A 56,899-nucleotide genomic window follows, 5' to 3' on the forward strand; every position below is an offset into this window, starting at 1 on the left:
GAGAGCTGTTGGAAGCTAAAGGAGGCCATCCAACATTTGATTGATAATAACAAGCTTCCCATGCCTCCAGTTAATAAGAGGAGCGAGTGATGATAAAGGAAACAGCACAAGACAAGAGGCGAGCTTCAACGACAAGATTTCATGGCCTCTTTTTCTATATATTTTTCATCTTTTCTTTCCCCAATAAGTCTAGCATAGGCTTCTTTTCTTTTCCTTTAGATTAATTTTGTAGATTTTTCCTTTTTCCCTTTTTAATAAAATGAGCATTTAATTCCTTGCATACGATCATTTCATTACATTGATTCAAAAAAAAAAAAAAAACATGTCGAATCAAGCACAAGGTATACCAATGATTTGAGGCACCCCTTGTAGCCACATCATATCTCCTTTCGCCTTTCTAATTTACATCCTTTCTTCATAAACCACTTTGAACCTCGTCTAATGATAGACCCTTCTTTTTTCAACCTACATCTACCTAACCTTGGGATGGGATGGCGTGCAACTTATGCAATTCTAAAAGAGCTTGAGCAAATTCAAAAGGAAGCAATAGCAAAAAAATAAGCAATAAAAAACGAAAATAAATAAAAGTGTAAAAAAAGGGCAAGCGTTCCAATGTCTTTGATATGAAAATATCTTCGATAAGAACACGTCTCAGATTGCGTCTCTTATCGAGTGCTCGGTACCGTGCTTGAGAAACATGAATGCCAAGTGAGTGATAGACCGCATGATCGGGATTGTCCACACTTATAAAAATAAAATAGATTCTAAAACAAAAAAAAAAGAGCTAAAGAAGAGTAGAAACTCAAGCATAAAAATAAAAATATTCAAAAGCAAGGTTGCACACCTTGGGGGCTTATCTAGGGTCTTGAGCCTTTATCCCCTTCTTCTTTAAACCTTTAGCCTAACCACGTTACAACCCTTAAAAGACCTTTTTGAGGTATACACACACGTGTGCGAGGTTTGGCTAGAGCTACGTTCGGCTTGATTCCTAATGGATACGTAGGCAACCTCACATCGAGGTGCGGCCGTAATAAACATGCATTCATATTCACATTCACACACTTACACCATGATCATATCAAGGGATCCCCTGTGCTCATCCCTATTCATTTAGAGCTAGACTTGGGGGCTTGATCCCTATATTATTAGCTTACCTAGCCTAAGAGTCACCACCATTTGACTCTTTTCAATAATATATTTTTCCACACACTTAGCTCTTGCGGCCTAACTTTAGTGTCACTATCACACACATCACACATACATGACCTTATGGAGTTGACGATCTCTTGGATCGTTAAGGGGTGTAACCTTCACCTCGTGAACGGTTTACAAGTTCCTTAAAAACTTGTTGGCGACTCTTTTGCTCTATCTTCTTCCCTTTTGGACGCCACCGTACTTTAGTGTATGATCACAGTGGGGTTCAAGCTAGTGGGATTTTTAAAGGCTTGCAATTATTCCCTACAGACCAAATAGTCTTTCCCTTAGGAACCCTTTGTCATGAAATCTTAATACAACATTGAAGCATGCCTTATCGCTCATCACTCATAATTGTCATTGCATCACGAAGTATGAAGTGCTTAGCCTCCGTGCCTAAGTTACCCAAATACTTTCATTATGGAGTCAACCATTGAGATAGCCTAGGATGGATTAATCCTTGCACCTTGAGAGATAGTATCGAATGACATGCATCTTCAAACTTTCGATTCTTTGTCGCGTCTTTCCTTTTCGGGAGAAAGTCGGTACCCTCCACGAAGTATTAATTATCAATCAATCAAAGCTTTAATCCCATATTAAAGTGTTACACTTTGTTGGTCAAATTGTAACATTTTAAAAAATATGGAGAGTAAATTAATTATGAAGTACTTTAAGCTTGATAAATGTATCAATCATAAACTAAAATTGGCCATTTCATATACTACGTATAAGCAATATTGTAATATTTGTACTTTGAAAATAATGAGTACAAAAACTTGTTCTTTGTACATCAATGAAATTTAGCTCTAGAATATCTAAACATCAATGAAAAAGAATATTTTTACACCATATAAGAAATAATATAGCACATTACAATTTCGTTTACAAAAATTGTTTCTTTTCAATTGAACAAATTCCCTATACAGTGAAAACAAGTATATTGACAGTACATTTAACTCTTCTCGACTAATTATCTTCGCCTGCGACACGATATAGAAACACTCTGATGGTAAAACTTAATTAGACCAAAATTTTCACATGATTATTCACTCATGTTATTGTTGTAATTCCTAATCTTACAATAATGTGATTCAATCTTTCAACCTACTTTCATTTACATATGTAAGTCGATGGCAGTCAGTATTTGGCAATCCCGGAATTTTGTGCCTTGCCTAAAAGAGATTCAATATCAGCAGTTATCAACCCCAAATTTTTGGTCGCGGCAAAGCCACCATACAAGCCATCAACAGCTGCACTAACTATTCCTCCAGCAAATCCTGCTCATTTTGGAATATTCTTATGTCTACCTGACTTTGTTATGTTCTTATATGAAGATGTAGGTGTAGATTGCAATTTTTAGCTCGTCGTATTAGAACTTTTAACAAACTGTAGTGTGGATTTGACTGAGGCCTGTTTGGTCGATTTTTTTTATAGTTTGTGGTCTAATATGTATTGTATGTCATTACATGGAAGTGTAAATCAAGTTATTTAATGCTCTGTTGTTTTCAATTGTCTGAATCCCCCCTCATCATAAATGATTGGGGTATTTATAGGGGTGGGACTCGTGCCCCTTTCTAGGGTTTATACCCTAGAATTGCGTGACGTGATTGGCTGTGCAATCAGTGAGTGCCACATGCTACTCTGGGGGCGCCGTTTTGCGGCTTTCATTGATATCTCTCGGGATTTGGGCCTTGACGTTATTAGGGCTTTCGGGCATGTTGATTTATTAAGGGAGCAGATGCCTTTAACGCATGGCATCTTCCCGTGGTGACACGTGTCTCCCTATAACTGGGCCACGTGTCACTACAGGATTGGTCCACGGCGTTAAGGGCTCTGATTTTGGTGGCGTCTTCCCGTGGTGACACGTGTCACCCTATAACTGGGCCATGTGTCACTATGGGATTGGTCCACGTATACGAGGTATTTTTACCCACAACAACATGTATGAGTAATTCCTTGTAGGGCTGTGCTTCCATGACTGTTATTTTCCAAATTTATATATATGAAAAAAAAAACCCTTCTTCCATTTTACACTGAATTGTGTTATTTTAGATGAACTACTACAAGAGGAGGGGTGAATGGTAGTAGGTTCCAATCGCGGAACTTATGCGGAAATTAAAAACAAAACGTAAAGGAACTTAAAGCACACAACAAGTTTTACGAGGAAACCATCCAGTGCCTAACTGGAAGTAAAACCTCGGCCCTATTGGGACTTATAAACAAATTCCACTATAATAGGCAACTCTCCTAGTACAACCTATTACACTGACCTTTGCTTTGAAAGTTCCACCACGGACACTTGACTATATGATAGGACACCTCCTACCAGACCTAAGACACCTCTCAGGACCCTTTTTCTCCCTTTACCCAGGACACTTCCTAGGTGACCCAAGACACCTCTCAGGTTCCTTTCACTCACTGTGCAATCCAAGACACACCCACTCAGGGTGACTAACTACCACTCGAATTTTACGAGATTTCAAACTCATACACAAGCGTGAATTTAAGATAATTCACAATCTCACCCCAAAATACAAAACACTCAAAACCCTTTTTCCCATTACAAGATCTCATCGAATATCCCTAAATACATATCTATGAATAGAGAGATAAAACTAATATGTTGAACACTCAAGATCTGTCTGGAACTCACTAGACGTATTGTAACCAAAAACCTGATAGGAACTTTGACCAGGAGGACTGACTTAGCTTCGTGGTGAAGGATAAAACCATTAAGAACGACCACTACACTTCGTCAGCCTCAACTTTGAATGAATGCATATGAGCATATTTATAGTACACTCGAATTATTCATTTCATCTTGAAAAAGATAGATTTTCTGAAAAGATAAGTTTAAAAGATATTTTCTAAAAATCAGTTTTCCGAAAATATATCTTTTTGTTAAGAATAAAAACTGTCAATAATAATAAGATAAACTTAGCATAAAATCAGATTTTATTCAAAACTTATCTTTTTGTTTAAAATACTTTTTAAACAATCTTATCTTTTTCCAAAAGGGATTTATTAGAAGATAAATATCTTTATTCAGTAAAACCAAATCCCTAAAAGATATGCACGTATAAGGTAAATATATATATCATTAAAACCGACTTTTAACGACGTTCATACTTAAGTTCCTATTAGGTTCCTGAACTCTGACAGTCTCTGAGTTCCTGACAAGTCAGTTACTCTAATTTCATTGACTGTTTGGAATTCACCTTGGTTCTATATAGACTTGTTCCAGACCGACTTTTATGTCCAACATACTTACATGAATCCTAGAGCAATATACTTCTATTTCTCTGTCTTCATGTTGCTTCTCTGAAACTCTTGTTCTGGAATCCTGTAGTCTTGATATATTCTGGATCTTAGGGTTTTCCCCAGCATTACACCGAAACCAGGTCGTTACAACCCGTTTTGAAGTTCCTGTTAAGAAACTTCTGGAAGTTCCATTTCTGGAACTCTTCTTCTAAATTTACTTGTATCCTCATGGATCCTCTAAAGTTCCTCTGTTTCAATTCCTACTTCAGCCCTCAACGCTTACTGAACCTGCAAACATCACAACACTAGAAAATCCTTATTAAATGGAAGTTTGCTCAATTCTTAACATCATCATCAAAACCTCATAAGGATCAACAAGTTGTCCCTTTTTGATGATGACGAACTGAGCAAACTTCTGAGAATAACAAAGTAAAACAGAAGGTTAGTTTTTTATTTATAAAAACAATAAAGAAAACTAAACTAAATTAAAAGACTCCTACACATACATAACCTATATATGTATAGGATACTTACCTTATGAAGCTAACATATGTAAACACATGTTTACATAGTTACCTTCATGGTCCCTTAGCCATCATCATGCTTATCAACCATAACACTTATCGTTGTTCTTGTTCCTCTATTGCTTATCCTATATTGCTCAAGTTCCTTACATATATACCTGTCATTACTCAGGTTCCTTGTATCCTGTTCCAAGCATAATTTGCTTTTTCTATGCACAACTTAACATACACGTTAGATAGATAATCATCATTAGTTTATAATCATCAAAACCTAATTGCTCAACAATTTCCCCCTTTTTGATGATGACAAACTATTGATGCTCATCACATATTAAAGGATAATCGTTGTACATTTATTCCCCCTTAGTTTTTCAAGGAAATAACATTTAAACAAGTTAAGAACATACACAAGAACTTAATAGTTAGGAACTTAGCAATACACATCATTTATCAATATATAAATACTTTCAACAATCATGATGTAATAACTTTAGACTTAATTACTGCATACCATAAGCATCATACATATTCTTCCCCCTTTTGTCATTATCAAAAAGGGTATTGTTCCACACGTTTGTTTTTCGTAAATTATATGCTCTTAAAGTCATATGTCACACCTACCACCATATAATAAGTAAGTATATACTAGTTAAACACTTGTTGTTCCTAAAAGCCTCAAGGTACTCACTTTTCAAACACGGATACCATTTCCACACTAACTTCCAACTCACAATCCAAAGGCCCAACTTCAAAACCCTTAATTGAACTTGACAAATAAGAAGTTAAAATTCAAGTAAAGATCAGAGCTAAAAAGTTAGAAATGGATTGCATGAATAGACCAATTAAAGCGCAAGCTTAAAGGATATATAAAGAAGCATATGGAACAAAATAAGTAGAGGGAACGTGAAGTGGAATTTGTGCTCTTCGTTTAAACCTTTTGAGATGAGAACCGCCACATTGTACTTTATCTCAAACTCTTGAATCTCCTATTGAACACAACACATATTCATCTTGCCAATTGATAACCAAGTTCCCTTACCTTAACCACCAACTTCTTTGAGGAACATTCTCCATACTGGAACTTAAATAGATTTCAGTTTCATCATAATCAAGTTCCTTCGTCGTTTATTATTGTTCCTTCACTAGCTCACCAAGTATACGAGTACACAACATCAACATAGTCAACATTCTTCATATATAGATACCCAGGAAATTAAATATTTGATCACCCTTTTTCCTTTTCTTTCTCTTTTTTTTTTATTTTTTTTTAAAGGGTGTCATTATACAAATTTTGCATGCTTTCCTGGAATAACACATTTTAAATCAATGAAGATATTACTCACTCATACACTTGAGTTCCACAACCAGATCTGAACCATTTTGATTTCTTGGTTCCTACCTTATTCCCCCTGAGTCCCTTACCATTCTTCTTCCTTTATCTTCAACTTCCTCCTCAACATATAATCACCATTTTTTATGTTTCATCAAATCATTAAAAATCATAAAAAGATGATCAACAAACTTAGAGCACATGGGAATTAAGAATAAGAAGTAAAAGTGTGTGAACGGAAAGAGGAAATTGAATTGGGTGAATAAGAATCTTCAATTTTCTAAATATAAGACAATTAGAGTATATGCAACACAGACACACAACTTAGAGTTGTAGAATAATGTTGCGATCGAAGATATATGGTGTGGATGCTTGAAAGTTGACTAAAAGATAGGTTAGTTCCCTCTGAAATTTAAACAAGTGAGTTACAAACGGTCTGGGAACTTACCTGTCTTGTTCCACCAAAGTTTCTTCCATTGTTCCTTTGGCAACTTAGGAACTTCGTGTTTGACAGCACCCATAGTTCTATTAAGAGACCTCTAATACTATTAGGCAAGTGAGTATGTCTTTTACAACACAAGAACTAAGTGTGACACATAAACAATAAGCGCACATTCTTTACTTTATGTTTAACATGCATAGGAACCCCAACTTGACATAACTTAAGGGAAAAATACTTTATACTCATGTTATATTTCATCGAGTCTTGTTCCATTAAGCAATAAACAAGAATATGATAAGTCAAGACACAACCATAAGAGAATCAATTCACAAATTCACATATTGCATCCATACCAAAGATATATCAATCCAATTCATCTAATGCCGACATGTGAAAGGAACTTATATCTTATATAGTCTCATATCAATAAAGATGTAACTATTAATACATAGGTTGATATGATGGCTTACCTTGGAGTTCTTGAAGTGGTTATTCTGTTCCTTGATGATTTCGAATCTAATATGAACTTCCACTTCTTTGTATTGGTTGTTTCCTTTAAGAACCAACCTAGCTTTGTTCCATTCACGTGCCTTACTCAACAAGCTTTTTCCAGAACACCCTTTTTGATCTCCGACCCTTTTTAGGTGTTCTAGAATAGGTTTAGAATGTAATACACACCTTCTTCCTTTTAAGCTCATCGAGTTCCTGTTGCACATCTAATCTTCAAGCTACATCCTCAAATCCTTCAATGTCGTGAGGCTCGGCCTTGGTTACATATGCATATAAGACACTTTAGTTCCATAGTTTGTTGAGATATTGCTGGTCAGAACAAATATTATCTCAGCTCTGGAACTTCGTTGGAACTTGCTTTCTTATATTGAGTTCATTGAACTTTGCTGCATGAGTTGGAACTTAACATCTAAAAGTTCCTCAACATATGTAGCTATCCCTTGCTGTTATTCTTAGTGACATATTTCTTTACTAGGAACTCAGTTAGTTCTACAGTAACTTGTGAGTTCATCTTTATAACCTGTTTGATGGGAACAAACCTGTTAGTCTCAAAATATGTTCACTTATGGCACATTAAACATGATAGTGTCAACTCTATATGTTTTACTAGTCTAGGCGTTTATGGATAAATCGCCTTGGTACTTCTATCATCAAACATCCCTAAGTAGAACATAGGGTGTCTTGTTCATCAAAGATCTATTGCTTCAGTGTTGATGATGTAGCCAGAGACATTGAAAACTATTCTAAAGAACCTGAAAAGACCATTAGTATATAATTTTGTTCTCTTCTTGTCTTTCATGATTCAAAATTGGAAACTTGTTGACAATCCTGTGTTCCTGCAACAAACACTAAACATGACTGGAACTAGGTTCCATTGTTAGATCTATAATCTCATAAGTGATGAATACTTAGCCACATACCCTGTGATAGAAAAGACTTTCAATAAACAGTTCATCATCTCTTCTATTAAGAAAAGAAACCAAGTATTCATTTGCTTTCATTACTTATAAACAAGACATCTCTTTCAATTAGTCTCTACATATCACATGGTAAACATATCCATATCACTAAGATCCAATGGATTAGTGTTGCTTACCATCTACCTGATGTTGAAAGAGAATGTAACATGTGTTTCATTCTCATGCTTCTCGATCTTAACCTGTTTGGAACTTACATGTACATATACCTATTATCGAGTTCCTACTAGGTTTATCAAGCATGAAAAGATTAACATGTTCACAGTTTGAAGCATAGAGGTATCTCATCTTCAATAAAACCTAGAAATGTCAGGTTGTTGTTAGGAATCACCTTGAGATCCACAAATGATGTGTTCCCTTTTTGACTCCCTTCATATGTGACATTTCCACTCTTTATTGATGATGTCATTTTGAAGCCATAAAACAACTAGAGTTACAAGCAATTGAAAACCAGAATGTGCATTAAAAACTTGACAAGAAAAATATTCACAATGGGATAGGAACTTGACTTACTAACTTCCTGTTATGTAGAAATTTTACCTTTCGTGTTAGTATTATAAGTCAAAGTTCTTCCATTGCAGGTTTATAGCAAGAGATACCTTGATTTGGCTATCATCATCTCTTTTGGATCCTCGCTGTCGAGATAATGCAAGTTCCCTCCTATTATAAACCTTCAACTCTTCCATGTTCCTTTTGACATAAAGTTGGAACATGTCCTTCTGGTCCTTTAGACCGTTGTATCTTGGGTAGAGGAACGTGTTGATTTAATCTCAAATTCTTCAACACCTTGTCAAAGTCCCTCATATTATCATTCAAAAGATATAACCTGAAAGTTCACAACCCAAGAGATTCCTTTGTGCCTTTAAAATGTCAGTAGGTTAGTCAAAAGAGGTAGATAAAACCTAAAGCATAAAAGTGTTAAAACATAAAGTTCCTGTAAGAATACTCCCTTTTAGATGTCGTTCCATCAACAAAATGATGAATCTCCAACACGCAGTCAAAGATAATCATCTTAACTCATTATCCTTCATAAGAGTCTGCTACAGGAATTAATGCTTTGTTCCAAATAAGAACTTAACTGGAACTTGAACAAGAATCTTTACAGGAACGTATACGCTAACTCCTATAGCACCTTGATATAGAAGCTTTGTTATTCCTGTATCCCTAATTCGTTTTATCATTCCAAGTTCACCAAGTTCCAACCAATTTAAGCACTGAGCTCCTAATGGAACAAACTTTTACGCACCAATTTGTCTCAATGGACAAACCTACAAAACAATGATTAATAACTTGCACAAAGCTAGAAGAGAAGTTAGTTTGTCATGATATACATTATAAACATCCAAACAACTTCTCTTTTCATCCATTCACAAATAACCTTCATAAGATTAGGGAATTGAATTTCAATTGGAATTTGTGAAGGATTAATACATACCAAAAGAACATGACCAATATTTACAGAGAGATGTATAGGCAACTTACACACTTATTCATGTTGTCGATTCACCTACTACAAACCTCTTATAAAGGCTTTCTAGTGAGAGGAATTTGCACATAATTGCTTATATACAAACAACCAAAGTTCATCATTATTAATAAGTTGTCTCCACTCACTTAGCCTGCAAAATCAGTCATCTTTTGGCTTTGGTTACCCAATTTATATTGGGTACTTTCATGTTAGTAATAGACATTAATAATCCATAATTAAAACAACTACGGTTAAACCAACTATCTTTACTAACAATAAACATCATGTGTCTACATAATAAATATTCAGAAAAACACATACACATGATAAGGTCATTCTTTGGAAAATATTCAAAATATACGTTCATTACCTTGCCCAAAGAATTAAGTTTCCATACAGGGATAATCCAGGTTCCAAGAGACCAAATATGCATAATTCTACATAATACGTTCCTTGAACTATTTCCAGTAAACCGATTCTTTAAAAATAAATCAATTTGTAAATCTGACAAATACTTTTCACTCTATAAATCAAATTTGAGGTTACACAAAATTGATTTGCAAACTTTCAAAACAAAATCCAAAATTTAACTAGAAATACTACAAGGAACTTGTACACATAATGTCATGCATATAATCAAGACTTCAAAGACGAGACACTTACCTCAAAGATGTTCATCTTTGAATCACATCTGCTTCACAAGCAGACTTTGGTCTTCACGTGGTATTCGGAACGTTCTAGGGTTGAGTTCCATTCACTGCATTCCTTGTAGATATCCATCCTAGCCTGGAACTTGCTCCTCGGGGTTACCCGGTTTATCAAGAGCACCTGCTCTGATACCAATTGTTATTTTAGATGAACTACTACAAGAGGAGGGGTGAATGGTAGTAGGTTCCAATCGCGGAACTTATGCGGAAATTAAAAACAAAACGTAAAGGAACTTAAAGCACACAACAAGTTTTACGAGGAAACCATCCAGTGCCTAACTGGAAGTAAAACCTCGGCCCTATTGGGACTTATAAACAAATTCCACTATAATAGGCAACTCTCCTAGTACAACCTATTACACTGACCTTTGCTTTGAAAGTTCCACCACGGACACTTGACTATATGATAGGACACCTCCTACCAGACCTAAGACACCTCTCAGGACCCTTTTTCTCCCTTTACCCAGGACACTTCCTAGGTGACCCAAGACACCTCTCAGGTTCCTTTCACTCACTGTGCAATCCAAGACACACCCACTCAGGGTGACTAACTACCACTCGAATTTTACGAGATTTCAAACTCATACACAAGCGTGAATTTAAGATAATTCACAATCTCACCCCAAAATACAAAACACTCAAAACCCTTTTTCCCATTACAAGATCTCATCGAATATCCCTAAATACATATCTATGAATAGAGAGATAAAACTAATATGTTGAACACTCAAGATCTGTCTGGAACTCACTAGACGTATTGTAACCAAAAACCTGATAGGAACTTTGACCAGGAGGACTGACTTAGCTTCGTGGTGAAGGATAAAACCATTAAGAACGACCACTACACTTCGTCAGCCTCAACTTTGAATGAATGCATATGAGCATATTTATAGTACACTCGAATTATTCATTTCATCTTGAAAAAGATAGATTTTCTGAAAAGATAAGTTTAAAAGATATTTTCTAAAAATCAGTTTTCCGAAAATATATCTTTTTGTTAAGAATAAAAACTGTCAATAATAATAAGATAAACTTAGCATAAAATCAGATTTTATTCAAAACTTATCTTTTTGTTTAAAATACTTTTTAAACAATCTTATCTTTTTCCAAAAGGGATTTATTAGAAGATAAATATCTTTATTCAGTAAAACCAAATCCCTAAAAGATATGCACGTATAAGGTAAATATATATATCATTAAAACCGACTTTTAACGACGTTCATACTTAAGTTCCTATTAGGTTCCTGAACTCTGACAGTCTCTGAGTTCCTGACAAGTCAGTTACTCTAATTTCATTGACTGTTTGGAATTCACCTTGGTTCTATATAGACTTGTTCCAGACCGACTTTTATGTCCAACATACTTACATGAATCCTAGAGCAATATACTTCTATTTCTCTGTCTTCATGTTGCTTCTCTGAAACTCTTGTTCTGGAATCCTGTAGTCTTGATATATTCTGGATCTTAGGGTTTTCCCCAGCATTACACCGAAACCAGGTCGTTACAACCCGTTTTGAAGTTCCTGTTAAGAAACTTCTGGAAGTTCCATTTCTGGAACTCTTCTTCTAAATTTACTTGTATCCTCATGGATCCTCTAAAGTTCCTCTGTTTCAATTCCTACTTCAGCCCTCAACGCTTACTGAACCTGCAAACATCACAACACTAGAAAATCCTTATTAAATGGAAGTTTGCTCAATTCTTAACATCATCATCAAAACCTCATAAGGATCAACAAGTTGTCCCTTTTTGATGATGACGAACTGAGCAAACTTCTGAGAATAACAAAGTAAAACAGAAGGTTAGTTTTTTATTTATAAAAACAATAAAGAAAACTAAACTAAATTAAAAGACTCCTACACATACATAACCTATATATGTATAGGATACTTACCTTATGAAGCTAACATATGTAAACACATGTTTACATAGTTACCTTCATGGTCCCTTAGCCATCATCATGCTTATCAACCATAACACTTATCGTTGTTCTTGTTCCTCTATTGCTTATCCTATATTGCTCAAGTTCCTTACATATATACCTGTCATTACTCAGGTTCCTTGTATCCTGTTCCAAGCATAATTTGCTTTTTCTATGCACAACTTAACATACACGTTAGATAGATAATCATCATTAGTTTATAATCATCAAAACCTAATTGCTCAACAAATTGTTTTCTTCACATTTGTGTTGATCTAAATTGTTGTATCTTGCAGAGTAACTGGCGTAGACCAAAGGGGCAAAGGGTATTGATTCACGAGTGAGAAGAAAGTTTAAGGGAGTCACTCTTATGCCAAACATAGGTTACGGTTCAGACAAGAAGACTCGTCACTTTCTTCCCAATGGCTTCAAGAAGTTTGTTGTCCACAACGTTAGTGATTTGGAGCTTCTTATGATGCACAACAGGTAACCGAGGCCCTTTAAATTCTTTACTACCTTACACTGTTTTTTAACTTGTTCTTGTGTGTTTGCTGACTGATCATTGTTTTTATTGCTTGTTCAGGACATACTGTGCTGAGGTTACGCACAACATTTCAACCAAGAAGCGAAAAACTATTGTGGAGCGTGCTGCTGAACTGGATATCATAGTTATTAACAATCTTGTGAGGGTGAGTAAATCTGTTGGTGGCTTAGTTCTTGTATCAGTCTGTGATTTGAAGGTTTGTTTTCTAAAAGATGATCTAATCAATCTCTTTATTTGATTAGGTTATAATTTTCTTTCAATGAGTTGCATTGTGTTTTGAACTTGACCAGCATATGATTAAGAATTCCCCAGAACTGTGATTCTATGCGCTATCATTATATTCAATTTTCACAATGAATTTTGAAAGAAGTGCAGCACTGCTGTGTGCCTATATATTACACTTTGAGAGTAGATCAAGTACTAGAAGATTACTGCATTAGTCAATACTAGTTAGAAATGTCTGTGATAGTAAAACTAGATTTGGCACACGAGTTATCAGATCCATACTAACTTATCTTTGCATCTAATCTGAAGGTTTCAATAAAGCGTTGGTCCTAGATATAATATTGGATTGATAGATGCAGCCTCGATCTGTCGATTCCTAGAATGTCAATTCCATCTTTCTTTCAGATTGCAATGAGAAGATTATCGTATGAAAGTGCAACGCTCAACGCCATGTTTTGTTTTTTGGATTGTTTTTTCTCTCTCTAAGTTCTCACTATAAAATTTGAAAAAAATAGTGTATTGATTTTCTTTAAAATAGAGTGAAAATGGGGTGTGTCTGTTGTAACTCATGTACTAATATACTTGAAAAGGAAAAAAAAAAAATGAATACTGATTTTTCAACAGATTCACAGTGAAGCGTTTGCTACCGCCTCCACTTTCTTTCTGTACTCTAAGCCATCACAGCACAGTAGACTAGTGCATTGAATTTTTACTTTTTTATATCATTTTGTCTTATTTATCAATTATCAACAGATCAAAAAATTTTTAAAAAAAAAAAACAAAAAACAAAAACACAATAATTTTTTTTTTTACAATTTTTTAGTATTCCAAACTATCCCGGTTACCTCTTATTACATTTAAATCAATTAAATTCCCTAAATTAAAACTATGTGTCGGTCAAATTATAACCTACTTCGTATCAATCAATGAATTTATCAATCAAAGTCTTAATCCCATATTAAAGTGTTACATTTTGTCGGTTAAATTGTAACACTTTTATTAAAATAGAGAGACTAAATTATGAAGTACTTTTAGTTTGATAACTGTATACCAAGTATTATATTCTCCTTTTTTTTTTTTTTGTGAATAAATATTATATTCCATATTTAATACTTCGTAGCATAAATGTTAAATTCATACAAAGAATAGATTTAATAAACACTAGTTATGTGCCCCAGCGATGCCCGGTAGTTATGGACTTTTTTTAAGATAAAATTATACTATTATAATTCAATTTGATTGAAAATAGAATTCTAAATTAAATTTTTTTGCTGCAAAGTCAATCTATATTTATCCAACGTGGTACGATACTTGGCGAAAAATTAAAACGCTAAATGATGTTGTCTTGTGGCCTAATTATAAATTTATTATTTGGTATTTTATCGAAGAAATAAACTCTAAACTAATAATCTTATTCTAAAATTCTATCCTAATATCTAATATTTTTTATCTTATGAAATCTATCCAAGGTGGTGTGACTCTTGACGGCTTTTTATCATATGAAGTCTATTTAAATCTATCCAAGGTGGCGCGACACTTTGGCGAAAAGTTAGAATGCCAAGTGTCACTATTTCGTGACCTAGCTAAAAGTTTAGCTTTATATATTAGTTATATGATTAACAAGTTATGTTGAATCTACACTACTAAAAATTGTCCCGCTAGGTTTTCTCCTTGGGAGGGTTTTTTTTGTTCCCTCTAGGGTTTCTCCCTTGGGAGGGTTTTCCTAGCCTCCATTGCTAGGGTTTTTTGAAGGTTTTCCTTCACTCCTCTCCATTTTCTCTTCATCTCTACAATCTCTTTTCCTCTTGATCTCAGTTGTGAACCTTTGTAGAGGCCTCCACTGGTGTTCTTGCCGGTGGTAAGCCCCAAAAACCTTTAAATTGCTTTCAACAAACAGATCTCATTCTTGAGATGATGATTTTTCTCTTGAGTTTATTTTCTTTTTATGTTTCTATGGTAAGAGTTGAAGAACTAGGGTTTCATATTGTCTACAAGAATCCGAAGGGTCACATGAATATTTTCACTGGATTTCAAGCTGAATCAGTGCGAACTCACAGATTGTATTGCTTTAGATGAAGTTTTTTATAAAGGCGATTGTTAATCAATTCTACGATGTATTTAGTTTTAAGGTGTGTACTTGTGCTGGAATTCTTGATTTCTTAAGAATTATATGTAAATGTCGTTTGGCAATATTTTATTAATGAAATTCCTTTTTCTTCTTGTCAAAAAAAAAATTAACAAGTTAGGATAAAATAAGAGTTAAATTAATTAGTATAAACAATTAGGGTACAACAAGATTTATTAAGATTTATATGTATAACAGAATAGACCCGGTCTACAATAACTTATTGTAGACCCAACCTTCTTGTATACCATACGAATATGATTATATCATACGAGATGTAATTATATTACTACAAAAGTGATTATATCATTTTGAAACTGTTATGTAAATGTATAACTCAAAAAGTGAATTTATCATTATAGAAAGTATCAAATAGTAAATTACATTATTCAAAACATGATTTTTAAATTTTATCATTCTAAAGATAATTATATAATCTCGTTAAATGGTTTAATATGAGATTATATAATTCAAATTATGACTCACAAAAAGATAATTATATCATCTAAAAAAGTGATTATATCATCGAGAATGTGATTATATTATTTGAAAGTGTCAAATTTTAGATCTACAATAATTTATTGTAGACCGGGTCCATACAAGATTTAATAAGATAAGGTAATAAGGTAATAATGATATAAAGATTCATGAGTGATGACTGAGTGAGTTCATAAAAATAAAATAAAAGATAATAAGTTCAATAAAGGTAATTAAGTTCATCTCTTAAAAAGGTAATTAAGTTTTTTTTTTTTTTTTTTTTTTTGAAGAAAAAAGGTAATTAAGTTCACAACTAATAGGATAACATTTAACAGGTAATGTAATATGACTAAATTAAAATTCACGTGTTTAAGCACACACAATCTAACTAACCGTTTTAATTGATTTATAGCTGGTATGAGAGGAGAGAGTTTGGTGTTAAAATGGATGTGTGGAATTTAGGGTCTGCTCTCTTTAGTTTAATTTCAGTTCGATTTCTAATTTTCTTCTCTTATAAACAATTCATTTCAGCTCAGCTCAGTTCTAGCTCAATTCAGTAAATCAGAACATGCCCTTAGGGTGTGAGGAGAGGGGTATTTATACATGTAATAGGTACAAAAATATGATAAGCTCGTGCAAGAGATTGTATACAGAAATTATGAGTTTTTTTTTAATTGGAAATTATGAGTTTTAGTTGACAATAAAGTTCATATTGATTTGTAAGATTGATAGAAGATTTATCTAGAAGATTGATGTAAGGTAATGAATTGAATTATAAAAAATAACAATTTGTAAAATCAATCAAAAATTAAGCAAACAAAGATGTTTAAGAGATGAAGTCAATCTAATACGGAGTATCATATAACTAATATATAAAGCTAAACTTTTAACCAGTCCACGACATTGCGACACTTGGCGTTCTAACTTTTCGCCAAGTATCGCGCCACGTTGGATATATTTAGATAGATTTCAAAGAATAAAAAAATTAGTTTAAAATTATATTTTCAATTAAATTTGGATAGAATTTTAGGATAAAATTGTTAGTTGAGAGTTTTATTTTCGATAAAATAAAATTTGAGTGTCGCGCTACGCTAGACAGATTTAATAGATTTCATAAACAACCCGGGCATCGCACAGAGCACAAAACTAGTATATACTTAAAGGGGAGTTTTTCCCCGAGTTTTTAGAGAGCCACATAGGATTTAATTTTCTTATCGCGCCATGTAAGATTATAAATTTAAGTGGTAGCCAATTAAATAAGAGATAATTAACTTCTTTTACAATTAAATAATTCAAATGCCGCGTAAGCAAAATTGGCGAATGAGATTTTAAAGTTTAAAAAAATTAAATACAAAATATTATCTTTTGAGATTAGGAATTTTATATATTTAAAACTAATATAATAACAATTTTAATCACATAAATATGAAAAAAAAAATTAAAAATACTAACAAATTGTGCATCGCACGGGCTTCATCTAGTGTAGAAGTAATTTGGAGAAGATTACAGTAGAAATTTGGAGAAAGGGAGGAGTGAAAAATCAATTAGTGAAATGGATAGATGTCAAAAAAAAAGAATAGGCATGAATTAAGAAGAGGCCAGGAAAGTCAACACACGAGCTGACTTAGTATACACCATAAGGAAGGTAACATGTGAACGCGCCTCACGCGCTAGCAGAAATCCCCCCAAAACCAACCTACTTCGCCCCTGGTTTTAACAAAACCGCTCCTTCTTTCAGCAATATCCCAACGGATCGCCGGCGATTGGAGAGGTTGGGCTTGCTCCCCGATCGCCGGCGAACCCGCCCCCCCTCCCCGCTTTCCCCTGTCAAGCTCAACAAGGCATCACGGAGGTTGTAATTGAACCAACACTCCTTGCCTACCTTCGTACTCTCGGGTCGGGTGGAGTTCCGACTGCGGCCGCTGGGATCACTGCCGGTGGTGACTACGTGTTGTCGAGTCCTTTGCGGTAGCCACCCGTGTTCTGGCTTTCAAGGCTCTCGGCCGGTACTTAATATGATTTCCTCGTTTTTACCGCTTTCTTCTTAGTTCTTTATTTCATTAAGTTAACTATGGATTGCAAGCCTTTAATCGATGCTCTCATGGTCATGCATTTGAATGATGATTATGATGATACTATTGTTAATCGCTCTTAATAATTGTCCCCGTAGTATCTATATTCACGCTAGGGGGTTAAAGGATGGGGGTAATGTATGTTTTAAGAATGGTGAGTTTGTTTCTGCCGGTGCAAAGTACGATAGAGGGCTAAAACTTCTTTGCTTTGGTTTACCAAGTAATGTGGAGGATAGTGTCATGTTCTGGAATCTAGCAATTGTCTTGGAATTGAATCTTGCAGCTTGTGCTCTTAAGATCCATGACTATAATCAAACGAAGGAGCTTTGCTCCTTAGTCTTAAATCTTGATGGTAGCAATGTTAAAGCTCTTTATAGAAGGGCCTTAGCAGAGATTAGACTTTTCCAATTGGAGGAGGCATATGAAGATCTTGGCAAGGCAGCCAAGATAGAGCCAACTAATAAGGATATTCTCCGCAAGTTAGAAAGGTTGATGGGACTACGTGGTCAAGCTAGAAAACTCAATGGCAAGAGGGGTGCCGAGAATTCTGTCCTCACTCACTGTACTCACAAAAAAAAAGGGAAAGGCCATTCAACCCCACGATAGCCTTGTGTCAAATCCGTCATCTCAAAGTAACGATCAAAGTGGTGTTACTAGTTGTCTACCCACCGCAAATCAGGCTAGTAAAATGGAAGTAGAAAGTACTATTCCAATTCACAACTCTTATGCCCCTTTGGAAGTTAAGGAGGGAACCTTTCATCGCCCTACAATGAATCAAGAAGCAAGACACTCACATGGAAAGGATCGTGAGAACTCCCACTACTTCTCCAATAGAAGGAAAAGAAACCAATCCCTTAAACTATCCACCCTGTCTTACTCGCAACTCATGAAAGGGAAGACTTTTAATTTCTTGAACAAATCTTTTGACTCATGGATGACTGTACAAATGAAGGACAAGACTACTCGAGAGAGGCATCTTGAAAATCACAAGCCTACTGACTCACAAGGTCCTTTTGCTTTGTGGATGCCATCTAGTTCGGTGCGTCTGGGTGAGAGGATCAACGACAAAAAACACCAAAAGGAAAAGGTTACGCTTCCCCCTGACTTAAGAGTGGTCAACCATGATATTAGGCCTGGAAATACCAGCCCTAAAGGAAACGTCGACTTGAGACATGAGGATGGGAGTGATATGTCAGCGGAAGATTTAACCCCCACTAACCTTGTGGAAGTGGAATCCGTAGGCTCAAATGAAGATGACCCCATGACTCTTGAATCCGATGTAGTACAAGTTATCCCCACACTCACACACACTACTTTCGAGTTCTCCGCCACAAAAAGGAAGTATGGAAGGCCTCATAAGTCAAGAATGAAGAATAGGAAAAATTATGTTTCTTTTTTCAGGTATTGGCATGACAGGTCCAAGAAGCGCAAAGGAGCAAGCCTTGGGCACCCGAAGACTATGATCTGTGATGAAGCTTGGGAACCCTCAAATTTGCATTGTTTAACATGTTTCGAAGATTGTAACCCCATCCCTCGTTTATATCCTTTTAGTAATTCTGTTAAGAGAGTTAAACTCTCTCCTAATCCTTATTTGTACGCTTTTGGTAGTCCCGAGTCTGTTGGGAGCTAGTCTCCTTTTTTTCCCCGCTGTCAAAAATAGAAAATAAAAAAAGAAGAGGCCAGGAATAATTTTTTTTTTTTCTTATTTTCATATCAATACTCAGTAATATTTTCCGACAATAGGTCATTTTGTATTGTGTTTATAACTTATGAAAATTTAAGGTTAGGTTTAGGTGATTTACGAGAAAGCTTTTCTTAATTCAATAGAATAGGAAGTTTAATTAATTTGTTTCCCTAAAATCCTAAGCTTGGTTCGAAAATAACTTTTTACTTATAAATTCCAAAAATATTTAAAAAACGAAATAAAAGCTTCTAATTTAGATAATTGATGATAGGACATTTTGTCAAAAACTACCTATTATATTCAAGAATTTGCGAGAAACTACCTATTTAAAAAAATATTGTAATTAACTACCTAAATTGTGAAAAATGTTGTAATTTACTACCTGTTGTCGGATTTTGTAGTTTTACTATATTTCTCCGGCGTTGACTTAGTCACGTGCTACTCACGTGAGACTTAATGAACATGTCTTTCCCAAATTTTCCCCAAATTTCTTTCCACTAACTTTTTGAAAAATCATTGTTCCCTAATTACTCCATCTCATTCAATACGAGTCCCTCAACCAACCTGATTTGACTAGAATTGCAGAGCTCTGATGAAAATTAATGATGAATTCCATTCAATTTGTTCCCTCAAGTAACTTAATTTGGTAATTTTTCTCACTGTTATTTCATTTTCAAGTACGAAATTCGCATTGTTCATCTTCTTCATTCACTGACAAATTTCCTTTCTTCTTCTAATCCAATGGTTAAAGGTTGTGGTAAATGCAAACGTGGAGGTGGTGAGGGGACCATATGGTATATAATCCAAAAACCCAGGTACGATATGGAAATTCCACACTTGCACTTGGCTTTGGAAGAAGACATTCGCGCACCTGCAATTCACAATTTTCGTTATAAAATAAACCCTAAATTCATGGGAACGAATTCTTTCAGAACAAAACCAGCAATTGTTAGAGGGTTTCAATCGAAATCTATTACACTAAACTAAATTAAAGAACAATTACCTCAATCGAACACTACAGAGGAAGAGATTGGCTAAAAAAAATCGCCTAAATGTTCATTAAGTCTCACGCACGCCGGAGAAATATGGTCAAACTACAAAATCCGGCAACGGGTAGTAAATTACAACATTTTTCAAAATTTAGGTAGTCAATTACAACATTTTTTTTAATAGGTAGTTTTCGCAAATTCTTGAGTATAATAGGTAGTTTTTGACAAAATTTTCTTGATAATATTATCCATGTTTACACAATAGCTTAGTAACTCGTCCTCCACGGGACACGGCCACTGCTGCTATAACACAGCTAAACAATACTAATAAAGGAACGACAAACCAGCTCTATACTCACTTCACAACTCATCACAAATCCCACCATACACAAAGTCCAGCAAATGATCCATTGCTCTTTTTTTTTTTGACAAAGGGAACTACAAACAAAATCAAAAAACAAAAGAAATAATTTGACGACGTCGCGCAGCACCAGCCAACCGATGAGCCTCAACAACTGATGATCTAGGAACCTTTTGAATGTGACAAAGAGACAAGGAAGGGATCAAACTGCAAATATCATCCCGAATCCACATAACTGATACGTCCTTAAAACCCAGCTCCACAATAAGCCGTGGGACTAAAATGCAGTCTGTACAGATCAACAACTTGGAAATACCCCGCTGAATAGCATGACGAAGACCCCAACAACAAGCAAGTAACTCAGAATGGAACGCAAAAGTCGCAGTACAAGCTCTAGCTCCCCCAGCAACTAAGGTAGAAGAGTCCATACGGCGAAAACACCAACCCGCTCCGGCAGTAAAAGAAGTGGAGTCCCACGAACCGTCAACATATAGAATCTCCTCATAATCCTGGTGCATAGGCCCTAAAACAAAAAAGATCGTAGACCGAAAAGGAAAACCCGGGGGAGCACTAAACGTACCAGGATCCCAAACTCGGGCATCCCTACTCCGGGCATGCCAAGAAGAGGCCAAATCAAGAACTAACTGAGGGGAATAAACTTCAGATCTAAATCGAGCATTATTCCTGACTATCCATATTGCCCAACATAAACTAAAGAAAGCATCCAACTGATTCCAGTCCTTATCATGAGCCAAAAGAGAGACAATATTTTCAAACCAACCAAGAAATGGAGAATCTGTAGAAGTGTTGGAACAACAAGCCAAAGCCAACCGGCTCCAAAGCTGACTAGAAAAAACTGGCAATCACGAAATAAATGTTCAACTGACTCAGACGCAGAACGGCAAAAGATGCAAGCTGGATCAATAGGCATACCTTTAAGGCTAAGAACAGCCGCCGTAGGCAAGGCATTATTACAAATTTTCCATGTAAACACCTTGCATTTTGGCAGGATGGGCAAGCCCCATAATCGCTTCCACCAACCTTTAGTCAAAAGGCTATTATGATTCATACGCAGGGAAGAAAGTAGACAGGAATAAGCAGATTTAGTAGAAAACGAACCATCCCTAGTATGTTTCCAGTAAATAAAATCATCAATTTCCTGCTTTGGGCATTCCAAAGCCAAAATAGCCGACGCAATTGACTGAGGGAAAAGCCTGCGAATTAAGGAACAATTCCATACGAGAGAACCAGGCATAAAAAGCTCAGACACCCAGGTAGGTCTCTCATGTTCAGAAATCGAAGAGCGAAAAAACCACATCAAAACCAGGAACCCAACAATCCTCCAAAATTTTAACTAACTTCCCTGAACCAATCTTCCAAGAAAGACCTTTCTGAATCACAGATCCACCCTCCAACAAACCCTTACTACCCCAAGAAGAGCGAACAGTCGACAAGTACGGGCGAGGAGAGAGTAAAGTAGGATATTTCGCTTTAACCGCCCTCGAAACCAGGAGTTGGGATGATGGATCAAACACCAAGTAAAACCTGATTAAACGAACGAATATGCCTAATACCAAGACCTCCCAGGCCTTTGGGAAGATGTGACATCGAGTCAGGAGCTAAAGCCAAACCCTTCGATGATTGACCAGAACGCCACCAAAATCTGGACAACAGAGAATCTATCCGGTCGCAAATGGTTGTAGGAATCTTAAAAACCGAGAGAACATGATTAAAAGCAGCCACCAAAACAGAGTTAATGATGACTAATTTAGCTGCTGAGGATAAATGCAAGGAGGCAAATGAAGATAAACGCTGAGCAATCCTATCAACCATAAATTGGAAATCTTTACATTTCCGCCGGCTGAGATCAACTGGAAGGCCTAAATACTCACCAATGGAAGAACGAGCCTGCATATGAAGAGTAGAAGAAAGGAAATCCTTGTAGTCCTGAGGAGTATTAGCACTAAAGCGGACAAAAGACTTCTGTAAATTTATCATCTAACCCGAGAACGAACAAAATTCATTAGTAACTGAAAGAGAAGTAAATGAACTTTTCACAATCACTTAACAATTGCATCAATCTTCACACTCGTAACTCAGAGTTCCTAATTCCCGGCCAATGATGTAACCCGGACCAAGAGGATGATGAATATTGGCTGTGCAATAACAGCAGCCTCGAAGATTGGCTTCATCTGCAGGATAATGATAGTAAGAAAGCAACACAGAATGAGTCCCTTGGATAAAAAGGAGCATAGTCAAGAGAATGATTTCCTTTATTCAATCTCCAACCAATGACCAATATAATAATACTCAGAAGTCAGAACTAAGAAGTAATACAAAAACTAAGCAGTAACACCAGACAAAGAAAAATCATACTTTCCAACATCCAATTACATAACTGTGTACTCAATGTATACCTGGTAAGTGATTAGACGGCCCCAAGCATTTGCAAAAGTCAACCAGGAAAAAATAGCCACAACAAATTACTTCAGCAAAAAAAGTCTTCACTTCAACACCAGGCTCCTCTTTAGCCTCAAAGTTCATATGCATGAGAAAGCCTATACTAGTGTTTACTACTTTAAAGCCACTAATCTTCACAAGCTCAAAGTTTGAACCCTGAAAAATTCATAACAAGTGAACCAAAAAGGAAGCAGAAATAACCACGTGATAGGGAAAGAAGGCAATACAGCAAATGGTAATACTTTTTCAGGAATCAATCGGACCAAAATCATACCTGTTCTTTATTAAACAAGCGCAAGGCTACAGATGCACGTCTATCGTCTGAGCAATCACAAGTTTCACCCACGTACTCAAGTCCGGTATCTGAGAACTTAAGAGAAAGGTCTACATCCTTTTTGTTCTTTCTTCTAGGCAATTTTGAAATTGAAAATAAAAATCAATCAGGACATGAGCCAGTAACACTTGGAAAATAATTAAGAAAATGCCTGATCCCATATAATAAAAGTCTATCAACTTTATCCCCACTTGCTAATAGACTAATTGAGCAGTGAATTTCAACTCAGATCAAGTGGGTGCTATTTAAAAAATCTTACCTCCTAACTGTTGGACAAAATAAAATCAAAACTCTTATGGACAACAGTAATATAATAAGCAGAACACAAATGATTGAGCTATATGAAGCTGTAAGGAAGGGCAATAAAAAAAACTGCAAGATAACGACAAAAGAACAAACACCTCCGTATTCTCCAAAGGTAATCATGGACCTCATCGATTTTGGAACACAAGGTCTTCCAATGATCTTCCCCGCCATTTCGAAAGAGCATAGAGTATTCAGGATGGTGGATGTTTTGAGGATAACAACAGAGGCAACCACGAGTATCAGCTTTCTCTGCCAGAAGTATAAGCAAAAAGGCAAAAAGGATCATCATAATGGTAATCAGAGTGCAGAAAACTGATACTACTACACACTAAACAAAATCATCCACATCAATCAAGACATGTCAGCAATAATCGAGTTTAAAAAGCATGTAACCTGGTAGTAAGTTGCTTGGCCCCATGCAGACGACATGGTCAACACGGACATCATTGATTTTAGTTTCTGTGAGCTCAGTAAAAAAGGTTTGGACATCGGATACACCCTTTATCTTAACCTTGAAGTTAAAATGCAAAATACGGCTGCCTGATGAAAGATATCCTATGCCAACAGGGCCAGTCTCCACAAGCTCATAGTCTGATGGATTGTCATTACGGCTGTTTATAGCTATGATTGTATAGCTCTCCCAGCAGGCAGCAGATCTCGAGTCAATATCTTTGTCTTCAGGATCGGACATTATGACACTGGCCATAGTTAAAACAAACGAATTACAGAAGTTGAAACTTAAAACAGGTAAGGAACAAGCAAGAGCAATTACAAATCACTGGTAATAGTAGTGGTTACACTAAGTCCGAGAGGTTGTCATACACACCCATGAGTATTTAGCAAAAACTAACCTTAAGTTAGTTGGGTGTACGGTACACGTACACCGGGTGTATATAACAAATTCTACCCAAGTCCATCCATTAATTATATAGCCAGCAAACCATCCTTATGGTTGTTGATTAATCAGACAATTCAACCAAACAGTAAAGAACATGATCAGAAAAGTATCTATATACTTGTTATATAATATACTCAGCTCTAAATTGGACTTTCATCCCATTATATATACTACCTCCATTACAGGTTATATGCAACAATTAGACATTTTCCCTCTGCTTTATGTCAAATCGTTGCACATACCATGTAACGGCTACTCAAGCTAATAAATCATACTAGTATTACTACTCATAAAAATCATATAAAGTACAACCCAACACTGAAATCAAACAATCTAATGAATTAATTAATCAATGTATCAAATCAAAAAAACTGTAATTGAATTACCGAAAATCCTTGCTTATACGCACAGTAGCTGGTGGCGAATTGCAATCATCTTTGGTCAACTTGAACGTATTTCGGCTTTGAACGTTAAATTGATTGAGAACACTGTAGCACGGCAAATTCAACGTAAGAAAGATGAAACCCTTGATTGATTTATGAATTGGAGAATAACCCTAACACTAAAAATCTAATCTTGATAGAATTTAATACCTGGAATTCTCCCAATTAATTTGGGTTTTACGAGGAGCAGTGCTTCTACGGCTTCTCTTTCCCTTTGTCGTTATCATCTTTCTTTCTCTCTCCAGATTTCTTTAACGCCGATGGAATTTCATATTTATATCCTATCATATATGTCAAAAGACAAAAATACCCCTAATAATAATATGCTTATGGGGGTTGTTTATACCCCGTTAGGCGTTAGGGGTGTTTATGAAGATGGTTAGGGGTTTTTTTTTGGGTGGTTTTTGTGGTGGATGCGGTGATTTTTGAGGGTGACGGGGTTATTTTTAAGGGGCGTAGTTTGGGGGTTAGAGTGATTTCCTTGCGGGTGGGGAATCAAAGTAGAAGGAAAATAGGGTAATGAGAAGGGTAAAGGGAATGATTAAATTTTTCAACAAGCATTATCAAAGGGATTTAAGGTAGTTGATTGTCTTTCCCAAACGACCCTTGATTATTCTATAACGATTCCCTACTTTATAAAAAGTAGAAAATAACACTTAGGAATAGTGTGCTACCAACTATACCCGAGTTAAGCTAAAATACGGTCCCTCAACTTTAGTATTTGTAGCATTTTGGTCCCTCATCTTTCAAACGAAACAAATTGGTCCCTCAACCACCCATAACTTACGTTTCCGGTGGAAAAAAAATGAGTCACCAAAGTTTAAGGACCAAAGTGGCCATGTGGCAAAAAATAAAATGATATTTAAAAAAAAGTGTAGGGACCATGATTCATTAATTTTTTTTTATTTTTTTTGGTCAGTTTTTATTTTAAAAGGAATTTTTTAACCGACATTATTTTTTTTCATCAATATTAATATTTTAGTTATGATTTGCATTAATAAAACTATAGAATTTTCGGAAAAAAATATATAGGATTTTCTATCTTTTCTAACCCCACATCACCAACAACCTGCCACATACACAACCCCATCTCCACCAGTCTGCAGCCTCACCACCATCAATATTAATATTTTAGTTATGATTTGCATTACGAAGATGGTTATCGTTTTTTTGGGATGGTTTCGTGGTGGATGTGGTGATTTTTTAGGGTGATGGGGTTAATTTTAAGGGGCGTTGAGTGGTTTGGGGTTAAGAGTGATTTCCTTGCGGGTTAGGGAATCAATTAATCAAAGTAGAAGAAAATAGGGTAATGACAGGGGTAAAGGGAATGATTAAGGGTATGTTCGGCAAAATATAGATGTGAAGGTAGCTGTAACTGTGGAGATGGCTGTGAGCTGTGTATGTAGCTGTTAGCTGTCAACAAGCTGTTAGCTGTGAAAAAGATAATTTAGGTATGATTGTTCGGTAAAGTAGTGGTTGACTAGCTGTTACATTTAAGAATCAATATTTTATTTTTAAAACTATACATTAATTTTCAAAAGCTACCTCAAAAGCTACCTCTAACTTCAAAAGCTACCTCTAACTTCAAAAGCTAATAATCCTAGCTTTTAATAAAAGCTACCTCCACCACTAAAAGCTACTTGAACCATTACTTTGCCAAACACTCACATTTTTTGTTGAGTAGTGCTTATTGATATAATAGTGTATTTTTTGTAGTTTTATTTGTGAAGTTATTATTAGTAACTTGATATTTCTTTTATTGCACTTAAATTATTTCTTATGAATTGAAAGTATTTTTACCAAACAAAAATTATTTTTTCTGATTCACTTATTTTTTTTTTTTTATTAAAATATGTTTTAAATGGATCTCATTTTTAAGAACTTTTTAAAACGAATTTTATGATGAAAAAGGTACTGATGACTTATAAAGTATTTATTGAAAGTTATAATTAATTTGTATATATGAAATATTAAAAATATATCGATATATACAACATTTTTATTTTTAAAAAATCTATTTAAAATTCACTTACTTAACATCATATGTGTCACAATAGCACCTATTTGTCGCCTACGTGGCACGACACTTGCACTTGGCGAAAAGTTGGAATGTCAAGTGTCGTTGTCTCGTAACCTGGCTGCAAAACCGGCTTTACATATTAGTAAAGTGATATGTACATATTCTTTACTCAATACTTTCAATAGTAATAGGGCCTAAAAGAAAGGGTTATACTTCAGTTATAATGCAATAGGCTAACATTGAAAGCCCATAGTACGAGGTCCCTAAAATTGGCCATTTCATTATATAAGCAATATTGTAATATTTGTGCTTTGAAAAATTCAGTACAAAAACTTGTTCTTTGCAACATAAAATTTAGCTCTAGAATATCTAAACATCAATGAAAAAGAATATCTTTACACATAAGAAATAATACAAAACATTACAATTTCGTTTACAAAAATTGTTTCTTTTCAATTGAACAAACTCCCTATACAGTGAACACAAATACATTGACAGTACATTCAACTCTTCTCAACTAATTATCTTTGCCTGCGACACGAGTTAGAAACTCTCTGGTAGTAAAAAATTTCACATGATTATTCACTCATGCTATTGTTGTAATTCCTTTTTTTTTTGGTGTTTAAAGAGCCACAAGGGCGGGGGTGAGAATCAATCCCGGGATCTCCTGGAATCGGGAGGTAAACTCTAACCACTTGAGCTATCCCTCACTCTCATTGTTGTAATTCCTAATCTTACAATAATGTGATTCAATCTTTCAACCTACTTTCATTTACATATGTAAGTAGATGGCTGTCAATATTTGGCAATCCCGGAATTCTGTGCCTTGCCTAAAAGAGATTCAATATCAGCAGTTATCAACCCCAAATTTTTGGCTGCGGCAAAGCCAGCATACAAGCCATCAACAGCTGCACTAACTATTCCTCCAGCAAATCCTGCTCCTTCTCCCACTGGATATAGTCCCTTTAAATCTGTGCTCTCGAATGTTGTGCTGTTTCGTGGAATTTGAACTGGAGAGCTCGTTCTCGTCTAGTAAATCAATTGATAAGCGCAAATCAGAAACAAATAGGGTCATTTCTAATTAAATGTTGCAAATTGAGTAATTTATTAATTTAAACAAAATACAGATACTTGGGCACATTGATCAGTGAGAATACCTCTACTCCATGTAAAAGAGCCTCTTTTGAGATAAATCCTGGGAGCTGAAATACAGAAATTAGTGAAGCTCAGAACAAAATCTGCATATTAACTGAAAAAAAGAACATCATCATAATTGTAAGTCTGATAATGCAAACCTCTTTTTCAAACATCAAGATAGAATCCTGCAGAGCCTTAGTTATGTGAGCAGGAAATAACTCGTGGAGATTTGAAGCCTTGACTCCTAAGCGATAGCTTGATTGCGGCAAACACATACCTGAGGATAAATGAAAAATTATGATACTGGGCAGAAAAGGTAACACGTGAACGACAGTTGCAATAGGTTCACTGAATTTTCTACCTGATGTTCGCTCTTCAAGAAAATCAGTGACTGTCTGCACAGGAACCACAAAATTACCACCTCCCATTACAGCCGCTCTTTGTTCAAGTTCCCTCTATATAACGAAAAACTCGGCATTAGAAGTATGGAGAAGAGGTCAAATACTCACCACCTGGCATGACTTCAATAAAATGTAGTACTTGACACACTATATCAATAGAAGCATAGTCCTCAATTCTCATACGAGGTAATACTAATAATGTTATCAGTGTATCCAACTTAGTTGAAGTTGCCAAATCCAAAAGTGAGAAAATGTCATGGCAGTTCCTCACTTGAATTTCCTTAATTGAGGTTATTTTTAGGTGTGAATTAAACTCGAGAAGTCCTTATCTGAACTTCTAGACCCTAATTAGTAAATATCATCAATTGTCGATGGAGCTTGAATAGCTACTAAGCCTTCTATCAAGCCTAATTTATGAAAAATTATCCAAAGGTGAAAAGAATCAAGCCTAAATCTAAATATTTAAACCATCCAGCTTCAACAAGGGTCATTTATTCTCAAAGTATGTGTGAAAAGGGCATCACCGAAAAGAAAAGAGATTAAGGCATAACTTAAAAAATTGATAGATGTGCATTGGTCTGAACTAGCTCATAGGATTAACAGTAGCTTACCTGGAAGTCAACACCTGCAAGAGCCCCATGAAAATTTAAGCTCTCAAAATCTTTTGAGGAGACTGTAACAACAAGTGCTGAGTTAGCCCATTTTGATGAACGTCGAGAAAATGACATTCCATTAATACAGAGCTCTGATGGATTTGTACTGGTGAGAACAACCTGAATGTCATGCTAGAAAATGTTAACAATGGAAACTCATAACTAAGAAAATTTCAGGAATCTAATCTCCAAGATAATGTCATATACAAAAAAGAAACAGAAAATCTTTTACCCCTTCATTCTTAAGAAAAGAAATGCCTTCTACCCTTTTTTTTTAATCTTTTTATCAAAGATAGCCCAACCCTTTATACAGTTAAGATAGATAAGGTTCTACAATTCTAATCTATGGCTATTGGCTAATACTAAGTTACCAATTGCATTGGAAATTTCATAACCATCTTAGAAAATTTCAAACATTTAACCCCATCTGTTTACCATCAAAAGGTTCAAGCAATCCATATTCTTCTTCCCCACCCCACCTTGAAAGAACATCGGTAAATGAAGTGGAGTCATTGTAAACATATAAATATATTTTATAAGCTACAAAGACATATCCTACTAATATCATAGAAATAACTAGCTCATACAAAGTACCTGTCCTCCTGGACACATGCAAAAAGAGTAACAACCACGGCTTGTAGATGAATAGGAAGACTCTGCAACCTCTCCACTGAGATAGTTTGCAATCTTATAATCTGCAACTGGTACTTTTCCACGTCCACCTTGAACTTCAGCTGCCAATGCAGCATACTGAACATCCACACAAAAAAATCATCAACGTGGCTCAAACATTACCATTTTGGCTTGAATGCAAGTGTCCCTTCTTTGTTCAATATTTACGAACAGAACCAACTAGTTATTTGAAATTAGATAATTATGCACAAAACACAACTATACAATGCAGTAATACGGTGTCTTGTACATCAAAACACTAATCATGCTAATAAGCCACAGAGCCCACAATACACAAGAATTGTAGAATGAACAGTTTTTTAGTCATATCTAATAAAGACAAATAAACAATGACAATATGCTCTTTATACAATGAAAAAAAAAAAAATCAAACAGCAGCAGCGACACCAGAAATAGAAATTTTAACCAAAATATGTGAATTATCAAAGGATTTAATATAAATAGCAATGTAGGAATAGAGAAGCAAGTACTAACTGTCTACTTTGATAACTGAATGATATCTTATTATTTTCTAATGGTTACTGATACAAGGGCCTAAAAACTACAGCAATTTTACCTGCACCTAAAATCACACTAAGATCTTACATAGAGAGAATGCAATTTACAGTTCAGAAGAGGAAATATTTGAAAAGTGAATTTCATTAAATTTAACCGATTCTGAGAAAAACAATATGCACATGTAAATAACTAAATACCTTAGCCACTGTCAAGAAATTTTGCTATTTGAGCAAATTTATGTTAAACTTAAGATGAAATATAACTAAAGTTACTTTCTCATAAGTCAAAAGTCATTAAAATTGCAGCTGAAAATCAATCATCATAAATTCGTAACTAAACAAAAGATCATTAACGTATTAGATAGTTCTTTGAATTTGACAAAGAAATCAATGACAAATGAATTTACAGCCAACAAAGGACATGAAGGAACTACCTGTATGCTGTTTATCAGCTGCTGGGGATGCTCTACTCGCAGGCCAATCTAGAAGAGGACACCAATAAATTAGTTCAAGGCAATAACTACTCTCAGAATTTGACAAACTGAATACCAACAGCATGAGGATTCTTCAAATGCACAATCTAGCAAAACATAAACAAAACTTATGAAAGATCAAAAGCCTCATTAACAGCACTTTCAACTTCTCCCATTCCATGGAAAAGAGGGTCCAAAGGGCTCAACAAGAAAAAATGATAGAATATGAAGGCATGGCTTTCCCCATGGGCCAAAAATGGTGGAGTTGAATATTCTATCATGTAATTCTCAATCAGATTTTTTTTTACCATGGAATCATAGATTCTTTTGTTATAAAGAATATCGCTTTATTAAAATGCAACATGGCATCTCACATAACTCAGGATGTCCATGATACAAACCCATTCATTTTCTTGCTTAATTGCTAATTTGTAGCTTCCCCAAATACCAAATACAAAAAAAGAAGCAAAAAAAAAAAAAGCCTAGATTGTATAGTAGAAGTTTCCCACTACTGCGGCAAGTGAACAGGCAGTCAGGCATACACAGTAATCAGATCTTGAAGAAGGTCTAAGCCTAATTATTAATTACAACAATGACTGGAATTTGAGGTTCTCTAGGTAGAAATTCAGGGGTTGAGGATCTGAAAACAATGGTGATCAGTACGCCTACGTTATAGATATAACTTCACTCGTCCATTAATCGTATTTTACATTATAAAAAATAAAAAAAAAAAAAGATTTTTTTGCATGTAAAAATAATGCATGTTCACCATTACATAGCTCTAGTTGACCCAGAACCATAGCAGTTCCACATTGTAAGGACTACATGAGCATTTCTGTTCAAATCACTTTTCACTAGTATGTATGGCAAGACCCCCCCCCAAAAAAAAAAAAATAAAAAAAAAAAAAAAAAAAAAAAAAAAAAAAAATATATATATATATATATATATATATATATATATATATATATATATATATATAAAATCCTCCTTTATCCACTCCTCTCCCCCCAAACCAAAATCCAATAACTACCATATTTCCTCGCAAAGGCACAACTCCACTACAGAATTGTTAAGTCATCACCCCTCCCCAAACTCTAAATAATACTCTCCTCAAGGATCCTAATCAAGTCCGAAGATAGCAATTCATATCAACTTGGTAACGCGATAAAAGAAAGAGAGGTTAGAGGCTGTATTGGCAAACAGACAATGGCAAATTCTTACAGCAAAGTCCTTTGGGACCAAGCCCACATTGTGTGATAAGAGCATCTGGTATACATCTCTCGCAGAGTGCCCAACGGCCAGAACAACTGCATCATAACTCAACTCCTGACTATGGATCGGTGGGTTTTTTGTTACATCTGAAACTTTGACTCCTTTAATAGTAGCACCCTCCACAAGCAGATCATCAACCCTAGTTCCAAATTTGATTGCGACCTAACGATATCAAAGAATAAAAAAATTAAACGAAATGAGAGAAAGAGATTGGAAGCACTAAAGGGAGGGAGAGGGGAACAAAATTGACTGAGAAACATATTTAATTGATTAAAAAATATCACGATTAGTTATGTGACTAACACCCAGGGCCTGCAAATGTTGCCTGAAACTACGAAGCAGTGGAACCAGCCTATCTGTCCCTAAGTGAGGCTTCCCGTCAACCAAAATACTTCTTGGAGCACCAAAGTGAACTAGTGTCCTCAAGACCTGAGATAGAAACAAGACAGCTTACTCAGCTACTCTTAAGTCTTAAGTAAATAGTTCAATCTAGCCCACCTATAGCATGCAAAAGACAACAAAATCCTTTATTCCCAATGTTTCAAATCAGTCAGAGTGTTTTTTTTTAAAACAATATGCTATAGGGACTTTGACTGTGGAAATAACAGTTGTAAGTGAATTGTACATTAAGCACACAAAGTTATAATGAATAAATTAGGGCATGAAAGGGAATACATTGTAAGTATGCTTACATCCTTACAGGATATTCTAGGGGAAACAAAAGGAGCAACGAGAATAAGATATACTTGGGGGGTGGGGGGGGGGGGTAGTAAGAACAAGGAAATTAATCAAGCATATCTCCCTCTTTCCTTTTTATCCACTCAATAGATGATCACCTTCTAAATTATGATTGCTGATGGAAGTGTTGTTACTTGATCATAGGTTTCTGTAATAAACCAACCTTAGGGGAGAATATAGGCAGTGCATAGTATATCTGTTAGGATTTGCTCGGAGGGGGAGGAAGGGGATAGTTTGTTCTATAAGACAGAATTAGGGAGAAGGAGACCATGACAAAAAAAAAAAAAAAAAAAAAAAGTCGCGTGAAGTTTTAAGTCATCTTTTTGGAGTGATCAAGCCACTGGAATGCATCTATTGTCTATTCTCTGTAGTAGTATCAATATCAATCAAATCTCTTTCTTATTTCTTTGTTTTCTGCCATAGTTATGTTAATTCATAACAGTTTCTTCACTAATCACAATGCTTAATACTAATATGACACCGTTAGAAAGTTAATGTGTTCTGTATTAATAGATACAATAAAAGCTCACATTCCGAAAATTGAAACGACCACACAACAAAGGAAACTATTGAAATTTCTAATCCATCGTCAAGACCGTCTAAAATGAAATTTCCAATGTTTCATTAAATCTCAATGATATGGAGATTTTGTGCATTCACTATTGGTTTCATTAATCATCAGCTTTGCAGAGGATGCTGATGGTAATATGAGGTAGTACCATATACTCTACAAGGCAAAGGAGAAGACTGGTCTATATGATAACAATTTCAATTATAAGCTGCTCAAAAGAACCCATGAATTGTATATTCATGTAACATAATAATGAGTGAAATTCCTAGGGGAAAAAAATTGTAAGAAAGAAAGAAATGCTAGAGTTAGCTTCCACCCCACATCATTATCTGCAATTGACCAAACCCATTACATATCTATTAGGCCCACATTTTGCAGCCTTGCATTTCCTAACCAGCATTCTTTTCCATCAATACACTTGATTGGAGGGGCAAAGGATGTTCATGCATAGATTTCCCACAATGAAAAGAATCCTCATCCAGAAAGGGCATTTACTCACTAAGTACTAGATAATTTGACATTAAAAACAATGAGAAAAGATGGAAGAATTCAACTTTTCAGTTTTAATAAATGCCAATTGAGACGGTTACTGTCATTATATGCCAAAGCCACGCTTCGGCTAAGAATGCCAGGCTGCAATAGGTCGATGCTTGTTATACAATAAGTTAGATGTCACAACTCTAAAAGGTGGGATAGCATACGTATGCTTCAACAGGATAGATTTTCTCACCGCTTGAACACTGTCACTGTTCTTCCCAATTCTTGTTACAAGCTTCCCGTCACTCCATGTACCTGCACCACCCTGCCACACTTAAGTACTTAAAATGGCTCAAATTCAAACAATACAGAATCACAAGCTCATCCAGTGAAACGAAATAAGATCACAAACACTAAAAATTTGTACCACTAAGTTAATGGTCCAGGATTCTTCTTATGCGCAGACAATGAACTAAGCAAGAATTGGATCTAGTAAAATTCACGTACCCATTAAAAATTTAACTAAAATAGAAATAAAAACTAAAAATGCTCCTCATAACATCTCTACTAAGTTACAAACATAATTTACAACTTGCAGATATACATAGATATGTGTGTGCATCAAGTGATTTTACTCTTAGTTTTACCCCCCACATATGACTGTAATTATAGCCTGTCTATTTGTCTTTCGTGTTAATTTGCTCCTTGGACTTGATATCACCTTTTTCTCTCATTTGTGTTTTATTCAATGGTAGGTGCTTTGAGAGGTTCAAATTTTGCTCACGAAAAGCTCATGTAGACTGTAGATGAGATGAGAGACAAGGCCTGCGAACATGAAGCATTGAGTTTTGGATGTGTAATTGTGTGTTTCACAGCCTTCATTTTTGGTCCTTGGAAAGTTGGAAACTGCAAGTGGGAATATGATGAATTGTATGGAAAGCCTCATGAACTGAGATTCAAGAGGCTGTACAGCCCCACCCCCCAACACACACACACACACACACACAACAAGTGCAGCAAGCATAGGTTCTGCCTTCCCAGGTTAAGCTAAATCTTAAACAATGTGTTCTCAAATGTTTAATGAGCTCCCATATACGTCATCAGAGCCTGTTCACCACCACAATTTCAGTCACTTCCACACGGAAGAAGTCCAGGGTAACACTGACACACACATGCAATTCCAGAGATGAAAAGTTAGTTAGCAACTTCCCGTCCATTAGCTATCAGATATCAGTTTTGGAAGAAAGGGGATAAATCCCATAACTTGTGGAGAAGGATAACAAACTAAGTCTTAGTTTCCTTAGACTGCTTTAATTTATGCAGCAAAAAAAAACTAAGATGTAAGATTATAGAATTAAATTTTAAAGTCCTTCAATCAAGTCAGATTGCGTTCAGCTTCTGTGGTAACATTTCATAATATTTATTTCCCTCGATCTAGAAATTTTCTTCCTCCATGCTCCATGGCTTTGGCAATTTTGGTTTGAACTTCTCAAATGAAAATATGTTCTTAGTATATTCTTTTAGGGTATAGGGTCTATATAATAACTCTGATTGCTTGTTGTAAAGCAATAAAACTAACAAGAATTATATAAATAGTATTTAGAGGAATTCCCGTCTGTATACTTAGACTATCAAAGGAATCATCCTTCTCAAATTAACAATCCAGATTCCGAACTTTGTTAAAAAAGCACCCTAAGACCTAAAATCAAAGGTACAAACCCTCTCTAATGTGCAAACAATCAATCTTAGTCTCCCACCGTAGTCACTTACTCACTTATGCTAGAAGAAAGGGAGACAGCAGAGGAAATATCCTCTAGAGTTAGTTACGAGAAGGATAATCTAATAATTTTATGAAAGTGTTTTAGAGTAAAGAGAAAGACAGGAAATTGTCATTTGTCAGTCAATGAAAAGAGGTAGGCAGCATATTGAGGAGTTTTGAATATAAAAATGAGAGAAATTGTGACTTTGGACAGCATTGACCTTCAAAAGGGGCTGTATTTGGTGATTCTCATCTTGATTATTATTAATACAATCATATCTTACTGTTTTCCATAATTCAATTTGTATTTTCCTTTTTACTTTTTCCAGATCTTATTAATAAACTACTATCTTCAGTTGTAGTAAGAGGCTAAGGATCATCTTGATTCTTAACATAATATCCTTTAATAGAAGTTTTACCAGCTTGTTAGATTGATATTCTTCTTCTAAGTTCTAAGCAATTGGCTCAATGGAAAGATTCTTTTGATAGTAGTGCAGGCAAAGAGCCTTCCACCTTGGAAACCAAGATCATCAACCCTTCTAGCAAACTATCTAATTTTCAGCTATCACAATCGAGCTCTTGAAATGCCTTTGCGATCTAATTATTGGATACTATCTAGATTCAATCATTAACATGTCAAATGCCTAATAAATATTCCAACAGATTACTATAAGCTTGCTGAAAATTGTAACAGCAGGGTTTATAGGAGACAACAAATGCCACAAAAGACAAAATTTTGGTTGAGAAAGTTACCTCCCCATAGCAAAAGTTGCTTTCTGATTGTATTATCCGGCGAACTACCAATGCACCTATGTCACGTCCCCGTTGTTCTACTGGTTGACCTCGTTCAATTAAGGTAACATCAGCACCAAGCTCTCCAAGCACAAGAGTAGCAAACAAACCCGCAGGACCACTTCCAACAACAGCAACTTTTGGTTTGTAAGATGGAATATTGCAGTGACTATCAGCATCCCCTGCTACTGTACCTTCCAGATCCTTCTTGCAGTCATTTAATAAACTGAATAAATCACCAACAGCTTTTTCTTGGGGAATATGCTCAACAATTCCAACCTTAGGCTCCATTTCAGAGATGAAGTCCCATAACCGAGGTTCAGAATTTAAGAGCTTCTCGACATTCATGTCAACTGTGTAAACAAACTTAGGTGTCTTCAATAGCTGAAAGAAACATGACGGTAACACATGTGTAAGTCCAACGACAATCTAGATCACCCAGGGAAACTCACATGATCTTCATTTTCAAGTAATTTTTAACTAAAACCACACTCACAATTTAAACATGCACTAATATAGAGCCCTAGAAGTGCACAGAATATCGAGATACCATAGCATCATACTGAGAAGAACACATAATTAAGAACACAAAACCAGTAGGTAAGAGAGCTCTAGGAACCTTTATGTGTTATAAATCACCATTCATCATCAAGAGATACCTAAAGTTTTCACAAAAGGAGAAAACAAAAATTAATAAGGCGTAACATGCACCATCTTTGGAAGTATGACAGCATAAAGAAAATAATAGCTTCAAAGAAGAAAATTGTCCACCAATAGGATAAACACTTCGGCTAACAGCATGACTTCTATACATCGGGTTTAAATGTTATAACAACACCTATGCAATCAGAGGCAAGATCTTGTTTTACCTTATGGTCCTTATCTAGAATTATTTTCTTACAAAATTTTAGGGTACTACTCCCCCCTCTCCCTTAATGTTTGGCCCATTTTCCTCTTTAGGTCATCCCTTTAACTTTGCCCCCTACTAATTTTGGTTGTAGGGGACACAACTTTACTCCCACAACCACTACATTTAACCCCACTTCTCTCTCACATCAACTCCTTTTAACCAAAAATTTAAAACAAAATTAACTCTACCCCTTTGGACTTTTGAAGCAAATTAAAAGAGATAGAGGGAGTAATAAATAAACTACCCTAATCTATAGATTGGAATGCTCAAGTACAACAAAAACAAAACATGCGTAATGCCCTTAGGCCCGGCTAAGGGTGACAACATCAACACATAGTTACAACTTACAAGACCACCAATTTGATTAGAAAAAAATATTCCTAAGGGGCTAAGGAAGTAAAAAGCTAACACAAATGGCACTTATTTATCTGTGCAGGGGTGGGTATGATTCGCGTGAGGACAAGAATGTGCAACTTACAGAATTAAAAGTAACCCATCATTTAGAACTATCACTTTCAGCCGTTTCAGGCTTATTTGCAAATTAGATCATTCTTGAGCAATCAGTCACTTTATTGAGGAGCTTAATGTTCGGATTCGTGCATCACAAGTTCACTCAATCATAAAACAAAGCAATCTATATCACAAAAAACTTTGTAATTCATGACCAGGAAAATCATTGAAAAACTCTCTTAACCAAAAGATCACAAAAACTCCATGCTCTTTGTCCCTATAAAACTCTCTAACCTTAAGGAATAAACTGAATGACACACCTCTAATACATAATCTTCTCCTCTATAAACATTGAATGCAAGATAAATATACTATTTAGGAAAAGAATACCTTTCGCGCATCAAATGATTTTCTAACCACTGTAAATGCTTCTGCTGGAAGCAATGAGGCAACCTGCAAACAAAAATAGTAGCAGCTAAACTTCAAGATACTCAAACACTGATATTCACATGAAACTGAATAACTTTTTGCACCAATTTAGCATCATTAACCCACAAATTTCAACACATAATCATAATAAATAATTCTTCAAATCTCAAATCCCACAATTAAGCACCTAATATAAAAAATCAAAAAGTTAAAATCATAACCCAATATAGCATTTTTCTCAATTGCATCAAATAAACAAGGATTTAGCAAAACATAGCTAAAAAAATTTACGACAAAATCACGCGTTGCTCGGTGTAATTAAATGTTCAATTCTCCTTACCGGGAATTCAAGAACTTTGGCAATTTGTTCAAGGAGAGCATGAGAAACACCAAGAAAATCTTTACCAGGGTCTTTATCAACTTCAACACCAAGCTTAGATAATCTCCAAAACCCTTCAAATTTATCCTTAACACCCATTTTCTGTTTATGAATTTGTTTGAGTTTCTTCTTCTCAGATGGGTAACGGAACTTCCCTGTTCTTTGTGACCTTTTTGCGCATCGAATTTCGAGGCGTTTGGGTGAGTATGAGGTGGGAAAGGAAGATGGGTTTGAGAGGAGAGAGAAAAGATTGGATTTTGGGTTTGGAGTGAGGGAATGTAGGGAGAGAGAGCTCGAGGAAATGGACATGGTTGTGCTTGGGGAAGCGGGAGTTTGGTGTTCAAAACTTCAAATGTTGCAAATTTGCAAAATGTAAAGGGGGTTTTACTTGATAAGGTTTAAGATTTGCACTCCCTCCATATACATGTTACCTAAACTCGGGTACCTATATTCGACACCGGTACATGTCAAATTGTCCGACATGTCAATTTTATAACCAGTTACATTTGGGTCATATATATATATATATAATGCATGATTTTGAACAAATAAAAAGTGAACTAGTGTGCGATGCGCTAAGTTGCTAGTTTGTACTTGTTGGTTTCGAGTTTAAGTCTTGCTATAAACATTTTTTAGCTGTCAAACTCAATCATTACATAACTGGAACAAATAGTATAATAAAACACCAATTAACTTATCTAAGTTAACTATAATCTTGTTGGATAAAAAAATACAATTAATAAATGGCTAAGATGGTAAGACTTGTAACTTAAGCCTTGTATCAGTTGTATGTCTTGAGCTCAAGTTTTGTAATAAGCATTTTTTAGATGCAAACCTAACGCTTTTTAATATAGAAGTATAGATATAGATAGATGTTCAAGTGTTAAACGACTCAAACCCACATTTGAGCGGCGAAAGTAGAGACACAGGTATTTATAAAATACAGAGTCCATGTAACATAGATTCCTCTTTTTTTCCAAGGAAAAGTGCTCTAAATAAACATTTGAGGGAGAGCCTCTTTTCTTACCGTTGTAAGAAAAAAATACAAAAACTCTCGTATCATATATTTTGTAACTTTTGGCAAAAATGGATGCAACACGGTATTTGCAACTAATGTTTTCTTTCCTTTTTAGGTTGTCATTTCTCTCTATCTCTCTTCTCATCATATGCATTTCTATCTTTCTCTTTCTATCTTACACTCACAAACAACATTTGCCAAGGAGTTTGTGCACCCTTCAAAGTCGCAAAAAAATATACTCCGTAATACAGAGGTAGTATAAAAATGATCGTGTGCGTAAATAATGTTTTTACAACTAAAGATACTCCTTATTCAAGTGTATATGCAAAAAAAAAAAAAAAAAAAGTCAGTGTCCAGATGAGTATCTCAGGGATTATTTCGTTTGAAACTATATTATTAACATTGTAATGTTAAAAATTATCTTGTTTGCATGTAAGGAAAATTTTCAATCTGCGTGCTTCATTTCTAATCCATGAACATTGCTTAATTAGGGGTTCGTCTTATTTTGGTCCTTAAAAATCAAATTTGAGGTCGAAATTGGCAAAAAAAATAAAATAATATAAGCATTTCGATTTGCGTGAAAGGAGATGCATAAGTTTGCTTTTTTGCAAACCGTCGATATAGCCCCCCCTTAAAACCTTAATCAACGATAATACCAAAATTACCCCAAAACCTTTTATAGAGCAATTTTTTTTTACAGTTTAAAAACAGATCATGCAATCCGAGGCGTTTTCTTACACCCAAACCTAAGGGTTTTTTATATAGAGATGCTCATCAATGACCTAGCCCCTAGCCCTCTACCCCCTCTAGCCCAATCCGGCCCGACACGCCAAAAAAATGTGAGTTTGGGCAAGCATAAAAACGTATTTTTAGTTCAAAATTAGAACATGATCCAAAAAACTGCTTTGGACTGCTATAAGTATTTTGCCAATTAAGGCACAAAAATTTATTTAAAAGCCCGACCTGGCCCGAATTTTCACCTTTAGATTCTTGGTCATTTTTTCCAAGTTTGACCCAATATGCTAGCCTAGTCCAACCCTACTAGAAAAATTTTGGGTTTGGACAAACATAAAAATGTACTTTTATTTCAAAATTTGAACTCGAAAAAAAAAAACACATTAAAAACTCGTTTTGTCTGATAAAATGACAATTTATTGCGGGTAAAGATAATATTTATTAAAAAAGACTTAAACTGACTCGATTATTTACACACACGACCCACTAACCCACCTTAACCACCATTGCCAAGCCCAATGATCCACAAACCCGGCTTGCCCTACTACTCACAACCTGCCTAACCCACAAGTCAATTCCGTCCCACCCACGCTCAAGAACTTAACCTTGTCATGTCCATTTTATCTACCCATCCCACCTTAGGCCAACCCAAGCTAGTCCCATGTCTACCTATCCCAACCCATGATCCACCTAACCCCGATACAACCAAGCCCACACAGTGGCCACCTTTGGTTACCAACCATTTTAGGATAATTGACCCAGAGCTTGTTCTCTTCAGCTTAATTTCACTTAAGTTCAGTTCAGCTCCAATCATTTCAATTTCTAATTTTTTTTTTCATAAAATATTCGGTTTCAATCAGTTTAATAATTCAGTGAATCAAAACAGACCATTAGTTTTAAGTTTCACCCTTAACCATTGTAAAAAATTTAAAATGTAGCCCAATAAATTAGGATGGACCAAAAATGAAAAAAAATGAAATTAGGAATAAGGTTGGACCAAAAATGAAAAAACCACCCAATACGAAAATGGGCCTGTGAAAGGGTTAGGGTTTTAGGTGCTTTAAAATATCACAAAAATTTATCACTCCATTCTACTCTTTTGCGCCTCCGTCTAACCTATCTTCTCTCTGCAACTTTCAGGTTCTTTCTCTCTCCTCTCTTCATCAATTTTTCTTACTCTTTTTCATGATTTTGATACGTTTATTCTTTTAGTTTATATAATTTTCATGATTATACATGTTTTCTAGTTGTCTGTTTTATTTGAATTTCATGATAAACAAGGTTTTAGACGATTTGAAATGTTGAATAATCTATGAATCAGTACTAGGGTTTCCTGGTTTGATTTGTAGAGTACTAAGTATTTTTTTAGGTTTTGAAATGTTAAATAATCAGTGAATCAATACTATAACTTTTCCTCTAGGTTAAATTAGCTGTTTTGTTTGATTTATAGTGTATTTTTCGTGATAATTAGGAAATTAATTATACATTTGCTATGATAAATCTCGCAAAATTTGATGGTAGATTGATACTAATGGCTTAGGTTAGAGATTATATAATGTTTGCTGGATTTAAAGCTACTAGAACAATTGATTTTCATTAGGTTGCAAATAATTGATTATATATATATAACAAGGTTGTATTTTTCTTTCATGTTTTCGACCTTCAATGTTTTTTGATGCTATATTCATGAATTATATGGTATTGATTTAGGTTGATTAATTTTTTGTATGCTTCTACTAATTAATTGTCAGAATAACCTTATACCCTGTTGAATGTTTAGTGTAATTTTTGTAATCCATTTTCGTTTGCTGCTACTAATAAGTTGTCAGAATTACGTTGTACTCTGTTGAATGCGTTAGTGTAATTTTTGTAATCCATTTTTCGCTTGCAACTACTAATAAGTTGTCAGAATAACCTAATACTCTGTCGAATGCATAGTGTAATTTTGTAGACAGCAATTGAATGTATAGTGCAACTATTATATGAAATAATAGATGGATTAAAATTGTGAAATGTTGATACATATACGTGTATATTTATTTATTTGTTTATATATTTTTGGTTAATTTTGTAGAAATAAGCAATGGCGGTTCCCAAACTTGATAAGAAGATAGTGAAGAAGAGGGTCAAGCAGTTCAAGAGGCCCCAATCTGACCGAAAAATCTGTGTGAAGGTATAACATTTGCAACAAAGTTTTTTTTTGGGGGATTTAAATGTTATTTTTAGTCAATTTCTATGTGAAAATGGTAGTTTCTATGCTGAGTGGTATAATTGTTGAGATGAAGTTCATATGAGTTGGTTGATTAATTAATAAGTGGCAAAGATTACAAAATGCAATTTGTTTGGCTGGTTGCTTAATTATTCATAGGAGAGGAAGATTACAGGATACAATTTGTTTGGTGTAGATAAGTAGATTAGTGTATTGGTGGTCTATTTTGTGATGTGTTAGTTGGATATTGTGGTGTATGATGTATCAATGCTGAATTATAACAAGTGGCAAATGGTATATCATGGATTAATTATGACCTATGAGTGGTATATAATGATGGTTGCTAGATTTCGGGATTGAATTAGAGGCATCCTGTTTATCAATTTCTTTTTTGTGTTATAGACTTGTAGCTGATCTCTTGTATCCTAGTATAGTACAAGTAATATGTACTCTGTAATAGTTGTAGTTAAATCTGTATCCCGGGCTAGTAAATAAGTAGATGGGCCTAAACACAAAAGTATGGCATCCTTGTTCTGATATTAATGTATGAAGCTTGCACCTTGGTATTAATTATATGACCTGGCCTAACATTGAAGTCCAAATTTTGGTACTTTTTCCTGTTATCCTGTAAGTGGGTTGGTGCTTGATTATCCATGTCTACCAGTCTATTCAATCTGAAACATTTAGTAGGCTGTGCATGTTTTGACTTGTGATGTTTTTATCCAAAATTTAGGGTGTGTAGAGCATTTTTTGACTATGGTTGGTTAGAACTTGATATTCAAACTTGAAACTAATTTCGATGTGAAGTTGATAGAGCCTTGTTAGGTCTTTTTATTTTTTTATTTTTTATCTTTTGTTATTGAATTTGTATCATCTGTAATTTAGTAACTCAGTGCTGTATTTTAAAATGTCATGTTTTGGTGTTCAAGACAGACTTGTGTACATTAATTTGAATTTCACCCAATTGTTTTGCAAAAGTAATTTATAGCGCAATGTTATTATATGTTGTTTACCAACTCGTTTGGGATGAGAGATTTAATCATAAACTGGATGCCCTCTCACTAAATGCTTAATAATCACGATTTGTTTATAGCACGTATTTTACTTTGATATTCATGCTGCCAGGATTGAGAATGTTTTGTGAAAATGCTAGCCACATGGGTTATATACCTTGTTTATATGCCCTGTTACTGGTCTAGGGTAGGGTGTTTCCTTGTATTCCGCTGTTTCTTCTGAGGCCATACAAATGTAAATTAAAACCCATTGTTGTGCCATTTCTCTGAAGTTTTTTCATCGAATTTGTCTCATTAACCTGAATGGTTGTACATTTGCAGACCAACTGGCGTAGGCCAAAGGGTATTGATTCGCGAGTGAGAAGAAAGTTCAAGGGAGTGACTCTTATGCCAAATATTGGATATGGGTCTGACAAGAAGACACGTCACTTCCTCCCCAATGGCTTTAAGAAATTTGTTGTGCACAACGTAGGTGACCTTGAACTTCTGATGATGCACAACAGGTAACAGATTGCCCTTTATATTCTTTGATCCTTTTTTCTTTCACCTCTGTTCCCTCCATGTATTCTGACTTGTGTACCTTACCTATTGCAGGACTTATTGCGCTGAGATCGCTCACAATATCTCAACCAAAAAGAGAAAAGATATTGTCGAGCGTGCTGCACAGCTTGATGTTGTTGTCACCAACAAGCTTGCAAGGTTGAGAAGCCAGGAGGATGAGTGATCATGGAACCCAAAAGTTTTGTTTACAATAGATTTAAGAGGTCTGAGCTTTCAGTATTAGGCAAGAACATTACAAATCGTTTTATGATGGTCTTTTCTTGTTTTAATTTTGCTGTAGTTCATGTTTCTGACTCGTATTTTGGAAACTGGAGATTTATTTTGTTAAATTGGGAGCCCAACCTGTTTATCAGGGACGAGATTCGGGATAGTTTTAACAATTGGACTAAAAAATCAAGTTTAGGCTAGGTGATTTTAAAGTCAAGTACTCTTACGGGATAAAAAATGGTAAATGTAACATGAATATAAGAGGAGCAAACTGTTTAATAAATGGAAAGATATAAATGATGTACGTGATATCAACTTTTGGGGGACGATGTTCACTTGGACTAATGGTAGAGAAGGGGATTTGAGTGTTAGAAAGACTTAACAGAAGATATGTAAACACAAGCTTACTTGGACTAATGGTAGGGTAGGGGATGATCGAGTGTTTGAAAGACCTGACAAAGGATACGCAAATACAAGCTTGGTAAAGAGACTCGACAAAGGGTTTATATCTATCTTTGTGTAACACTGAACCCAGGAAAGACAAAGGTAAAGTGGAATTCCAAAATTGAGAGTTGGTTGGCAACGTGGGAAGGTGTAAAAATAATGGAGTTTGAACAAAAGAAAGGAATGGAATGAGTGGGATAATTTTGAGAAAGACTTGGTAGCCTCTCTTGCAATGGAAGAGGAAGGAAAATGATGAGAACTTCTTTATAAACGGATATTTTATCAAACACAATTTTTTGTACGTGGCTAGTGACATTGTATGGCCGGGGTTTATTTACAGGGGGTTACTCGTTTACATGGGGCCTTAGGGGTTATTTATCTTGGAGTTACTTATTTGATCCACTCGATCGGTCAGGAGTTACTTTCAAGTCTCACATAGAAAACGCGCTAAATGACTGAGTAAGTAACCCTTACTAGTAACCCCTAAATAAGTAACTCCTACAAATAATCCTTGAGTAAGTAACCTTTACCAATAACCACTGATTTCATCAAATTTTTTTTTTGATGGAAATTTATTCATCAATTTTATTTCTACCTATTATTATTATTGAATAATTTAAAATTCAATAATTCCTTTGCTCTTTAAATATTGCGACGTTTGTAATTGTTTAACTTTTCGGATATTACTTTTTGACACCAATAAGGTCTTTGTCTAGTATTTAACTAATTTAAGATTGTAGATTTATGTACAATATGCTACAAATTCATCCCCTAATCTAAATTATAGTTTGTATTGCTCATATCATAATTTATATGTAATGAAATATAATTGTAATGTTCCTTTCGAAAAAAACAAAAATATAATTGTATTGTGATCTTTTTGCGTTTATAGGGAGTATATACTTTCACAATATCAACATTATATAATCAAAACATTCTATAATCAAAGCTATTTATGATTTAAATATATTTCAGGATGCAAAATCCTCTCCTATATTGTTATTTTAATGTAAGATCATCTTATTTTTTTCATCATTAATCAACTAAACACGACTATCTTATTTTAATTACTCTATTATTTACATTTGTAGATTCTAAATAAATAGAGTCCACAACATCAATTAATAACCAATCAAACATGTAAACATCCTATCATATTGCCGACCTCGCATGGGCCAACACTTAGCTTAGAAGGAGTGGTCGGTAGATTTTGACAAGTGGGCTCCACAACATCCGACTTAGCCGTTGTGCTTGAATAGGACTATATTATTCCATAACGATTTTTTAAAAATTCACCAATATTATAATAAAATTAATAATTAGTTGGGGGTGGCTTACCGCTAATGGGGTCTTCTCTTAGCCGTTCCTAGATACAAACTTTATTATCAATGGTACTTATTTTATTATATTTTTGGGGTAAAGCATGTGTAATGATTCTTATTTCATTATCATTATGAGTATTATTAATTTTATTTAGTGATAATCACTTTATCAAAACATCTAGTTTTAAGGGAGTTCTATAATTGTGGGAAAGAATTAAAAATTGTTTAGATAGTTATTCAATGATTTTATGAAGTTTTATTTAATCGGAAGAAGACGGGATACATAGTTTATTATGTTTAAATTGTCAATTAAACATGTGTAATAGGTTCTATTTTTGTTGAATTTTGTACAAGTTTGACTATATGAAGTATGAAGTACACCAATATGTAATTTAGTATAGAGTTTAATCCATGCATAGGTTACAAGTATGATATTACAATTATTAAGTAGTATTGGTGTAGTGGTTAGATATGGTGACTTTGATCTGGACTTCTTGAAATTAAGCCCCATTAGAGACATAGGTGGTGAAGATTCTCTATATTTTTTTTATAGCCTACATCAATTCCAAAGGTTTTGTCTCACTACTGGTAGATTAGAGGACTTATGATTCATGAAGGGTCGAGTTTAATTGAGTTATTCTCATTAGTCAATACGTATCTGAAAATAGTAGGACCTTATTAACCAGCTTACTTTATATTAATAAGGGGAAAAAAAATCACATATAGGCATCAGACAACTATGTCATATGGAGTACATATTGTAGGTTTGTAGTATAAGTTTGTAAAAAAGGCTATGTCACAATAATTTAAATATTTTATGTTTAGCCTGATTTCTTTTCTAATAATATTATGTTTGTCTGATTTCTTTCTTAATAATAATTATTTGTTTTTACAAACTTAAAAAAAAAATCAGTTGTACAATAATTATTGTACATCCACTATATAGATAGACTAGATTGATCAAAAGTTACCCTTAAAATAAATAAAAGTTACCCTAATATGCATAAAAGTAATCCAATACAAATAAAAATTATTAGTAAAGAATCACATTTTAAATGACTAAAAATCAATTATTTGTGATTAAATGTAATTAATTACCATTATAAAACTTTTCTTATTGTCTATTTATATAAAAATTGTATTATGTTAAAAGTTACCTAAAAAAAGGCAAAAAGTTACCCTAAAAATAGGTAAAAGTTACCCTTATACTGCTCGATGTACAGTAAAATTAGTGTAAACCGGGTATATACAAAAGTTTTTGTATTTTTTTTAGCCTGACTTTTCTCCTAATAATATTTATATTTAGTATGATTTCTTTCCTAATACACAAGATTACAATAAATTTACTTAGAAACTATACAAAGTACATCTCTACCTCTCATTTACTATTGCAACCAAAGAAAGATCATGTAATGTGATATGGTAATACCACAACCCAAGACAATGTATAATTTATAGATAAAAAATTAAGAATTAAATTTGACACTTCTGCTATGTACATAATAAAAATTACATTTATACTATAAAACATAATCATACAAGTTAATTTGGCATTTGACAACTTTTTTCTTCTTTTGCAAATCTCATCTCTCGATGACTCAACATCTACTTGTCATTCAATAGCTGTTACAAGTCTGGCTTGACAAGTAGTAACCTATCCAATAATCCAATACAATCTCATACCTTTATGCTTATATGAATCGAAATTTCCTTAAATTAAATTCTTTCAAAATTCAACGCTCACATAACTTTAATAACGACACCTTACAATTTCTCTTACCGTGATTACCTATAGCTATTTAACTTTGTGATTTTCTTTTCATCTCTCAACATAAAAGAACATATACCCTTAATCATCATATTTTTTTTTCCAAATCAAACCAATCGTTCAGATCACTCACTAGTTTTGAACTCGAAAGTGGGTTAATCATTCTAAACCCTCCTAATGATCAAAGATAAGAAAAACAAGGGGAAGAAAAAGAATTGAAAAGGAAAGCCACCACAAAGAGAAACCGTTGGAAAAGCCAAAGATAAAAAAGGTTACAGTATCATTAGGAAGATGGGAAATTTGACCCCATCGTTTCATCTAAAAGCATCTGTTAATAATTAAATAAGTCAAAATTTTGGTAATTTGTCGGTTTATTGTATCTGGTTTCCACATTTGTTTTTTCTAATAATAACAATAATATCTGGAGTAGAAGTACTATTTACTCATTCATCCTGCATTAAAATTTTCTCCATTTTTCTGGGTTTTTTTTTTCCTCGAAATTTGTTGCAGAATTTTCTGTCATTTTTGTAAAAAAGAGGGAAAATTGAAACTGGATTTTCTTACTCTTGAGTAATTATCAAATGGGTGTCATCTAAATTGTTGTCTTGAGATTTTATTGATATGTTTTGATCTACTGTAAATGGCGCGATGACGTGAAAGAAAGTGTTTTTTTTTTTTTTGTTCAGGTTTTCTGGGTATTTGTCAAAGGTTACAATTTTGGTCTGTTTTGCTGAACTTTTCAGGTATATTTTCTTCATCTTACTTTTCTTTTACTTTTGATTTTTGCAGTCGATGATTTGCCTTTTGAGATTCTGGAATTTGAGAATTATGGGTGTTATATGTGAAATATGCCTGTTTTTTAGACAGTTTTTTTTGTAGCATGAACGTCCTATTTGGTAGGCGGTAATAAATTAATAATTTTAAACGACAGCATTGGGTGGAAAATGTGTAATTGAGGAGGGATGATGAATATATCTCTGGTATTGCTGTTTTTTTTTTTTTTTTGCTTTACAGTTTCTTGAAATTAAGTTTGAGTATTTATTGTCAGGTAGAGTATTTTAACATAAATTAAGGCCAATTTGCAAAGTTATCACAGTATGCAAATTTGCATATGGAAGGCTTGTTTGATACAGTATATCAATATATGGAGTATGGAATAGTAGGATAGGAATCATTTGCTGAGTTGCAACCTTTTTAAGGAGAAATAAGTTTGGAAATCAATTGGATAGCAAAGACTGATCGAGTTTCTATCATGTTTCTTGATGGTTTGGCTGTAGGTCTTTTAGAAACAGTCACTATTAATAGTCTAGTTCTTGTTGTTCTTGGTGTCTGTAGTATGGTAGGTTGATCCCATTTATAACTTGAATTTCCTAGATACATATTAGGTTGGACCGGATGCTGTTGTTGTAACGAATTCCTAGACTTTCAGATACAAATTGGGTCGATGTTGTTGTAGCAAACCCCTAGGCTTCCAGATACATTTTGGATGCTGTTGCAAGCCCCTCATAGGTCCGATGATGCTTTATTGTTTAGCTGATTCGTTAATGGCTTGTCATAATTAGTGTTTTTAGTAAAATCTTAGCAGGCTCAACATGTTGTTTGAGAGTTGGTTTAATTTACTGGTTAATGCCTCTTACTGGACATTATTATGTTATCGTAAAGATGTTCATAATGCATGGATTTGGTTATTATCTAGCAAATTGACTATTAGGGGTTCTTGAGCAGAACATTGATAGCACCTACCTTTGCAAAGCAGCAAATTTCTATATTCTTTAACCAGTTTACTTATTTTAGTTATACATCATTCTACCAGGAATGTTTTTTGGATCAGGGAAGACCATTATTTTTTTTAATCAATCTGTTATGCTCAGTGAATACTTCTGAATCTTTGCAGTTGTACAAATAATTCTCCTGATCCAAAATTGAAGTAGACTACTGATGGGCCCGATGGCTGGACGTACTCTATCTCTAGCTACACCCGGGACTAATTACCTGAAGGAGACACTCCATGCTCAGCAAGAACTTCTGCAGAAACTTTACAGTGAATTGGATATGGAGAGAGAATCCTCTGCTACTGCTGCTGATGAAGCTTTATCCATGATATTACGCTTGCAGGGTGAAAAGGCAGCAGTGGGAATGGAGGCTAGTCAATATAAGAGAATTGCCGAAGAAAAGATTTGTCATGCTCAAGAAACACTCGAGACTTTTCAGGAAGTAATATATCAGAAAGAAATGCAGATTGCTTCCCTTGAGTTCCAAGTTCAGGCATACAGGTTCAAACTTTTAAGCATGGGGTGTGATGATTTAGGTACCTGTGAGATACAGTATCCTGATAACATGTTGTCAAGAAAAAATGCAGAAGAATCAAGCTCGCGAAGCTCTCTCAGACGGAATAGTTCACTACCACCTCCTCCAAATAATGGTGCGTTGAGTAGGCGAGCTTCTACTGAGGGAACAAAATCCTCAACACCCTCTCCACACCCATGGCAGGAAAGTAAAGGTGAAGACCCCTATATTCGAAGGGAGCAAGATTCATATTGGGAAGAGATTAAGAAGTTAGATGAACGGTTGAAGGAGTTGGATGATCTAAAGGGCTCTAGTACTTTCCCTTCAAGCGAGGATACAAATGATGTTTCTCTAACAAGTGCATCTCCAATGCTGCATCCCTTCCCTGAGAATACTCCTGCGAAATCAGATTGTCTTGAATCTCCTGAAATTGCAGTCAGTGTTCAAGCATGTGAAGATTCTGCTTGCTCGACAAGTGTTCAGGATATCTTTGAAGTCCCAATTTGTCCGTTGATTGACCAAGATGGTAATTCTGACAAAGAAAGCCACAATCTAACTTTTGAAAGTGAAAATAGGAACGGAAAGCTAGATTCAGTCTGGAGTAAGATTTGTAAGTCTATTGTCAAGGAGAAAAATGATTGGGAGAAGAAACCATTGCTATCTCCAGATAGTGACCCCCCAAGTTTAACTAAGACAGATGATGCTAAAGAGATAATTGATTGGGAAAAGAAGCCATTGTTTTCCCCAAGTAGCAGTAATGAATCAGTTAAACCAAAAGAATGCAAGATTGATAAGCCATTGCTTTTTAAACAGCCAGCATTTGGCGTTGCTGACTTGGAATTTCAGCAGTTCAACAGAAGACTTAAGCAACTTGAGGATCAGAGGTTTGTAACAAGAGGCCAAGAAATAAACGCTGATAAAGCAGAAGAAGAATTAAGAGTTTTGTGGGAGATTAGGGATAAAATTGACTCAATGCAGGCTGAGATAGCTCGCTGGAGGACTAAGAAGCCTTTGCCACCAGATAGTCGTTCCCCTGGATGCCTTAAAGAGGTATGCTTTCTAACTTTTCTTATGTTTATCTTAGAAGTGTAAATGTCATATATGATATGCATTTCTTCTCCATGTCTGCCTTTGCTAGTATCTAATTGATCATTTTTCACATTGCATAAACTCTTAAGAACTGGCAGCTGGTCGCTAGTATTCCTCTTTGAAACTTGAGTGACTATGCGACATTGAAGTATACAAGTATTCTAGGGTGTCTGTGAACCATTATCATCCTTGTAAACTTATTCATCTACTAGTAAATTTAGATTTAATTCCATTAATGGCCGTGTCTGAGAATAAGGGGCCCTACTTTGGAGGCCTTCTAGATATGTTTTTTTTTAGATACGCCAATCTTTGCAATAGTAAAAGGCCTCTTTTGGTGTAAATAATCACATATACTATATTGGAATACTTAAAAGTAAAACATTTCACATTCCCTATAATAGCTGTAGATTATGATTGAGTAGCTCCAAATTGCACTTAGAATGAATGATGGAGAGATAATGGAAGGTCAAACAACCATAGTTTTGCTGAATGCAATAACAAGACAAACTGACGAACTGCTTTGGTGCTGTAATGTACTAATGTGATTCTTAATATGTGTTTGATAAAGCTTTGATTTACAGTTATTAACCTTCTGTTCTAATATCAAGCATATTTCTATATCCAAAAAAATTTCCCCTGTGATCACTGAAAAATTTAATCACAAATTTATTAATTGTATGAAGATGGTGAAAATGAATAATTTGCTGATAAGTTTATTTCTGAAAGTTTTCCCCCTTTTTTTTTACTATCTTACTATCACAAATTTAAAGCTTTTTATGACTTTGCTTTTTTCTTCTGACAGGTGATCCTTTGCTTTTGGCCTTAATCAAGTCCCTAAACAATCATGGTGTGGTTATTTTAGCTCCTTATTTTTTCTAGAATTGGTATCTGGAAAAGAATGCCAACTATCTTGGAGGATTTTTGTGTTATCTGTTTCTTTCCTAAGATGAAGTTGTGAAATTGCTTAATTGAGTTTTGAGTTCCCATGTATATCATGTATAGATAAAACAACCTATGTCGTATAGAAACATCTCTTCGAGGTGAGTTCCATACCTTAGAGCACATATATGGCTCCTTGTTTTCTTTGGTTTTCCTAGCTGTGTAAATTTCCTTCTCATACAGAATTGGATATACACGCAAGTTTGTAAATGATTGAAACAACACTAAATCTTTGGCGCCTTGGCGGAGTTTTAGATTTTTGAATGTCATATCACCCTATCTTTCTATTTTTGATAGTAAGATGCAGTTCCTTTCACCTGAGAACAACTTATCTGAACTTCTGTTTCCTTAACGCTTATTGGAATCTGAAATGTTCTCTTTGAACATGGAAAGAACAGAGCCTAACACTTTGTTTGGATAGGAAGAAATGAAAGGAAAAGAAGAGAAGAGAAATGGAGGGGGACAAAATCTCTTGTTTGGGTAAAAGATTGGGGGGAAGGTAGGGGAAGGAGAGGGAGGGATCTATTTTCCCTCTCTCTATAATAACCATAATCTCTCCAAAATTGGAGAGATTTGGAGGGAAAATGGAGCTCACCTCTCCCTTCCTTTCTTTTCCCTTCCCTTCCTCCATTCTCCCTCCCCTTCTTTTCTTTCCTTCTTTGCTATCCAAACAAAGCGTAAGTGTCAATGGTGTACAGTGTAAAGACTATAAATATGATGTTGTAGTGCTCTAAAGTTAATATGTTATTCATCTTTACTGTATCAGTTTTAAGTAACAGGAGTTTTTTTTGGTCATTAGATGTGCCTTATCATGCATCTAGCCAAGAGAATGTTAAATGGTGCACCCTGACTCTTGATTTGTGGTTAGTTACCCCAATGAATATTATAGCCCCATAGACCTACACATTCTTACGCTTAGCTTCACACTTGAGAAACTTGTAGTGAGAGTGTTCTATCGAAGAAATTTAATTGCACTTTCTTTGTTATAGGTCTTATCAAGTCTTCATACCTCTCTAACCACAAAATAAGCTATGTAGCGAATTATGTTCTCATACCCGTTACACATAGTGGATTGTAACTCCTTATGTCCTCTCTGGTATATGTGGACGTGATACTACCAAATCTATAAATCAATTCGATATCTAAACAATAATTGGGTGGTTGTTGAGGCATTTTCAAAGCATGACTATAGTTTTATTGATGACATGTTATAATTCTTTTGAACAATTAGCTGATAGCTGGAAGTATCTAAGAATTTATACCGTGTCATCTGACCTTTATATTGACTGCTCTGAATTCTTCCAGCTTGGTTGGTGGTTTCAATGATCAAAGTTATATTTTCTCTAGATAATGACGGTAACTATTTGCTGACAAAATTGATGAGATTAATTGGAATGTTCTTGTACCAGCTTATGCTGAAGAAGTCAAAACTATTACCAAATAGCTGAGTTAGTTGACAATTGCAGCCTCATTAGGTTGTTGGTAAACCAGAACTGTTGTCAAACTGTAAAGCTTTTTCCAATAAAAAACACTTAGCTTAAGGTCAAGACTCCCTTATCCATTTATCATAATCAGAAAACTTTCCGATGTAGACAGAAAATTACTGGCAAGAGAGGACTGCCACCCCATCGGAATGATTACAACAGGTTGATTGTATCCCAATCTCCCCCTATTTCTGGTCAGGAGAAACAGAGTTTTTCAGCGTCACCAGTTGGTTTTGGGGCAACTTGTATATGGTGTCTGTTGGCGGTGACTTTTTTATGTATGCTAGGGTGCCTTTTGTTTATTGAGGGGTTACTTGTTATAATGTTGAGGGGTGATTTGCTGCGTGTCTCACCTTTAAGTTGAGAGAGACCAACCGCACAACAGACCAACTATTTCTTTAAGGGACTTTAGACTTACTTTGGTAATAGTCAAATGTAAACCCCTTATTCATGTAAACACCTCTATGTGTAGATTGCTCGTGAAACATTCCTTCATTACTAGTTTGTACAATTTTTTAATTTTCTTTTTACTAATGTGGACTAAAGGTTAAGAAATACCTTACTATTTTCCTGTTGAGCTCTAACACTATTCCTTGGCTCTACACAACTTGTTAGGTTTAGCTGTGCCCTTACCATTATGAAGGAGAGGTAAACACAGATAAGTCTACAGAATTTACACGCTAATCATGTCCTCGTTTGTATTTGATTAGGCTTGACAAAGTAGAATTTATTTTTCATAACTAAGCTCAGAACATCTTGATATTGAATGGTAAGGTGAAGATGACAGTTTGCCTTTAACCTTTGGTAAATTTGAAGTTCTATATAAATCGGTGCATATTAAAATTAGCAACTTCAGATAATGGGGATACGAAAACATAAGAGTACATACCCACCCCCCTTCAGTATGTATTCTATCTTGCGATGTTTGAAAAAAGTTGACAAAGTCCCTAACATTTTCTTCTAAATTGTTTTTCAGATGTTCGTTCCTTCTCTAAGGTCTGTATCATTGATTCTGGCTCTGGCAGTAATTTGGCTAAGGTGTTTTGAATACCATTTTAACTTGTTTAAAATTAGTCTGCCATCTTGGGCTGTCTGGCCTTTCTGCTTTCCTAGATTTCAGACTGATGAACTAATCCGAAATCATCAATCTGAATTCTGCAGTAAACTGATTGCTAATACTGAAATGATCTCCCTGACCTGATTTCTGACTGTATAGGCAATGAGAAAAGAAGTTAGTTCAGGGCTTCAGGCTCTGCTAATGAAGATTGAGATAGAGATTTGTGTCCGACTTTCTAATGAATTAGAATCATTATTGGTTCAGCATGACTGATATCAAATTACTAAGCCGTACTCTTGTGATTAATATAACAAGATAATGTAAAGCTTTTACGATTAGAAGTACAATGTTGTGCTGCCTAACTGCAATTAGGATAATAAAATTTAAGAATATCGGCAGTGAAGATTTAGTAAAAACCCATCTAATAGTATGTAATATATAATATTATGTATGTCTTTAGTGCAATATCTGATTGTGTATTTCTGTTCAATGAATACAACAGAGCTAATATATTAGATCTTTGTTATGCTTGTCACTATCAGAAGCACCTTGTTCTTCCTGCAGTCTGGCTCTGGCGTCTGCTTTTGGTAAAGCATCGCGTGTTTATTTAAGAAACTAGTGGAGCTAGCATGCATTTCCTACTGATCTTATCAGGTAAAAGTCAGGAGCCTGGCTGTTATTCAACTGTAATGACCATTTGGCTACGACGTGACATTGATTGGACTTAGACATGTGGTTGAACTGAGAAAAGGAAACATAGTACGGATCACTCACTGAATGATGTCCATAATGCTAGATGAATTTTATCAGGTGAATGTTTTGGTTTCAAATAGTCGGCCAAAAAATTTGCAATTTGAACTGTTTTGTGAGTGTTTATGCTGATGTTTTGTTAGAGGTCAATATAAGAGGTACATATATCATGAAAGTATGCTGTTGTTCTCTTAGCTTGATATATACTTAACTGAATTGATCAAAACTGACTTTTCTGTTTGTTGATTATTTCTGGATATACAAAGTTTAATATAATAATCTGAATTAGTTTTACCAAGTTCATAGATCTTCCTAAATTTAGTTGTTACAGGTCAACATAGGTGGCAGATTTAATGATATTACGTACTAGTATAAACTTTTCTAGCGTGGATGGATCGGTGCCAAAAATCTGCTTTACAAATTCTTTGAAATTCAACAAATTTATCATTTTTCAAGGTGCTGCCTTTTTCTATACTGTGTGCCAGATTACAGGCCTTACAGAAAACAGAGAGAAAGAAGAGGGAGAAGACTGGTATTGGCACCTATTGTACGCTGTCTTAAACATTTTAGGGGTCCTGTGCTTATTATCGGAAAAAAAATATCAAGAATACTTTGCGATTTCTAGTAGCCGGCCCTGTGGAGCGTGGTCATCAGGCAGGAACTAGCTTAGGAGGCATTTGGGGGCGGGGGCGGTTGGGAAGGATTAGCCTATAAGTCATAAGATGAAATAGACAGTTGCTAGCCTTTAACATCTATTGATTTCAACACTTTTACTGAATTATGATTGTTTTTTGTATGGAATGGGTTGACATAGATTACATAATATTATAATTTTCCTGCAATATGTCATATTACTAAAGCAGTTAGGCAAAAAAATATGATCTGGTAGACTTTGAGAAGATTGGAAGAGAATGATAGAACTGATGTAATCATACTTAATGCTGCTATAAGACAAACAAATCAGAAACTTTCTTCAATCACTTTTTCTAGTGTTTTGGATTTCATTCTTCCTGTATGCTGCTGATGGACAATACTGAAAACGACAGGATCACCTCGCCTGATCAAGCTAGTGAGTTGGGTAGCTTGGTTCCTCCACTGGTTTCTGAGCTTTGTTGA

The 56,899-nt window shown here is 34.9% G+C and overlaps 6 protein-coding genes across 7 annotated transcripts; 3 read left to right on the top strand and 3 right to left on the bottom strand.

The window, feature by feature from the left end:
* Window positions 1-17,831: 17,831 nt before the first annotated feature.
* Window positions 17,832-18,380, top strand: LOC110715909 (70 kDa peptidyl-prolyl isomerase-like). Its single transcript, XM_021894529.1, has one exon. The coding sequence runs from the start codon at window positions 17,832-17,834 to the stop codon at window positions 18,378-18,380; it is 549 nt and encodes a 182-aa protein (XP_021750221.1).
* A 2,392-nt stretch (window positions 18,381-20,772) lies between these two features.
* LOC110715719 lies at window positions 20,773-25,494 on the bottom strand. 2 transcript variants are annotated; one of them, XM_021894323.1, is made up of 7 exons: window positions 25,400-25,494; window positions 25,193-25,294; window positions 24,302-24,606; window positions 24,004-24,157; window positions 23,543-23,672; window positions 23,226-23,424; window positions 20,773-23,000 (listed from the first exon to the last, which is right to left on the bottom strand). In XM_021894323.1, the coding sequence occupies exons 1-7, from the start codon at window positions 25,474-25,476 to the stop codon at window positions 22,885-22,887; spliced, it is 1,083 nt and encodes a 360-aa protein (XP_021750015.1). In that variant the 5' UTR covers window positions 25,477-25,494; the 3' UTR covers window positions 20,773-22,884. The 2 variants fall into 2 exon arrangements, with proteins under 2 accessions (XP_021750015.1, XP_021750014.1); XM_021894322.1 differs by having other exon boundaries at window positions 23,543-23,675.
* On the bottom strand, window positions 20,898-22,806 carry LOC110715910. The gene is made up of 4 exons (XM_021894530.1): window positions 22,415-22,806; window positions 22,168-22,353; window positions 21,742-22,022; window positions 20,898-21,664 (listed from the first exon to the last, which is right to left on the bottom strand). The coding sequence occupies exons 1-4, from the start codon at window positions 22,804-22,806 to the stop codon at window positions 20,898-20,900; spliced, it is 1,626 nt and encodes a 541-aa protein (XP_021750222.1).
* Window positions 25,495-27,645: 2,151 nt separating the features above from the next.
* LOC110715841 (uncharacterized protein Cbei_0202-like) lies at window positions 27,646-39,291 on the bottom strand. Its single transcript, XM_021894458.1, has 13 exons — window positions 38,863-39,291; window positions 38,484-38,546; window positions 36,695-37,117; window positions 34,436-34,507; window positions 32,700-32,825; window positions 32,346-32,558; window positions 31,085-31,132; window positions 30,055-30,210; window positions 29,419-29,580; window positions 28,768-28,861; window positions 28,565-28,683; window positions 28,427-28,471; window positions 27,646-28,298 (listed from the first exon to the last, which is right to left on the bottom strand). The coding sequence occupies exons 1-13, from the start codon at window positions 39,208-39,210 to the stop codon at window positions 28,065-28,067; spliced, it is 2,103 nt and encodes a 700-aa protein (XP_021750150.1). The 5' UTR covers window positions 39,211-39,291; the 3' UTR covers window positions 27,646-28,064.
* Window positions 39,292-41,689: 2,398 nt separating this feature from the next.
* On the top strand, window positions 41,690-44,814 carry LOC110715780 (60S ribosomal protein L32-1). The gene is made up of 4 exons (XM_021894392.1): window positions 41,690-41,794; window positions 42,729-42,827; window positions 44,198-44,379; window positions 44,471-44,814. Exons 2-4 carry the CDS (start codon window positions 42,738-42,740, stop codon window positions 44,598-44,600), a joined length of 402 nt encoding a protein of 133 aa, XP_021750084.1. The 5' UTR covers window positions 41,690-41,794; window positions 42,729-42,737; the 3' UTR covers window positions 44,601-44,814.
* A 3,733-nt stretch (window positions 44,815-48,547) lies between these two features.
* LOC110715775 lies at window positions 48,548-52,746 on the top strand. Its single transcript, XM_021894387.1, has 3 exons — window positions 48,548-48,921; window positions 50,073-51,514; window positions 52,356-52,746. Exons 2-3 carry the CDS (start codon window positions 50,117-50,119, stop codon window positions 52,377-52,379), a joined length of 1,422 nt encoding a protein of 473 aa, XP_021750079.1. The 5' UTR covers window positions 48,548-48,921; window positions 50,073-50,116; the 3' UTR covers window positions 52,380-52,746.
* Window positions 52,747-56,899: the final 4,153 nt, after the last annotated feature.

This window comes from Chenopodium quinoa, unplaced genomic scaffold (assembly GCF_001683475.1).
Source record: "Chenopodium quinoa cultivar QQ74 unplaced genomic scaffold, ASM168347v1, whole genome shotgun sequence".
NCBI lineage: Eukaryota > Viridiplantae > Streptophyta > Magnoliopsida > Caryophyllales > Amaranthaceae > Chenopodium > Chenopodium quinoa.

Coding starts and splice junctions, on each gene's coding strand:
- LOC110715841 (XM_021894458.1), bottom strand. CDS start 39,210: ATGTCCATTTCCTCGAGCTCTCTCTCCCTACATTCCCTCACTCCAAAC. Junction 32,559..32,699: donor AACATTTGCAGGCCCTGGGT/GTTAGTCACATA, acceptor TGATATCGTTAG/GTCGCAATCAAATTTGGAAC. Junction 28,862..29,418: donor TTGCAGGTGTTGACTTCCAG/GTAAGCTACTGT, acceptor TTCGTTATATAG/AGGGAACTTGAACAAAGAGC.
- LOC110715909 (XM_021894529.1), top strand. CDS start 17,832: ATGATACTATTGTTAATCGCTCTTAATAATTGTCCCCGTAGTATCTAT.
- LOC110715780 (XM_021894392.1), top strand. CDS start 42,738: ATGGCGGTTCCCAAACTTGATAAGAAGATAGTGAAGAAGAGGGTCAAG. Junction 42,828..44,197: donor ACCGAAAAATCTGTGTGAAG/GTATAACATTTG, acceptor GTACATTTGCAG/ACCAACTGGCGTAGGCCAAA. Junction 44,380..44,470: donor CTTCTGATGATGCACAACAG/GTAACAGATTGC, acceptor TACCTATTGCAG/GACTTATTGCGCTGAGATCG.
- LOC110715910 (XM_021894530.1), bottom strand. CDS start 22,806: ATGATAAATTTACAGAAGTCTTTTGTCCGCTTTAGTGCTAATACTCCT. Junction 22,354..22,414: donor GCTTTAGCTCCTGACTCGAT/GTCACATCTTCC, acceptor TCGTTTAATCAG/GTTTTACTTGGTGTTTGATC. Junction 22,023..22,167: donor TGGAAGATTGGTTCAGGGAA/GTTAGTTAAAAT, acceptor CTTAATTCGCAG/GCTTTTCCCTCAGTCAATTG.
- LOC110715719 (XM_021894322.1), bottom strand. CDS start 25,476: ATGATAACGACAAAGGGAAAGAGAAGCCGTAGAAGCACTGCTCCTCGT. Junction 23,425..23,542: donor GCTTGTTTAATAAAGAACAG/GTATGATTTTGG, acceptor TGAATTTTTCAG/GGTTCAAACTTTGAGCTTGT. Junction 23,001..23,225: donor GCCGTCTAATCACTTACCAG/GTATACATTGAG, acceptor ATTATCCTGCAG/ATGAAGCCAATCTTCGAGGC.
- LOC110715775 (XM_021894387.1), top strand. CDS start 50,117: ATGGGCCCGATGGCTGGACGTACTCTATCTCTAGCTACACCCGGGACT. Junction 51,515..52,355: donor CCCCTGGATGCCTTAAAGAG/GTATGCTTTCTA, acceptor TTCTTCTGACAG/GTGATCCTTTGCTTTTGGCC.